The following is a 72089-nucleotide window of genomic DNA, read 5'->3' as shown; positions in this document are numbered from 1 at the left end:
TCTTTCATAGGGTTTTTGATTTTTTTTAGGTTTGGTTTGTTGCTAGTTCAATTCAGTGGTTTGCAGATATTTGCATTACATTGTTTGCAGGGTGATCAGCAACAACTGTCAAGCTTAGAATAAAAACACTAACCTCCAAAACCCATTTTTCATCCTGTAAATATTTGTTTGTTTCTCACATAACAGCAGTAACCATTGCTTGCAGCTACTGTTTTTGGAAGCTGTAAAAACAAAAATGCTCCCAGCCAGTGAGTGGTTACACCCTACATGATAAATGAACCCAGCAACAATTCAGCTTCTTGAAGAAACTAGCCTCATGGTCAAACACACTCAAAAGCTTGCATTTGTGCTCTACCCATCTTCTCGCTCTACTTTTGAAAAATGGTAGCCACTTCCCCACTGCCCTTCCTTCCCATAATCATGCCATGAACTATTCATACACCACAGCTAATCTGTGGCCAGCTAAGACTTCATGGTTATTGTTATGATGTATACCATGGCCATCTCCAGCTCCAAAAGCACAGGTCTCTTCCTAGCTGTAGAACTTAAGGACACTCTCTGTTACCAGTATGGTGGTCAATGACACACAGCTGGACCATTCTGATTCCAACCAGCAGAGAGTGTGGGGCACTTACACATTTAGTCACTTTATTGCAATCCTCTACACACTGATTATTAATTATTATTATTATTGGTGGTGGTGGAAGAAATTGTTTTTGGGGGGTGTTATCCATTAGGTTCCAATCCAAAACTTTCCCACCTTTCCACGGACACATCTTCCCTCTTAGTTCATTTATAATGCTCCTTCAGGTAGCCAGAGGGGTTTGCCAGAGAGTGACTTAAGCTCAGTTTCCTTATGGGGGGCAGGGGAGAGGGTGTGATAATGCCAACTCCACAGCAGCTTTGTTCATTTGAGTACGTTTTATATTATGCCTTAATTAAATGCAAAAGAGTGCATGCATTAATTTGATCATATACTTTAATTAAAATGATTTAGCACGGTTACTAGGAAAAGTAAACCAAGACGTCTTGCACATGGTACTTTTAAACAGATGCTGCATGCTGCCAACTAGGGCTCTGACAGTGTTTCATACATCTGTGGCCCACAGGGGAGCTCTGTCTGAGCATGTACGCAATTGGGCTCGTTACAGGGGTAACTGGGTGAAGTTCTATACAGGGCTATACGGGAAGTCAGCCTAGATTATCATAATGGTCCATGCTGGCCACACTGCAAAGCTACCCCGAGTTACTGCATCCTCACTGGTGCAGTGCTCCCTTGTATGTGCCATAATGACTTCTTGGGGCACACCCCAGCATTTTTAGCACTGCAGCAAGCTGAACTGCTCTAAGATTCTTTCCCAATGTATTGTGGAGAAATTGTCTTTCTGCATGCCTGGGGGGAATTGTTGGAAGGCATTGGAGGACTATCAGCACATGAGTGGTTTAGCCTGCATCCTCACTGCAAAGTAGATGGGTTACCAGCCCAAGTGGAAACCCCACTTGAGTTTTAGCCTCTAGCCCCAGCAAGGCCAACTAGTCCAGATTTAAAGCACCGCCAGACTTGGATGAGAGGTTTTTGTGAGTGGACAGGAGGGGGCTAGAGGCAACACCCAAGTAAGAGCACTAGCTAACTCTGTGTGTGAAGACATATCCACATACACACTGGGATACCAAAGCATGGCTCCTCCTTCTTGAAGGTGGAAATACTGCCCTCTTAAATGAACAGAAATGAACAGAGCATGGTATTGAAATTAAAATTGTTGTTTGTGGGGAGTTATTTTCTCATGTTTCAGCAAAAATTTTGGAAAAACCCAATTTCCTAAAAAAAAAGTCAATGGAAAATTTTCAACCTGCTCTCACAAATATTGATTTCTTTGCACACATAGCTCATCCAAGTGTAGGCACCATTATGGTATCTATGAGAATGCTCATATGAGAGCAAATATTCTTCTTGGGTCAGGAAAATTGTAACAATAGGTTAATGAATATGTATAGACGGGACCAGTATATTGGTAGTGTTTTCCAGTGCCACACAAAAGACCCAGTTTGATTCCACTGCCATACAAGAGAACCCAATCTTTCACTTCCCTGGCAGTATGCCACAACACACCCAGTCTTTGGAGGAAAAGATAATACCCAACAATGGTCTTTCTGGCCCGTTAAGAAGAAGTACAACAGTGATGGGCTATGAATATGTAGCTAGTTTAGATAATATTGACTGGCTAAGTATAGAATCCTCCTCCAACTCCTCTGTTGGCCGGAAGAATGACAAGTGTCCCAAGGATGTGAAGGGAGAGTTAAAGATAGGAGCAGGGGATCATGTGGCGAGGCAATAGGGGCTCCACAAACCACATGGGAAGTGGGAGGTGTATCACATACACACACCAGACAGCAGCAGCGACATGTTGGCTAAACATTGAAAGTCAGAGAAAGAAGCACAGTCAGTCAGAGGAGATGGAAAGACATCCTTTATTTCTGAGGTGCAATAAAGGCTGCTCCCTTGCTCATCTCCTTGACTGAAACCAAGGTGCCCTCTGCTGTGTCTGCCACGTAACTGTTTTAAACAGGACCCAGCAAACGTCAATCCAATAAATCCTTTCCCCTCACAAGTTTCATTACTCTGCCTTGCACTGTATTGGCACATATACAAATGAGATGATGAAGGGACCCAAAACAGAGCCCCACTCCCATAGTGCTCTACTGTAGGGAGAAGGTGAGGTTAAAAGCCCAGAATGTGACAGCTGTAAAGCTCAGTGGAAAGCTGTGTATATGGTGTGTACATGGACACATTTAAATGCATATTAAAAATAATTAAGTCTCTCACACCACATAAGCCTGGCGGAGTCATCCTCAGTATCTGGACCAATGGACTCATTAGCAGTGTCAAAAACATTCACTTTTGGGCTAATTATAGAAGTTCCACTAGCATAGGGTGACCAGACAGCAAATGTGAAAAATTGGGTAATAGGAGCCTATATAAGAAAAAGACCTGAAAATCAGGACTGTCCCTATAAAATCGGAACATCTGGTCACCCTACGCTAGCAAGGCTGAACTTAAAGGGTCTGTCAGTATTTGAAATCTCCTTTTCAGGGCTTTTAGCTCAACTGCAAAAAATGGCCTCTGTATGGAAAGCTGGCACAAGAGGCATTCAGCCTGAAGTGGACATTGTATTTCTGACTGGCCCTGTCATTTGTACATTTTATAAAGAAATAATATTTAAGAAATATCCAGTACATTTTGTTGCAAACTCAGAGATCTTGGTTTCTATCCCCGTATGCCGTCCCTACTACCATGCCTCCTTCAGAGCCTGCCTTACAGTCCCTCATTCCCACAGTAGTCTCTCCTCCATTCATCCTCCCTCTCAGGTCTTCCCTCTCTATCCCTGCCACATTGCCCCATCCAAAGCACAGCCCTTCTTCCCACGATTACAAGTACTGTACTACTTCCTTCCAACCCCCATCAGGAGGTCTTGCCTTCCTCCTTCCCCTTGTGCAGTCTACACCTCTATCCTGGCTCTTTTATTTCCCTCATTCTCCCTTTACAAGTCCACTCTTCTTGAGTCAACACTGAATGAAATCCACCTCATAGCACAGTATTCCTCTGTCTCCCTACCACAAAGTTCTTCTCTCACTATCTCACCAGTGTATGATTCTCCATCTCTATATCACAGTCCTTTTGCACTTCAAATCCACATCACACATATCCCATCTCAGAGCATTACTCTTCTTCCCTCCTGTGGATATCCTTCTTACCTATATCTCTGGCACACAGTCTTATATTCTTCCATCCCTATCACATAATGCATTCCTTTTCCATTCCCCGCCCCCATCACATGGTTCAGAATCTTTCCAGCTCCATAGCCCAGTCCTTCCCTTCAGAAGTCCACCCTGATCATGCCCTACTCACACCACGGATTTTTCTTTATCTATTCCTGCATCAGAAGTCCTTCCTCCCTCTCTTTTCTATTACATCCTTCCATTCCTATTACACAATCCTATCTTCCTCTTACTTAGTTCATTTCCAATTCATCTTCCCCCTTTTTCTTTCATCTGACTCTCCTTCCTTTCACACAGTCCTATTTGCTTTAGCCCTTAGCATATCTGGCCTTTCCTCCTATAATATCCATTAAGAGACCAAAGAGTTAGAAATTATTCTTTCAGAGTAGCAGCCGTGTTAGTCTGTAGCCACAAAAAGAACAGGAGTACTTGTGGCACCTTAGAGACTAACAAATTTATTAGAGCATAAGCTTTCGTGGGCTACAGCCCACTTCTTTGGCTGCATATAGAATGGAACATATATTGAGGAGATATATATACACACATACAGAGAGCATGAACAGGTGGGAGTTGTCTTACCAACTCTGAGAGGCCAATTAAGTAAGAGAAAAAAAAAAACTTTTGAAGTGATCATCAAGATAGCCCAGTACAGACAGTTTGATAAGAAGTGTGAGAATACTTACAAGGGGAGATAGATTCAATGTTTGTAATGGCTCAGCCATTCCCAGTCTCTATTCAAGCCTAAATTGATTGTATCTAGTTTGCATATCAATTCCAGGTCAGCAGTCTCTCGTTGGAGTCTGGTTTTGAAGTTTTCTGTTGTAAAATAGCCACCCGCAAGTACTTTGGAGGACGGGATTAGAATTCAAAAAGGCCTTGATAAATTGAAGAATTGGTCTGAAATCAACAAGATGAAATCCAGTAGAGACAAGTGCAAAGTACTACACTTAGGAAGGAAAAATCAAATGCACACGGGGCCACCCAGAGGGGGGGCGCAAGTGGGGCAATTTGCCCCAGGCCCCAGGCCCCACAGGGGCCCCCACGAGAATATAGTATTCTATAGTATTGCAAATTTTTTTATGGAGGGGGCCCCCGAAATTGTTTTGCCCCAGGTCCCCTGAATCCTCTGCGCGGCCCTGAATGCACAACTACAAAATGGGGAATAACTAGCTAGGCAGTGTTATTGCTGAAAAGGACCTGGGGGTTATAGTAGATCATAAATTGAATATGAGTTAACAATGTGATGCAGTTGGAATAAAATCTAACTTCATACTGGGGAGTATTAACAGGAGAGTTGTATGTAAGGCATGTGAGGTGATTGTTCTGCCCTACCTGGCACAGGTGAGGCCTCAGCTGGTGTACAGTGTCCAGATCTGGCTGCCACATTTTAATAAGGGTGTGGACAAATTAGAGAGAGTCCAGAGGAGAGCAACAAAAATGATAAAAGATATAGAAAACCTGACCTTTGAGGAGAGGTTAACAAGTCCGGACATGTTTAGTCTTGAAAAAATAAGACTGAGGGGGTGGAGTGGGGGGACATGATAACAGTTTTCAAATATGTTAAGGGTGGTTACAAAGAGGATTATGATAAATTGTTCTACTTGCCCACTGAAGAGAGGACAAGAGGCAATGGGCTTAATCTGTTGCAAGAGAGATTTAGGTTAGATATTAGGAAAAACTTTTAAGTTGCAGAATAGGCTTCCAAGGGAAGTTGTGGAATCCCCATCATTGGTGGTTTTTAAGGACAGGTTAAACAACTGTCAGCGATAGCCTAGGTTTCGTGGGTCCTGCTGCCTCAGTGCAGGGGACTGGATGGTGGACCAGATGACCAGCCCTACATTTCTAGGATTCTATGTTTCATAGGCATCTAACAGCTTTCTAACAAGAGTATATTAATTCTGGACATATTTTAGCTATGCTTGTAAACTGACATACATTGCTTTTTATGATACATCACACTGCTCTGTATCTTTCTCCACCCATCCCTGCCTCTAAGTGAAAATTACATGATTCATCTGCAGTGCAATTTGGCACCAAAATGTTTTAAAGAAATAAATCAAGGTGAAAAGTGTCAGTGATTAATTTACTGACACCATAACTGTGACATATGAAAAGAGCATTAAGCAATGCACCTAAGGCTCTACTCTATTACAATAAATTAAACATAAAGAAAAAAAGAGAATGGTTTCTGGTGGGAGGAAATGTGCTCAAAATCAGACAGCAGGCCAAACTCAACTCTCAGTCATATGTGTGAAAGCCTCATTGAAATCAATGACAGCTGCAATCATACAACCAAGAGGAGATTTTGGCCCTCTGTCTCTTAACTACAGATCTAGTGTCACTGACAGCAGGATTTGGCCTTTTGCCACTAGTGTCACAGAAAGATTAAAAAAAACACTTGTTTGATCAACTTAATATGATAATACAACTTATTGATGTTTGAGCTTTTGCTGTTATTAATAAAGCAGGATTTTAATGAAAAGTACCTGGGCTACCAAGCAAGTAAAAAACTTTGCCTCTGTAAAAATGGTGTGGTGTATTTGATTTTCTTATGACCTCAGTGGGACTAATTATGTGCATAAAGTTACTCTGATGTGTGATTGTAGAGTTGAGACTTACATTGGTATGTGGTATCCTTCCTTCCTTTCCTGAGGTCAAATTGTTGGTGACTCATTTTTTTTTTTTTTTAAGTGGATCAATCACATGCCTCTCTACAGTAACACGCCAAATCACGGTAGATTGTAATAGTGTCCCTGCAATAGAATGGTGCTTCTGTAGTAGCTTGAACCATGTACACAGAATACCGTAGTATGCTTTTATTTTTTTTTTAAAGGCTGTTCGACTGGGTAAGGGTTTCCTGTTATTTTAGGAGGGCCTTCTGGGATCACCCATTTCCTGCTCCCAAGCACCTTGAAAGGCCAGTGTTGTAGTAACAGTCTCTCAGAAGGAAGCTGGATATGGTTCCCGCTGAAATCCATCAACGCTGCATTAGTCAGAAGTGTAGAAGGCAAGTGCCCTTTTTACCTTTCCCACCATCCCCGCCCCCAGCTAGGGCTGACTGAGTCCTGATCTACACTTAAAATTTAGGTCGACATAGCTATGTCACTCAGGGATGTGAAAAATCTACACCGCTGAGTGCGGTAGCTCTGCCAACCTAACCCCTGGAGTAGACACAGCTAGGTGCTTCTGTCAACCTAGCTACTGTCGTCCAAGGAGGAGGAGTTCCTACACTGACAGAAAATCCCTTTCCATCCATATAGGCTGCATCTCTGCCCTGTAGTAGACATTCAGGCTTGGCTGGAGCCCAGGCTCTTGGATCCTGCACTCCAGCCCTAACATCTACATTGCAATTTGATAGCTCTTCAGCCTAATCCCTGCAAGCCTGTGTCAGTTGACTTGGGCCAGCCACAGGTTTTTTATTGCAGTGTAGACATACCCCCAGTCTCTCTCTCTCTCTCTCTCTCTCTTCTAAATAGCAAGCATTGGAAACCTAACAATAAATAGTAATATTCTCTCTAGGTACTTATTGTGACGCTCTGTACCTTGTGGGAATACACTACACCCCCATGTTCATCTTTATAAAATGATTGTGTGGTATCCAATGCAAAGTTTGTCATGTGGGTGTCTTTGGAAGGCTCATAATGCACTGAGCACTGTTGTTATAGTGATGTTATAGTAATTGTAACAGTAAGGTTATAGTAAGGTTATAGGTTATAATTTCATGTATATAGTTATGTGGCTGAAAATGTATCCTCATGGCTTAAAGCAAGCCCAGGCAAAATCTCTCCAAGAGCAGAGAGGCAGTTCATACCTTGTCAGGGCATGGATGGGACAAACCCAGCCCAACCTCACAGGAACAATGAACACTGGCTTAGGCAGCAACAAAATAATCTGTTAGACCCTCAAAGGAGTCACCCCCTTCCTTTGGTCAGTTTGGGACTGGGATGAGGTAATGCTCACATGACTCTGAAGTGGGGGGGGGGGCAAAGCCAAGAGGAAAGAAAGGACATGATAAATGGAGAGACATTTTGCCATGCTCTCTCTCTTCCACCTACATCTACAGACATCACCACCACCAAGCGACTGAAGCTCTGATCAAAGGGGAAAGCCTGACTGAAAAGTAACCAGCCAGCCTGTGGTGAGAAACATCTAAGTTTGTAAGGACATTGAAAGTGTTAAGATCAGCTTAGAATGTGTTTTGTTTTAATTTCATTTGACCAAGTCTGACATGTTATGCTTTAACTTGTAATCACTTAAAATCTATCTTTATAGTTAATAAATCTGTTTGTTTATTCTACCTGAAGCAGAGTGTTTGGTTTGAAGTGTGTCAGAGACTCCCTTTGGGATAACAAGCCTGGTACATATCAATTTATTTGTTAAACTGACAAACTTATATAAGCTTGTAGCGTCCAGCGGGCATTACTGGACACTGCAAGATGGAGGTTCCTAGGGTTGTGTCTGGGACCGGAGATATTGGCTAGTGTTATTTGCGTGCAGTAAGTAGCTGGGAGCAGCTTACATGCCAGAGGCTGTGTGTGAACAGCCCAGGAGTGGGGGTTCTCACAGCAGAGCAGGGTAAGGCTGGCTCCCAGAGTCGAGGATTGGAGTGGCCTAGCAGATCACTGGTCCAGACAACACCAGAGGGGAATGTCACACTTATATTGCCTCTATTTGCGTAGAATCCAAATATCATTCTCAATATTTTGGTGTATTTATCCTCACAACACCTCCCTGACACAGGGATGTGCTACTATCTGCATTTTACAGATTGGGAATGGAGGCACAGTATCCCAAATCCTCAAAGCTATTTAGGCTCTTAATGTCCATTGAAATGAATGGAAGTTAGGTGCCTAAATACTTCTGAGGATCTGGGCCAGAGAAACTAAAGTGACCAAGGTCACACAGAAACTCTGTGGCGGGAACTGAACCCAGATTTTAGGACTCCCAATCTATCCTTATTCCCAATATTGTATTCATTCTGAAGCACCCCATAGGACTTCAAAAACTAGATACTGTTTTTACCAGAATCACGTTATTCAACCTGTCAAATGCAGCTGCCTCTGGGGTGGAACATAGCAGCAGCGTAAGTCAATTTAGTTACATATGCACACTCTGTAAAACATCAAACTTGGTACAATTACTTTGTCTTGATCGAAACAGGCAATCACCAGGGAAGTTACAAATGTTTCACAGCCTGTTTATAAGAAGTGTCATTGTCTCCCCAGCCATTCTTATCAGCTGTCCTCATAAGCAAGCATATTTTTCAGATAGTTATAATTTTTATGGTTCAAACAAAAGAGACTAAGAGCACAGATGCTGAACAAATGTGCCCGTGTCATACATCCCATTTCTGTTGTACTTCATTTGTTACAAGCACAGTACAAGAATGAAATAAGTAACCTACTCTACAACCATGGGAAGTGGGTGGACAAGTACTATTATCCTTATTTTACAGATGGGCAAACTGAAACAGAAATGAAGTGAGATGCCCAAGGTCACATCTCAAGGTATGGCCAGTGCTCATTCCTCCACACTACAGTGCGGACTTGTACAGTACTAGGAAAATTAGGATCCTTGCTCCAATATCATTAGAGCTCCACAAGTGGAGCCTGTAGTGTCGACAGGATTCAGGTCTTTTTTCCAGAGTGTCAGCCATCCCTCAAAGCTCAAAAAAGCTTTTCCATAGTTGATATTTAGAATGGCCAGACATAAAATTCCCTCCAGAAATTTCAGCTTTGCACAGTACACAGTCAGTGTTAAAATGGTTACTCTAACTCGCTGAGGAAAAACTCCCAAACACCACCTCTCTCTATCGCATTATAGTACTTGATCAGCATCCTCCACTATTTTGTTTGCCAGAAATTTCTTTTGGACTTCAATTGTATTGTCTCTGCTGAGAAGGACAGCTGACAGACAGGCACATATTTATGCATTTGTATTATTGGTTTGAGCACTGCTGACACCTAGTGATTAAAATGGAGACGTGCATAAGACAGCAAGGGAAGAAGGGATCAAGGGAGTGTGGGTAAGGGAAAGGAAGGGGCCAGGAAGTCTGAAGGCTCAGTGTGCAGACTCAGCACTGGGGTATGAAGGCTGGAATCAGAAGATACTGAGCCAGGTTCTGCAGAGCAAATATCAGGAGGTACCACACAGAGCAAGGTGTAGGGAAGAGGGGAGAAGGTGACTTAAAGCTCCCTTTGTGCCTCGCAGATCCTGGGCTGCTTCAGGACACGGCCTCCAGCACAATTTAGAGCAGTCTCAGGGGCTGCTCTTATTTCTAGCAGCTTCACTACAGCTGCCAACATGGGCTGCATTTCAGCCACTCTCCCTCCTGCCCCAACCAGCCTCCCAGTTGACCTTCACGCTATCCCTCTAGTGGATGGTTTCTCCAGGGACTCTTGCCTTCAGAGCAGCATGAAGGGGCCTTAACAAGGGATAGAACATGATCCACTGACCTCTGCGCCGTGAAGCATTGGAATTGGAAGACTTGGGGTTAATAGCTTACGTTCAGAACAGCTCAAGCCAGCTGCGCCAGATTGCACACATTTAGAGGCATGCTAACCGTTGAGGGTAGGATTTTCAAAAGCGCTCACTGCTCTAACTCTGCTCACAATGTCGTTACTGGTAGCACTCCCATTGACTTCACTGGCCTCACTCTGCTCCCAACACGGTGAGATTTTGAAAACCCCACTCTTCCCGAAAGCACAGAAGTTGTAAACAAGTAAACCCATTGTACCCAGATAGCTGGGTTTGCGATGATCGGGAGAGCCGCATGGTGACTTGCCTGCCTGGTGCGAAGGTTGCGGATCTCTCAAGACATCTAGATAGGCTTATGTGTAGTGCTGGGGAGGAACCGGTGGTCATGGTACATGTAGGTACCAACAACATAGGGAGGGATAAGCGAGAGGTCCTGGAGGCCAAATTTAGGCTGCTAGGTAAGAGTTTGAAGTCCAGGACCTCCATGGTAGCATTCTCTGAAATTCTCACGCAGGGCCAGTTAGACAGGCAGAACTACAGGGTCTCAATGCGTGGATGAGACGATGGTGTAGGGAGGAGGGGTTTAGATTTATTATGAACTGGGGAAGCTTTTGGGAAAGGGGGAGCCTATACAGGAAGGATGGGCTCCACCTAAACCAAAGTGGAACCAGATTGCTGGTGCTTAAAATTAAAAAGGTCATAGAACAGTTTTTAAACTAAGGGCTGGGGGAAAGCCGACAGGAGCGGAGGAGCATGAGGTTCGGACATAACTTAGGGGAGGATCTATAAATGGAGATTCCCTATATCTTAATAAGGAGGAGAGGATGGGAAATGATAAAATACAGGGAGGATATGATGAGAAACAGTCAAATGAAAAAAAGTCCCATTCAATTACGTCATGCAATTGGGGAATAGGGGACAGCCAAAAAATGACAAGTTTTTAAAATGCTTATATACCAATGCTAGAAGTCTAAATAATAAGATGGGTGAACTAGAGTGCCTAGTATTAAATGAGGATATTGATATAATAGGCATCACAGAAACCTGGTGGAATGGAGGATGATCAATGGGACACAGTGGTACAAAATATATTGGAAGGACAGAACAGGTCGTGCTGGTGGGGGAGTGGTACTATATGTGAAAGAAAGTATAGAATCAAATGAAGTAAAAATCTTAAATGAACTAAATTGTACAATAGAATCTCTATGGATAGTAATTCCATGCTTGAAAAATAAGAATATAGCAGTAGGGCTATATTACAGACCACCTGACTAGGATGGTGTCAGTGACTCTGAAATGCACAGGGAGATTACAGAGGCTATTAAAATAAAAAACTCAATAATAATAATGGAGGATTTCAACTATCCCCATATTGACTGGGTACATGTCACCTCAGCACAGGATGCTGAGATAAAGTTTCTTGACACCTTAAATGACTGCTTCTTGGAGCAGCTAGTCTGGAACCCACAAGAGGAGAGGCAATTCTTGATTTAGTCCTAAGTGGAGCACAGGATCAGGTCCAAAAGATGAATATAGCTGGACCGCTTGGTCATAGAGGCCATAATATAATTAAATTTAACATCCCTGTGGCAGGGAAAACTCCACAGTGACCCAACACTATAGCATTTAATTTCAGAAAGCAGAACTACACAAAAATGAGGAGGTTAGTTAAACAGAAATGAAAAGGTACAGTGCCAAAAGAAAAATCCCTTCAAGCTGCGAGGAAACTCTTTAAAGACACCATAATAGAGGCTCAACTTAAATGTATACCCCAATTTAAAAAACATAGTAGGAGAACCAAAAAAGAGTCACTGTGGTTAAACAACAAAGTAAAAGAAGCAGTGAGAGGCAAAAAGGCATTCTTTAAAAAGTAGAAGATAAATCCTAATGAGGAAAATAGAAAAGAGCATAAACTCTGGCAAATGAAGAGTAAAAATATAATTAGAAAGACCAAAAAAAGAATTTGAAGAACAGCTAGACAAAGACTCCAAAAGTAATAGCAAAACATTTTTTAAATACATCAGAAGCAGAAAGCCTGCTAAACAACCAGTGTGGCCACTGGACAATCAAGATGCTAAAGGAGCACTCAAAGACAATAAGGCCATTGTGGAGAAACTAAATGAATTCTTTGCATTGGTCTTCACTGTTGAGGATGTGAGGGAGATTCCCAAACCTGAGCCATTCTTTTTGGGTGACAGATCTGAGGAACTGTCCCAAATTGAGGTGTCATTAGAGGAGGTTTTGGAACAAATTGATAAACTAAACAGTAATAAGTCTCCAGGATCTGATGGTATTCATCCAAGAGTTCTGAAGGAACTCAAATGTGAAATTGCAGGACTACTAACTGTCATCTGTAACCTATCATTTAAATCAGCTTCTGTACCAAATGACTGGAGGATAGCTAATGTGATGCCAATTTTTAAAAAGGCTCCAGAGGTGACCCTGGCAACTATAGGCCATTAAGCCTCACTTCAGTACCGGGCAAATTGGTTGAAACTATCGTAAAGAACAAAATTGTCAGACACATCGATGAACATAATTTGTTGGGAAATAGTCAACATGGTTTTTGTAAAGGGAAATCATGCCTCACCAATCTACTAGAATTCTTTGGGGGGGTCAACAAGCATGCCGGCCAAGGAGATCCAGTGGATATAGTTTCAGAGTAACAGCCGTGTTAGTCTGTATCCGCAAAAAGAAGAACAGGAGTACTTGTGGCACCTTAGAGACTAACAAATTTATTAGAGCATAAGCTTTCGTGGACTACAGCCCACTTCTTCTATGCATCCGAAGAAGTGGGCTGTAGTCCACGAAAGCTTATGCTCTAATAAATTTGTTAGTCTCTAAGGTGCCACAAGTACTCCTGTTCTTCTTTTAGTGGATATAGTGTATTTAGATTTTCAGAAAGCCTTTGACAAGGTCCCTCACCAAAGGCTCTTAAGTAGGGTTACCATACGTCCGGATTTTCCCGGACATGTCCGGCTTTTGGGGGCTCAAATCCCCGTCCGGGGGGAAATCCCCAAAAGCCGGGCATGTCCGGGAAAATCGGGAGGGCTGGGTGGTGCTCGGCCGGGGCCGGCGGTGCGGGGCCGGGGGCATGGTGCCGGGCCGGGAACCAGGGGCGCAGTGCAGGGCCAGGCGCGGGGCCGGACGGGGAGCTGGGGGCGCGGTGCCGGGCCGGGGTCCGGGCTGGGAGCCGGGTCGGCCGGGCCCGCGGGGAGCCGGGTTGGCCGGGCCCGCGGGGAGCCGGGCCGGCGGGGAGCCGGGTCGGCCGGGCCCGCGGGGAGCCGGGCCCGCGGGGAGCCGGGTCGGCCGGGCCCGCGGGGAGCCGGGCCCGCGGGGAGCCGGGCCGCCGGGGAGCCGGGGAGCCGGGCCGGGGGTGTGCCGGGCCGCCGGGGGCCGGCAGTGCTGGGCGGGCCGGGGGTGGTGGGCCGGGGCCGGCACCCCAGGGCCCGAGCCGACCCAGGCTGGAGCCGCCGGGGGGGCTAGCCTGGGCTGCGCCTCCTCCCCCCCACACCCCCCTTACCTGCTTCAGGCTTCCCGCGAATCAAATGTTCGCGGGAAGCAGGGGAGGGGGCGGAGACTTTGGGGAGGGGGCGGGGTTGGGGAGGGGGTATGGGCGGGGCTGGGGGTGGGGCCGGGGGCCGTGGAGTGTCCTCCATTTGGAGGTACAGAATATGGTAACCCTACTCTTAAGCAAAATAAGCAGTCATTGGATAAGAGGGAAGGTTCTCTCATGGATTGGTAACTGGTTAAAAGATAGGAAACAAAGGGTAGGAATAAATGGTCAGTTTTCAGAATGGAGAGAGGTAAATAGTGGTGTGCCCCAGGGATCTGTACTGGGCCCAGTCCTATTCAACATATTCATAAACAATCTGGAAAAAGGGGTAAACAGTGAGGTGGCAAAAATTTGCAGATGATACAAAACTACTCAAGATAGTTAAGACCCAGGCAGACTGTGAAGAGCTACAAAAGGATCTCATAAAACTGGGTGACTGGGCAACAAAATGGCAGATGAAATTTAATGTTGATAAATGCAAAGTAATGCACATTGGAAAACATAATCCTAACTATACATATACAATGATGAGGTCTAAATTAGCTACCACCACTCAAGAAAGAGACCTTGGAGTCATTGTGGACAATTTTCTGAAGTCATCCACTCAATGTGCAGTGGCAGTTAAAAAAAAGTGAACAGAATGTTGGGAATCATCAAGAAAGGGATAGATAATAAGACAGAAAATATCATATTGCCTCTATATAAATCCATGGTTCGCCCACACCTTGAATACTGCATGCAGATGTGGTTGCCCCATCTCAAAAAAGATATATTGGAATTGGAAAAGATACAGAAAAGGGCAACAAAAATGATTAGGGGGAGCCTATACAGAGCTTCCGTATGAGTAGAGATTAATAAGACTGGGACTTTTCAGCTTGGAAAAGAGGCGACTAAGGGGGGATCTGATAGAGGGCTATAAAATCATAAGTGGTATAGAGAAAGTAAATAAGGAAGTGTTATTTACTCCTTCTCATAATACAAGAACAAGGGGCTACCAATTGACATTAATAGGTAGCAGGTTTAAAACAAATACAAGAAAGTATTTTTTTCATGCAATGCATTGTCAACCTCTGGGACTCCGTGCCGGAGGGTGTTGTGAAGGTCAATACTATAACGGGGTTCAAAAGGGAGCTAGATAGATTAATGGAAGATAGGTCCATCAATGGCTATTAGCCAGGATGGGCAGGAATGGTGTCCCTAGCCTCTGTTTGTCAGAAGCTGGGATTGGGTGACAGGGCATGGATCACTTGATGATAACCTGTTTGTTCATTCCCTTTGGGACACCTGCCATTGGTACTGTCAGAGGACAGGATACTGGGCTTGATGGACCTTTGGTCTGACCCAGTATGGCCGTACTTATGTTCTGGTGTCTCTCTATCTAAGGTACTTGTCTGGCCCCCCACACCACAATGTCTGAGTACCTCACAATCATTTACGCTCCCAACACACCTGTGAGGTAGGGACGATGTCCCATTTTACAGACAGAGAGCTGAGGCACAGAGCGACAGAGAGTACGTCCACAAAACAATAAAAAACTCACCGCTCTTAGTCGCATAGCCTGGGTCAATTGACTCAGGCTCTCAGGGCTCAGGCTGTGGGTCTACAAATTACAGTGCAGATGTTTGGTTCAGAATGGAGTCCAGACTCCGAAACCCTCCCTCCCTGCTGGGTTTCGCAGCCTGGGCTCCAATCCAAGCCCAAACATCTACACCTCCATTTTCAGCCCCGCAGCCTGAGCCCTGCAAGCCCAAATCAGCTGAGCCAGGCCATGATGCAAGTCTTTTATTGCAGCATAGACGTGCCCTTAGTGACTTTCCCAAGGTCACAGAGGACATCAGTGGTGGAGCAGGGAATTGAAGCTAGGTCTTTGAAGTCCTAGTCTAGTGTCCTAACAACTGTCACAGCTTTTCTCAAGCTAATAACATGAGAGACAAAAAAATTCTCAGTTATGTCCCCTCAAGAATATTAATACTGTGTATCCTGTCTAGAAGGCCTTATCAAGGATATCACAATAACAGATCTCTCTGAGTGCTCCTTCTCAGGTGTCAGGCCTTATGCTTTTACTTCTCCTGGGGTGGAATCATGCAATTTTCCTACTCTTAGACTGGGCCTTGGCTACAGGACACTGTATCAACCTTTCTTACCCAGCATATTCTGACTGGGTTCAGCATTAGCAGTTCTTTGCTTTGGGAGTCTGTGAATTAAGTGACCAGACAGCCTTCTTATAACCCAACAAATCCTAACAGTAGGAACAAACTATAACATAAGAAAAGGATTTTAAAACATCATGGTGTACCATCACCACCTTATGTTAGCATAGGAAGGCTTAACTTCTTCAGACATCCCCAGCAAGTGAGGTATGTGTGTGTGTGAGAACAGCTTCTCAGCAGCAACCATCTCCCCTTCCTAGAGAGAGAAAGGGACACTTTTTATCCAGTGAGAATTCCTTTGTACACTGCACTGCTCTTATGTTTGCTGAGATGTACATGACTATTGATTCACATGCAGCTCAAGTGCAATAATTCCAGATACAGTTCTTAGGATTCTCCTCTCATTTACATCAATGTAAATCAGGAGAAACTGCACTGAAGTTAGTAGTCTTACAATGGCGTAAATGAAAGGAGAATCAGAGCTTTACCCCATAACATATCATCATTAATCTATTTAAAAGCAAACACAAATCTCATAAAACATATTTAAAAAATGTTTAAAAGATACTTTTCCCCCAATGGGATTTAGGAGTCTGGCCAAAAAGGTCCCACTAGAAAAGAAGAGGAAGGTTTGGTGTTGTCCTAGTGGTACCACAGATTCCCCCATCATATTCAGTCTATACAAAGAGTGTGTGATTCATGTCACTTGGAAATGGCAGAGATGCTTAATGACTTCTTTGTTTCGGTCTTCACCGAGAAGTCTGAAGGAATGCCTAACATAGTGAATACTAATGGGAAGGGGGTAGGTTTAGCAGATAAAATAAAAAAAGAACAAGTTAAAAATCACTTAGAAAAGTTAGATGCTTGCAAGTCACCCGGGCCTGATGAAATGCATCCTAGAATACTCAAGGAGCTAATAGAGGAGGTATCTGAGCCTCTAGCCATTATCTTTGGAAAGTCATGGGAGACGGGAGAGATTCCAGAAGACTGGAAAAGGGCAAATATAGTGTCCATCTATAAAAAGGGAAATAAAAACAACCCAGGAAACTACAGACCAGTTAGTTTAACTTCTGTGCCAGGGAAGATAATGGAGCAAGTAATGAAGGAAATCATCTGCAAACACTTGGAAGGTGGTAAGGTGATAGGGAACAGCCAGCATGGATTTGTGAAGAACAAATCATGTCAAACCAATCTGATAGCTTTCTTTGATAGGATAACGAGCCTTGTGGATAAGGGTGAAGCGGTGGATGTGGTATACCTAGACTTTAGTAAGGCATTTGATACGGTCTCGCATGATATTCTTATCGATAAACTAGGCAAATACAATTTAGATGGGGCTACTATAAGGTGGGTGCATAACTGGCTGGATAACCGTACTCAGAGAGTTGTTATTAATGGTTCCCAATCCTGCTGGAAAGGCGTAACGAGTGGGGTACCGCAGGGGTCTGTTTTGGGACCGGCTCTGTTCAATATCTTCATCAACGACTTAGATATTGGCATAGAAAGTACGCTTATTAAGTTTGCGGATGATACCAAACTGGGAGGGATTGCAACTACTTTGGAGGACAGGGTCATAATTCAAAATGATCTGGACAAATTGGAGAAATGGTCTGAGTTAAACAGGATGAAGTTTAACAAAGACAAATGCAAAGTGCTCCACTTAGGAAGGAAAAATCAATTTCACACATACAGAATGGGAAAAGACTGTCTAGGAAGGAGTACGGCAGAAAGGGATCTAGGAGTTATAGTGGACCACAAGCTAAATATGAGTCGACAGTGTGATGCTGTTGCAAAAAAAGCAAACATGATTCTGGGATGTATTAACAGGTGTGTTGTGAGCAAGACACGAGAAGTCATTCTTCCGCTCTACTCTGCTCTGGTTAGGCCTCAGCTGGAGTATTGTGTCCAGTTCTGGGCGCCGCATTTTAAAAAAGATGTGGAGAAATTGGAAAGGGTCCAAAGAAGAGCAACAAGAATGATTAAAGGTCTTGAGAACATGACCTATGAAGGAAGGCTGAAAGAATTGGGTTTGTTTAGTTTGGAAAAGAGAAGACTGAGAGGGGACATGATAGCAGTTTTCAGGTATCTAAAAGGGTGTCATAAGGAGGAGGGAGAGAACTTGTTCACCTTAGCCTCTAAGGATAGAACCAGAAACAATGGGTTTAAACTGCAGCAAGGGAGGTCTAGGTTGGACATTAGGAAAAAGTTCCTAACTGTCAGGGTGGTTAAACACTGGAACAAATTGCCTAGGGAGGTTGTGGAATCTCCGTCTCTGGAGATATTTAAGAGTAGGTTAGATAAATGTCTATCAGGGATGGTCTAGACAGTATTTGGTCCTGCCATGCGGGCAAGGGACTGGACTCGATGACCTCTCGAGGTCCCTTCCAGTCCTATAATCTATGAATCTATGAATCTATGTCTAATTTGGTCAAGCTATTCCTGGTCTGCTATGTTGTGGTCGACTATATTCTTCCATTCAATCATAGGGCTAGGTTCTGCTTTCCAATACACTAGTATAAATCCCAAGTCACTCCACTGACTTCACTGGGGTTACTGCAGAGTTTCATGAATTGTTTCACTAATTATCATCCCCACAGCTTACCAGTTTTCTCCCCTGTTCATTTAAACTGCATGAAGCATCCGTTTTGCCTTGAACGTTCTTCAGTAATAGTCCTCTCTCATTTTTAAGGTTCACTTATAGCAAATAAAAACTATCAGGCATCCTTGGCTCCACGGCACAGCAGATACCTGTCATCAGATATGGCCTGGGAATTTTTAGTACAAGGAATGGCTGTTCTTGTGTGAAATGGTGTTGATAAATGAGAAGCAAGCAATGCCTCTGGAGAAGCCAGTACTGTCTACATCCTGTCATGGAAGCATCCCAAGTAAGCACTCTGGAGTACAACAGAACCTGAAATCTTTGTAGTCTGTCATGTCTATTCACAAAGGCTGTGGACATGCTATGTACAAATAATTCGCATCTCACTGTCTTATGGCCCTCCTTTCCTCCTCACACAAAAAAAGATTAGCTTAATATTTTCAAAATTTCAGTGATTATCTTGATTATTACACTAATATAACACAAGGCCACGGGGGGGCACCATTGCTTTTCTTATTGAAAGAACAGATTTTGTGCACACAAGGCAGCATTCAGCCATAATGTGCACATGCCCATGTGTGCACACGAGCATGCATGCGGAGTATACGTACATTTGAACGAAGGCACCATATGGAGGGAATAGATTTGCTGGAGGATAAACTAGATTTTTTTTCTCGAAAAGGCCACTAACCCAGCTATCCTCACACATCACTGAAACATACATGTCAATCCAGCTATTTAATGGACAAGGCTGAATATGCTTTTTAATTGCACCATCATGTTAGGTATCTTTCAGTTCATTTCCAGCCAGGTAATTTATACCAATAAAGCCTGAAATGGATTGGATCCTTAGAAATCACCTCTTTCCTCCAGGTGAGATTATGCGAGTTGAGTTCATCTGAGGTGCTCAGGTTAACATAGCTTTTGATCACAACATGGGGTGTGTGTGTGTGTGTGTGTGTGTGTGTGTGTGTGTGTGTGTGTGTGTGTGTGAAGGGAGGTTGAAGGCAGAATATTCTCAGTGAAGGGGTCTTGTTTATGGAATTTCCTTCCCACCTTACTCCATGAAAGCATGAATCCATTGACCAAGTCTCATCTGTCAGTGGCTTATTTTTCTGAGTAGGGAGGGATTGGTAGCTGTGTGGAGATGTTAGAAGAATTTGGGGGGAGGGGAGAGGATGTGGTGGGATTTAGAGAGTTTATTTTATTCTCATTTCTTTTTGGAAAACATTGGTTCATACTGCTATTGTAGCTTTTATACTACTTGTGTATGTTCCTTGAACACTGGAAGAGCATGTTTTTGAAAGGAGTACATTTGAAAAACAATCTGAGGGGATAATATCATGGATTTTCATGGATTTTTGTCTTTGTGAAAGAGTGTAAGACGTTACGGTGGAGAGTCCCTGAGAAAATCAGCACATCTCACTGTGACTGGTCTGTCATCTGGTGTATCAATGGGTCTGAGCTAAATCATTTGCCTAGTTTAGAGTCCTTGGGCCAAATTCATTCCTGGTGTAGCATTCTAAATGAAAATACTGGGGGCCGGGATCACATCTCCCTTCGAAGCGCACTGACCATGACCAATAAGTAACAATAATGCTGCTATGACCACCATGTTTTACAAAATACATTTATCTCGCACACAATTTTACTGAATACAAAGGTTCTGTCTGTGGTAGCAATGAAGGGCCTAGATGAGACTTGATTGGTTTATTCCCCTCCAGCTTACCCTCCCCCCACCACACACACACACACTGTTTAAACCCCAGACGGGAGCAGATGGGCCTAGCAAAGCTGCAAATATATCAGCCATAGGAACCACTGCAGAATAGTATCAGGTGTTCCTAGGTGCTGAACATCTGTGTCCATAGCACTTAAAGCTCCTAATGGCCTGAGGAATCCAAGTGTGGATTCCAAGAGGAACGAAACGTGACTCTTTCATGGAAACACAGAGGACCTAGCCCTGAAAATGTATTTACGTTTTATCACAAGCATCTCATAACTATATGGGTGTCATAGATTTTAAAACTAGAAGGGACCATTATGATCATCTAGTGCCACAGAGAGCAAATGATGCCACAGAGAGCAAATGATGGTTTTGAGTCACTGACCTCTAGGTTATGGGCCCAGCATGCTTCTCCTGCAACACTTCATTGTTGCTTGAGGGGAGGAGGGAGTGCGAGACACAATGGTTTAAAGTGATAGGCTGCTGAAACATACAGATTGTGGCCGTGACTGAAACCAATGTCCAGAAATTAGCTTTGTAATCCTTCAAACTAGAGCTGGGAAAATACCCAATTGTTTGGTTCAGTGGCCAGATAAAAAAAAAATGGTTTATTTTAAACAAAACTGAATATTTTCAGTTTTTCAGCAAAATGAAAAACTGAAAATATTTTGGTCGGGTGGGCGCAAAATGTTTTGAATGTCAATTTGAAATGCCAGTTTCAAAATGAAATGTCGAAACAAAATTTCGATATTTCCGAATTATCTTCCAGAAGTTTTTCTTTTTCCCCCAGCCAAAACTATTTGTCAAACCCAAAGAGAGTTCGTGAATAGTTTTGGTGCCCTGAAAAATGTATCTTTCAGCAAATTTACTATTCGCTGAAAAAATGTCAGCCAGTTCTACTTCTCAGTAAACAAGCTTAAGGATGTCATCCTATTCAACCTCAGGAGGCATCTGCATTCTCCATTAAGGGACAAGTCTTGACTGAATTCCTCACCTGAGTAGTCCAATCATGGATTACTCAAACAAGTAAAGCAAGTAGTATTCAGCAGCAATGTGCACATGATGAACATATTGCATATGCTAAGAAAGAAGAGTCTTTAGAAAGTAACTTCAACCTATGTATTGGGAAGCCACAACCATGGCTGTTGTTGATTTATAATAAAGATTCTAGAGGGCTGAGTCTTCAGCTAGTGTAAATGAACATAATTCCATTAAAGTTATAGGAGCTATACCAATTTACGTCAGGTTAGCCTCAGACCCTATAGGTCCTTTCATCCCAAAGGATCGCCAAATGCTTTACAAGCTATAAATCAGAATCACTTCCTCTATCTCTGAAATGCAGACCCCTTTATGATGGGTTAAATAGCATATAACGCCACCAACCAAGAGTTTAAGACAGAAAGTGAAGAAGACTATAGTAACTGCAGGGGAAAGTTTAGGTAAGCAAAATATGATTAGCTAAATTCCAGTTTCACTTACAGCAGTGCCATCCCAGTGACTTCAAAGGAGTTGCTCTTGCTTTACCCTGGTATGAGTGAGAGGAGCATCACACTAAAGGCTTTTCACAGTACTTCACCAATAATCTCAATTTTAATTTCCCAGTGGATAAATGGAAATTCTCCATTCTCAGACATCTTTGGCTTTCTGAGTCCCATTTCTGAGTGGAATCAGTCACAACTGATCTTAAAGATTTCACACACAGAAAAAAAACAAGTTAGAAAAAACATTTAACTAGGGCTGTCAAGTGATTAAAAAAATGAATCACAACTAATCGCACAGTTAAACGATACTAGAATACCATTTATTTAAATATTTGTGGATGTTTTCTACATTTTCAAATATATTGATTTCAATTACAAAACAGAATACAAAGTGTACAGTGCTCACTTTATATTTATTTTTATTAGAAGTATTTGCACTGTAATAAAACAAAAGAAATAGTATTTTTCAATTCACCTCATACAAGTACTATAGTGCAATCTCTTTATCATGAAAGTTGAACTTACAAATGTAGAATACCAAAAAACTGCATTCAAAAATAAAACAATGTAAAATTTTAGCACCTGCAAGTCCACTCAATCTTATTTCTTGTTCAGCCAATCGCTCAGACAAACAAGTTTGTTTACATTTGCGGGAGATAATGCTGCCTGCTTCTAGTTTACAATATCACCTGAAAGTGAAAACAGGTGTTGTCATGGCACTGTTGTAGCCGGTGTTGCAAGATATTTTCGTGCAGATGCACTAAAGATTCATATGTCCCTTCATTCTTCAATCACCATTCCAGAGGACATGCGTCCATGCTGATGATGGGTTCTGTTCGATAACAATCCAAAGCAATGCGGACTGACGCATGTTCATTTTCGTTATCTGAGTCAGATACCACTAGCAGAAAGTTAATTTTCTTTTTTTGGTGGTTCAGGTTCTGTAGTTTTCACATCAAAGTGTTGCTCTTTTTAAGACTTCTGAAAGTATGCTCCACAGCTCGTCCCTCTCAGATTTTGGAAGGCACTTCAGATTCTTAAACCTTGGGTCGAGTGCTGTAGCTATCTTTAGAAATCTCACATTGGTACCTTCTTTGTGTTTTGTGAAATCTGCAGTTGAAAGTGTTCTTAAAATTAACAACATGTGCTGAGTCATCATCCAACACTGCTATAACATAAAATATATGGCACAATGCGGGTAAAACAGAGCAGGGGACATACAATTATCCCCCAATGAGTTCTGTCACAAATTTAATTAACGCATTATTTTTTTAATGAGCATGATCAGCATGGAAGCATCTCCTCTGGAATTGTGGCCGAAGCATGAAAGGACATATGAATGTTTAGCATATCTGGCATGTAAATACCTTGGCAATGCTGGCTACGAAAGTGCCATGCAAATTCCTAGTCTCACTTTCTGGTGACAGTGTAAATAAGCAGCGGGCAGCATTATCTCCTATAAATGTAAACAAACATGTTTGTCTTAGCGATTGGCTGAACAAGAAGTAGGACTGAGTGGACTTGTAGACTCTGAAGTTTTACATTGTGTTGTTTTTGAGTGCAGTTATGTAACAAAAAAATCTACATTTGTAAGTTGCACTTTCATGACAAAGAAATTGCACTACAGTACTTGTATGAAGTGAATTGAAAAATACTATTTCTCTTTTATCATTTTTACAGTGCAAATATTTGTAATAAAAAATAATATTCACTTTGATTTCAATTACAACACAGAATGCAATATATATGAAAATGTAGAAAAACATCCAAAATATTTAATAAATTTCAATTGGTATTCTATAGTTTAACAGTCTGATTAAAACCATGATTAATCGCAATTAATTTTTTGTGTTAACTGCATGGGTTAACTGCAATTAATCGACAGCCCTACATTTAACCTTTAAAAAGTGTGCTACATACTAATCATAAAATCTCTTATCTATCTCATTGCTCATTCTAAATATTTTTTGCTAACCACTGAAGAGGATATGCCATCCATCAATTGAAAGATCATGCTTGAAAGAGGTCAACGTGTCTTGGGTTTTCAAATTGGCCATGCAGATTTCTCACTAGGAAGCTGTACTACTCTATTGAGATTGCCTTTGTTTTACAAGTTAGGAAGGCCTCCTGGATTCAGTCGCCTGTATCTCTCTGGGGTGCAGGAGCCTTGTTAATTCTCTGTCTCTCGAGTTCAGGAACAGGATAACCCCCGTCAGTTTAGCTTAATGACTTTGTTTACTGTTCATATGTAAACTGAGGTCAACCCACATTCCTTCCTATTTATTACCTCCGCTAGGCTAGGCTATCCGGTCTTAAACAAGTTCTAGAAAAAGAGGGAATTAATAACTTCAGATATTAGATTAATATATGTATTTTACAATGATATTAATAACCAGCATGTTATTAGCTTTCATATGGTACTTCCCAAGGCATATTTTGTACAAATATAATTGCAATAGAGCAGGGGTTCTCAAACTGGGGATCATGACCCCTCAGAGGGTCGTGAGGTTATTATGTGGGAGGTCGCGAGCTGTCAGCCTCCACCCCCAAACCCCGCTTTGCCTCCAGCATTTATAATAGTGTTAAATATAAAAAAAATCTGTTCTTACTTTATAAGGGGGGATCGCACTCAGAGTCTTGCTATATGAAAGGGGTCACCAGTACAAAAGTTTGAGAACCACTGCAGTAGAGTATAGGGTAAGAATACCAGGGCGCCTAGGGTCTCAAAAGCTACTTGGTTTCCTAGTTAAGACTTTATCTTAAGGTTACATTTATAGTTTATAAAGCGTTAATAAATTATTAATAGATATTACAGACAAGAGAAGCACGTATTATAAGCACATGAGTCAAAGGTGTCATGATAGTGGTAAGCAACCTATTGACCCTTTGGATTCTATAACAATTTATAGCAATCGGATAGCCATTTAGTATTCACTCTATATAAGTTATTTAATAATATAACCTTAAGATAAAGTGTGACTATGTTTCCTTTGCATAACTCACTGAAGCCAGAGATTTCTTAGCAAATTATTAAGGGCTTGATCCTGTCGCATCAGTGGGAGCTTTGCCATTGACTTTAATGGGATCAGGTTCCAAGAAAGCATGTAAATAACATGTATCAGGTGCATTTTCCCCTGCTTACATTATTCGATTGCTTTTTTTGAAGGAAACAGATGGAATCTGATTTTCAGGCAATTACTATCAGCCAAGAAGAACAACGTTTGGATAGATACCAAGGAGGTATAAAGGCACAAAAACAGGCACACGAACTCCATGACTATTTGAATTTGCAGGATGTCTAAAACTGGCACAGGATTTATTGAACAAACGCCATCATATGACAGTCACGTTAATATATCTTCCAAAATGGAAGCATTAAAAATGAAATTCTCTGGCCTGTATTATGTTAATGCAAGACAAAAGTCCCATCTATACTTAAAGTCTACAGGTGAAATCCAGGTCCCATTGAAGTCAAATTTGCCATTGACTTCAAGGAGGCCTAGATTTCACCCTATGAATCTCTGAAAAGGGTTGGATCTTTAAATGGTTACATTTAAACAATCTACGAGTAGGGATAAATTGATTGCTTCATCCCGATTCAGATGTCCTTTCAATGGATTTATGAACCTGTAGGGAGAGCTAAGTTAGCTCTAACCTAAGATTATAAAATAAGTATAATGGCCTATTTATCTGTCTCATTTGCATAGGCCAATTGATAAGGCACTGGACCAGGAGTCTGGAGATTTAGGTTCTATTCCTAACTCTGTCACTGATCTGCATATGACCTGGGGCAAATAATTTCATTTCTTTGCACCTCAGTTTCCCCAACTGTAAAATGGGAGTAATAATACTACTTCTCCTTAGTAAAATGCTTACTGAGCTATGGATGAAAGGTGTTGTAATAGGGTATACTGGTCCTTTAAGAGCATAAGGGGACAGAAGACCCCCTCCTAGAGAGTTGGAATCAACAAAGGCCCATAAAATGGCCTGGTAGCAAAAGAGAAAGCTGTCTAGGGCATTAGGAATTGGATGTGGATAAAACCCCAGGAAACTATTCCTTTAAATGCCAGAGATCAGGAGCCCTGTAGCGTTGGATGGGGTGGGGCTCCCCTCTCTTCCAGCCAATCAGGAGGAGCTCTCTGGCCGATGACAATATATAGACTTCCTTCTCCTGCAGAATGGAGGAGTCACTGGCAAGAGAAAGAAGCTAGAACCAGAAGGCTAAACCCCAGGGAGAGACAGATATGAGAAGCAATCCTATGAAGAGCAGGCTATAGCAGAGGAAGAGCTGTGTGTGGATGACAGAAGAGCCAGAGATAAGTATGAACCTTTGGATTGCAGTGATGGACTTTATTGGTGGGACTTTTTGGAACTGCTTGCAGACAGGGCTGGATTTAGGGGCAGGCGACTGCCTGGGTGCCAGGCTTGGGGAGTACTGGGTTCAGGGTACTGTTTTTGGTGTTAGCAACAAAAGGGAACGTAGAATGTTTGAAATAAAACGTTTCAGGTATTCCATATGTGGATTCATTTTCACTAGCCTCCGAGAATGTTCTGGACCTTTGGATCTCTCTGGGACTTCTCTTCAGTTCGAGAGGGCAAAGGCGAGAAAAGTGACCTTTTGAACTAAAGGATGAAGGTTAACACTCTAAGGCTGTCACCCACTGTAACACTGTTTAATACTGGTCCACCCAATGTTGGTGCACAGTTCAGTTTCTTGATGTTAGCACATTTCAGTTATTCTTAAAATTAAAAAGTTTTTATAAGCTTAGAAGAAACTATTTTTTATTTGCTTATATACGGCTTGAATAAATACAGATTTACAAACCCTAGCATGCAAATTTATCATCTTGTATGACAGGGATAAAGCATGCATGCAAATCATGCATCAAAGTCATGAAATGGGCTACAAATGCAATAAAAAATAAGGTATTCAAAAGTTTAACAAATGGAGGGGGGTGCCAAAGATGCTCTTCTCCTGGGATACCATATGGTCTAGGGCCAGCCCTGCTTGCAGGAATTAAAGCACCCCCAAGTGGAGGGTGGTTGGACTGATAAAAAAGGCTGTGGGGAGTCTATAAAGAGCCCTGAAAAAGAAAACCAGAGAGAGGCTGCTGAAAAGGGAACTCTGGCCATGAGGGACTGCTCAGGAAGTGGCAATGCTATGTAAAATCTAAGTATTATTGTTCGTTAGGACACAGCTAGAGCACTCTGCTTTTGTGGTTGATACGGGACTAAGTGTGAGATGGCTAAAATGTTATTTTTCTAATTGTGCTTCTTTTACATGAGAAAGTATTTGAGATCACAGATTACTTTATTGCTATAGAAATAATTGTACAGATGTGGGGGGAGGAGATTAAACAAACTTGTAATGAAAGTATAACCTTGACAGGATGAACCAAGCCTTGCCATTCTATCCAGTCAAATGCCTTGTCAGTATTCAAAGAACCAATTAAATAATGCTGGGCCTCTGACTAGAGTCCAAGAGGTGGACTACTCTCCTTACAGTATCTGTCTATGCTGTGCAAAGATGACCTCCAGTTGGTCCAGGTACATTGATTTGTTCGTTACAATGACAAGTTGCAATTATTGGTATATCAACACTGACAAGAGAAATTTGTCTGTAATAAGGTCATTTGTCTAAAGACGTTGAAAGTATTGTTGTGTTAGCCTCATGCTAACTCAGCTAATGTATTGATTTCTGTGGAGCAATGCCAATTTATGCTAGCTGAGGATCTGACTCATTCTCTTTGGGAGAGAATTAAGCTTCATGGGGTGGATTTACGACTATGTTATTCTGGTTCTATGACAGTGCAACCCAATGGAGTTACACGTGCATAAAACATGATTAATACTATGGAGAACCAGTCCCCAAGAATATAGATACATTTTTTAGTTTATGCTGGGGATATATCTCCCAAAGAAACATTATAAAATCCCAATGGTAAACCCAGCACCTTCCCTCAAAGTTGGGCTTCAATTCATGCAACAACTTCTAAGGTTACATTATATTCTAGGAGGGTAGCATCATCAGAAATTCCTCAACCTTTTACTTTGTCCTGGATTATTATCATAACTCTGAGGGAAGCCAACAGAAGGCATGCCTTACTAAGGACTACAGTACTGGGCCCTGTGTTATCAGAGAAATCTGTTTTTCTATAAAGCTGATATTGGACTGACACTTCATTCTGTATTAACCTTTATTGTCAATTTTCCCTCCCTTTGAAATTCATTCTTTATCCTTTTAAAAAATAAGGCAAAGATGATTTGCCACAAACACAGCGGTTCAGCTTGTCCCAAATGCACTATCTCCAAAGGCTCGAGTCCCTTGTCCAGGTTCCATGCATTAAAATGAATAAGAATAGAGTCCATTGGCCCTGAGGCCTGGTGACTTTGTGTTACAGTGAGTGCCATGGCTGGGGTATGAGCAGGTGGAAAGAGGGTCCGCAGAGTCCAGGTTAAGCAAACCAAGGACCTTCTCTGAGGTTTCTGATTTACAGGGTTTTTGTTCAACCAAAAGAATGCAAAATAATAAAAGTCTTCTTGGGTCATCTTCCCTTCATGATGACTAACAACCATTTTATCAGTGTTGTTGGATTTGGAGGCTCTGTCTCCAGAGCTCATTATCCTGGCTTCTCTCTCCCTTATTAGAGTAGGCCGGCCCCTGTCCAGTATAGCTGTAAGGAGTTTGTGTGCTGCCATAGTAACACAACCTCCCTGAACAACACTAGCTATGTTAGCATTGTTCTGTTGACAGAGCTGTGGCTTCACTGGGGGTTTTGCGGCATAGCTATGTTGCTCAGGGGAGGAGGGGGTCTTCACATCCCTGACTGACATAGCTACACCTGCAAAACAGGTCTATAGTGTAGACAAGGCCTAAGGGTCTGAACCCAACTAGGCTCAGCAGTACCTGCTTGGCTCGATTCACAGGGCACTCCCAGTTGGGACTATGAAACTCCAGCTGGGTATTTCACCAAAAACAAATGAAACTTTAGTGTGGTTTCTTCCCAAGGGACTACTTGAGTGGGATCTGATAGGCCTGTGGGACCCTCTCCCAGGTGTGTCAAATGACCTGTCCACCCCATCATATGTAGGCAGAGTGAAATTCAGTGCTGATGTAGAGTAGGGAGTAATTTACATGTTGGACCTATTTTTGAAGCACGTTGGCCAAATTCATCTGTTGTGTAGCTTACAACCTTGTGGAGTTAAACTAGTGATGGATTTGGCTGATGCCAGTGAAGTTAGTCTGGATTTACACTGGTGTAACAGATCTGAATTTGGCCCACAAAGGCTAAATGGCTTCTCCAAAGTTACACGTCAAGTCAGTGGCAGAGCTAGGAAGAGACTCAGGACTGCGCATTCTCAGTCCCGTGCTCTAACCCCTAAACCATGATATCACATGTGCAGTAAGGGCCAAATCCTGGTCCCACCGTATGGCCTTACGGATGCACACAGTGCATACTGAGTGACAAGCCAGTTAGAGATCATTAAAAGTACCTTTATCATAATGGTCCCCCGACTTAGGAGGCATTATGTGCCATGTGAGCTGCTAACTGCCAAACAACATATAATATTTAATCATGTGATTTATTTCCTCACCTCACCCTAGCTAAAATAAACCCACTAGTATTTTGGCACATTAAAAAAAAAAAAATTCTCTACAGTCAGTGCCATTTGGGATACCTGATGTCTGTCTGGTTTTGTCACTGAACTCATTGGCAGGGTGAAGGATTTTATAATCCTGAGATTGTGACAGCTGCCAAAAAATGAACATGAAGTTGACGTCAAGCCCTAGTCAGACAAATGCACAAATCAAAACAGATCCAGTCTAAGCAAGAATTTCTTTCCCCTGCAGAGAGAGTTACAAAATACTAAACAGCAGACATAGCTCCAGGAACAAACTGTGCAACTTCTGAAATGGAATAGCCAAAGTCATTTGGGACAAACTGGTTCGAGGATATGCGAATGTCTTGTTTGAGGGTGGATGGTTTCAGAATAATAAAAACATTTACATTTTCAGGCTCATTGGAAATATCAATGAGGCTTTTGACCTCAGCCAGCTTCCACTATTAACAGAGTTAAAATAGTGTAGCTGGATTTTATAAAGGGCTGAAGAATTTTATGACCAGTGATAACATTTGTAACTATGCAAGCTAAGCTCATGAGAAGAGCAAACAAACCTATAAATACAGGGGGTCAGGAGGGGAATCTCCACCTCTAAAGTATACAGTTCTGTAGGTGTATTATGAAAGGGTAGGGATGTTGCCTTCTTCTAAAGCATTAGCCATTGCCAGAGGCTGGATTCCTGAGCTGATGAACCAGTGGGGTGATCCATTATGGCAGTTGCCATGCTCTGATACAATAGTCCACCAAAATGAGTGTCCAATGACAATACTTCTGCTACCTTTTCCCCTACTTTCCACTACGGAAAACAAGCTTGACAAGAAAGGTGCAGAAAACGACGATCTTTAGATCATTCTCATTCTCTGACAATCACCAGAAAATAATGGAATAAAACTGAAGAGGAAAAACAGCAGTAAAATAGGTCCCCAAATTACGTAAAGAAAAATATTCTAGAATGAAGCTGGCACATGGTCAAGCTGCCATCAACATTCCTGTTCTATAAACTGTGCAAGGATACATTGAGGCTGTTTTTGAAAAGTGTCCTTCCATTTTGTGCCTGTGATTTTGAAAGAGCATATACATACAGGCATATTTTTGCAGGCACAAATAATTGCAGGTGTCACTGATGTCACATACATCTAACTACCAGAACACACTCACAACTGCAAAATTACACCTACCTCTATTTGAACCCACAAATTGGCAGTGTGAATAGAGGTCTCTTTCAATATCAGGCCCTGATGTCCTCCACAAACATATTCCCCAGTAGCCAGACCAAAAGACCCTTTCATTCACACACAACTTATACTGGTTCTGGCTGATTGCAAGAGAATAATTTGCAGCAAAGTCTGACATGGCTTGAGCTAGTTGCTATTCATTGCACGCAGGGCAGGAGGCTGTAGTGTTCATGCCTGAGTGTTCATTAGCCATTGTCAAACCTATTTGTGTTCGTCCGACTGGAATCATTGGACCACAACCAAATTTAAATGCTGACTTAAACTCACAGGTTAAATTCTTTTCATTATGTCCACTTTTCACAGGGCAGCAGCTGTGCAGTGACTGGCTTTGAGAGTCTAGACACTTAATGGAGACAGATGTGAGCGTGACCAAGTAAGCAAGTGGTTGACTCTGCCTTTGTATCTTATCCATGATTGGTCAGCTGCATTGCTATTGATGTGATACTCCAGATTTACAGCATGTATCTCCACTGAAGTCACTGCCCACTTTGGCAGCTGATCTTGCACCTTTGAAGTCAATGGAAGTTTTGCCACTGACTTCAATTGGAGCAGAATTGGATCCCTTCATCTCTTTGTCTCATCTGAGTAAATAATATGGATATTAACTGTACTGTGTAGGAATAGAATAGTACCCATTTCAATATTTGTTAACCCTCTAGGATTCTCACTGCGTTCTGAGTAATAGAAGATGCCGGAAAGCAGTCTGAGCAGCAGTCTGTATGCAGTTTGGCCTAGCATGCTTGTGTGTATTTAGTAAATAGTTATTTACTAGTTAGCTAGTGATAAGTGACAAAATGAGGTTATGGGGGGTCTAATGCAGGTCACCCCAATTGAAGACAAGTTGGGGGAGGCTAGGCCGTGTTGGTATGGACATCTCCAGCAGAGACCCAAGAGTTATATTGGTAAGAAGGCTCTTGCAACAATTGTGGATGGAAGATGACCAAGGGGGAGGCCAAAGATTTGGCACATAAACTTGATACCAGCAGACTGTAGAGAGACCAATTTGCATGACAACCAGTCATACAATCATGAGTTTTGGAAGAAGACTGTGACAGCCGCTGACCCTGAATAGGGAAATGGTAAAGAAGATGTTAGTTATTTGGGATGCTACCATTCCTGTGTGGTTTCTACATATTATTATTATTATGTAAAGAGGAAAAGACACACCAATAACACAAACACCTTGGCAGGGTACCATGAGAATTACTGGCTGTAAAGTGCTTTGCAATCATCACACAAAAAGTGCAAAGGATATCATTAGGAATGTGTAGTGACCAACAGAAGAACTAGCAGTACTTGGTAAAGCCATGTATAGTGTGTACTAGCTTGCATGCACAGACAAGCTAATGAGAAGTGCTCTCAGCTTGCAAGGAGTTCTAGCTGTGGAATTCTCTTGGGGAAAAAACTAATTGCAACAAACTGAGTTACGCTGTGTGGGAATTTTGTGTTGTGGACATACCCCAGGGATGTCATTACATTTAATGATTATATTTCTGTTCAACTTAAAAAACAATTACAAGTCACATGTAGATAATTAAACAATAGACAATGCAGCAGTTTGGGGGCTTTTTAATTTAAAAATGTCAACAATTAAAATTATTTTATATTGAAGTCCCACTTATTTAGTAAAACCAAAAGAAAACACTTCTCAATTGATTCTCCAAGCTACTACATTACATTCAGAAGCCATATTCCATGTAGAGTAACAGAAGAGAGAAAATGATTTATAGTAATAAAAAAGGCTTTCATTCTATTAGTGACAAAAAGCAAATGCACTTTTTCCAAAATATGTCATTTAAATAATTAAGTTATATCTGGGTTGCTTCACAAAAAAAATAGGGAGAATGAAAATATTCAGGGCTTGATTTACCCTTGCCCTATCCCAGTTTGAAACTGCTCCAACGCCATTGAAATCAATGAAGCTAGACAGGACTACAACTGGATGAACTGATCCTTAAGTGATTAGTTAAAGTATAAGATAAGGTATCAGAAATGAGGGCAGTATAAGAAAATTACTATGTATGTATGTATGTACGTATGTATTTATTTATTTTTTATTTATTGTGGTAGTGCTTGGAGCTACACATCACACACATATAATGTTAAGAGCTGCCCCAAAGAGTTTACAATCTAATGTTGGGGAACAATTGATTATTAAGGCCCTGAAATAGCCACCCCTCAAAATGCAACACTGGGAAAGTTAGTAATGAAGATTTTTTTTTGTAATGATTCACAAACATAAGGGTACACTTTGAGTGAAAAAGTCACTGAAAAGCTATGTTTAAAGGAGATAAAGAAAGTATTGACGTTTTGAGGCTGTGACACTTCCTAGCCCTCCAAGTAGATTAAGGGGAAGGATGATATACATATACTGACCTATATTATTGAAATATACAAATGCAGAATTGCTAAATGGGCTTTGTTAGTTACGTTTTAATAATTTATAATTATGGCTAGCAAATGAGGTTAGATGAGGTAATACTGAGACCAGGGCCTTGCTGACCTAAGTGTGGTTTTGTCAATTCTCTTATGTAGACTTGCTGATAGGCTTAAAAATGATGTCATTGATGAGAGGACAAACTAACATGTTATGCTGGAAGATTTTAGGTAAAAGGTATACAATCTTGTAACGACAAAAAAAATGTCGCCTTTTTACTGGGAAAACCCAGGAGCAGGTTCTATGACATGGAACAGAATGGCATAGAAAGTGTCTAAACAGCAAAAAACATGGAAGCTTCCGTATGTGTGGTGTATGGTTTACACGAGAAAATACTTAATGTGTTTAAAGCTGATTGGAGAAAGGTTAAGAAATGTGTACAGAGGAAATGTATAAAAAGACTCAAGTGAACAAGGCTCAATCAGAAAAACATTGGACAAGAAACTGAAGGAGTGGGATTGAAGGACCAGACCAGAGGTGGCAATGACCATCATGAAGTACAGGAGAACTTCCTGGTTCCCCAGTATGCAGTAATTTGGGACCCCTAACTATTCAGTCTTATCTGTTTATTGTCTGACATAAATGGGTTTTTGGACACCATAGGTGACAATAATTCTGTCTGAAATGTTAATAAAGGCAAAAATTGGTTAAGCCTAAATTAGATGGACTTGTGACTCAGTTCCCCACCTTACAGTCCCAACACTAAATAGAAAATACGCCAAAATGAAATCAAGTAACAAGTCAAAGGAATAAGGAAAATATGAAGGTTTTTGTGTCTTTTTCTTTATATTTACCATGGTAGTCTGCTTAAAGTAGAGAGTGAAAAGGGCATAACTTGTAGAACCATCAACAAGGCATATTGGGCGGCATGCACACCCCTGCTCTATTTGCCTGTAGACATTACAAAATTTCAAACATGTACACTAATCCATTGTTTTGTGGCTGCTCTACCCACATTGGTTATAAGGCATTTATTCTTGAAAATATTCCATTAGCCAATTATCTAAAGAGGATGGTGGAAAAAAGGAAATAGCCACAGACTCCAACAAATTATATTATTTCTACAAATCACTCACAATTTAAATCACAAACAATTGTGTTCATTAATACAGGCAATTTGAAGATGCAGGCTAGATGGATTGGTCAGGTCCAAGGACTGGAGATGATGACTAATCAAAACAATTAGTCTATTGGGAGTGAGAAATAGCCCCGAGAGACTGAATCCTGGGACCCTAACTGATGCTGTTAGTCTTTATTCAAAAGAAGTAATTGGGATTATTCATGAGTGAAATTCAGCATTGGGCCAACACACCACTTAAATCCTATTTTTGATATCTTAAGTGGGACTAAAGTCGTACATGTGCCCTTCTGCTGGGACTACAGGAATGACACCACATGAGGAGAGGCTGTAGGAACCTCTAACTTGGATGAAGGAAACTTCCAAACAGAATTTACAGCTATGTGGTATTAGCAGAGCGATGGGAAATGACAGCTGAACCAATTGATGATTATTTAGTGCTGAGGCGCTCCAGTCAGGGACCAGGATCCCAATGTGCTAGGCTCTGTACAAACACCAAGTAAAAAGACGGATGAGTAATAATAAATGAAGGAGTGAGGCTGAATGGGCAGAGCCAGTCACTGACTTGTAGCTATTTAAAGGTATTTTAGCATAATTGGTCATAGGGTTGTCCCAGTGCACTAGTACAATCAGACCATTAGCCAACGCTAAAAGTAACAAAGATCCCCACCCTGCACTTTCCTCTAGGGAGGACAAGTTCCAAGCCGGTCCAAAACTATGTTTTCATGCCTTGAAGTTACAGGTAGCACACTTAACACAGCCAGCACAACTGCTCATGGCAACTCTTTGTGGCCATCTCCACGCGGGGACTTAGGATGGGGGGCACCATTCCTTTGTCTTTCGAGGGAGTGCATAGAAGGCAAAGGGGTCGGTGCAGTTACCCCTACGGAAGGAAAGGTGTCATACAGTGGGGGGACCAGGCTGTGGGCTGCATCATGATTTCTCCCATCTTTTACTGGGGCTGTAAGTAGCAATAGGGCAATAAAAGGATCAGTTGGGGAAACTGTGCTCGGAGGAACCCAATTGAACATCGCCCCCCCTTCCCCTCACTCATTCAGCCTCTGTGTCTTTCCCCTTTCCATTGCCAGGATCCCATGGTGACCATCACTGAAGAAAACCATCCTCTTCCACAATCCCACAAGTACCATAGCAACCGGCACGTCAGCGCTGCTAGTGAGCCCCAGCAGGAACAAGGGCAGGTTTCCGTCCTGCGCTGCCCTCGGAGTGGCGGTGCTGGGGGCGGGCAGGGCAAGCGTCTTGCACAAGGAAAATCCGGGAGCACAAACTAGGGGGCGGGGGCTGGATTCCTCAATCCCGGGGGAGCCGGGTTTGTTAGCGGCTTCTGCAGAGAAGCACCCCCAGGCAACAGCGTTGCATATGCACCTAGAGGCCCCTTTGCCGGAGGCCAGAGAGATACGGAGGCTGAGGACAAGCTAGAATCACCCGCCTGACAGTTGAATAGAGGCAGGCAAACAGTCCAGTCACCAACGCTGAGCCGGGCGCGGCGCTGCTGTCCAAGGTACTGACAGAGCCCGGTGCCTGGGGTTGGGGCTAGTTTTTTCCTCCCCGGAGCTAAGGGCAGGGTCTGTGGCTGCAGGGCTGGGGGGAGAGCCGGTTACTGATTTCTCGGACTCGAGCTCCTGGTGATCTTGGAAAGCAGAGGTGGGGAGTAAAAACCTTTGCCGGGGCAGGGGCATTCCCACTGCTTTGCAGAGCGGGGGCTCAGACAAAAGCAGCATCTGTTCTGCTACTGCTGCCTGTTAGCTTAAGGGGAGGGAAGGGAGGGAGGGGAATCGAGGTTGTTTGATCCTGGAGGGAGAAAAAACCTCACATGATCCATTTCCCACGTGACGTATTCCGGGGCTTGGAGAGAAGTGGGTGCCAGCAGCCAGCCCTGCAAACGTCATCCCTTTCTCCATCAAAGGAAAAGAGGCACACACAAATATCGTCCTCTCACCCAGATACATTTATACGTCCAGACAACAGAGCAGCTAGCAACATGCAGTATGGCTTCCACTATGACTGGTGCCTTCCCAGAGGTGCTTTCCAGTGGGATTACTAAGAGAAAAGGGAACAGACGCTTGCCTCTGGGATTGTGACTGGGAACAGGTATGTGCATTGGTGGGTAGTGGGTGCTGAACGATGTCATGATTCAAGGAGGGTAGTTCCCTTCCTTCGGGATAGAAATGAGGTTATTCTTTCCCATTGCTTTGTGCCTGAGAGTTTTGCCAGCCCTTCTTTCAAACCTCCCGTAGTGTTAAGAAGAGGGTTAATTCCCCGGGGCAGGAGCTAAATCGATTCTCCTGAAAGCAATGTACAGTTCCGTAGAATAAAGAAGAGGTTTTAAAAAAAAAATCACGAGAAGCTACGAGGGGCTCAGCACTTTTGAAAATCAGGCCACTTATTTGTGTGCCTAAAGATGGCAGTTCTGCCTCTGCTTAAAATTCTGGTTAACGTCCTGCCTCTGTTTAAAATTCTTCAGCTCAACAGCTGCTTTCCTTCTTTTGTTCCCGTTTTAAAACGTGCTTTTGTATTTCCGTGTTACTGTTCCGGTAGTCTCCTCTGCCTGAAAGGCACACATCGTTAGCTCTTTGCCTCCTGTGATGGGACACTGGAGCTACTTGGGAACGCCTTGCAGAGCACGGAACCACCTTTCCATATCTGCAGTAGAGTCAGCAAGTTTTGTTGCCTGCAATTCAATAAATCAGAAACATGTTCCCTAAAAAGTAAGGGCAGTATTTGGAATTCACCCCGCTGGCTTTCAGCACTGTGAAAAGGAGTGAGGGTTCCACAGTGCTGTGAAAGGGGGAAATTGGCTGTGCTGGTGTGTGAGGCGAGGTTGGAACAGTACTACTTCTTTCTGGCCAAGATTTTTTTTAAAATGAGTGCCCAAATTCATGCTCTTAAGGTCTAAATAAGTGTCCTGATTTCCAAAAGAGCTGAGCACCACGCAGCTCCTACTGAGATGAATGAGACCTGCTGAGTGCATAACATTAAAAAAAGCAATTATTTAGGTGCCTAAATAGGGATTTAAGAGCCCAGCTGTTGGCCCCCATTTTAAACATCTTGGCTTTTAAGACCTTGAGCAAGATTTATGTGCCTCAGTTTCTCCACTTGAAAACGAGCACCCTACAGCTCCCATTCACCATCGTAAAGTAGGAATAGCTATTCCACAGAGGTGTGGAAGGGATGTAATAATTATTTGTAAAGCATTTTTAAGTTCTCTGATGCAAGGCCCCATAGAACTGCAAAAACTATTTTAATTTCTTAACTGTTAGAAGTTAAGAATTCTAGTAAGAATTGATCAATCATTCCTAAAGTACCTATAAGTTTGTAATTTTAAAAAAGCCATGGACTAACAATAGGACAATCACCAGTCAACATTTTGGTAACAAGGATGCAAAAATGTATGTTAAAGTTAAAGGGCCAAATTTGCTGCCAGTGTAAATGGTCAGAGCTCCATTGACCTCAATGGAATTTCATCCATTCACATCCTATAAGAAAATGTCAGTATTTCACTCTTTCCAAGGGTACAGAATTAAATCATACAGGATACATTTTAGAATGTGTTAATATTTGACATAGCAGTTGCCACACGGCATCAGTTCAGTGGGCTATCCAGTTCAGTTTCATGTCTCTAACCAGGAACAGTACCAGATGCTTCAGAGGAAGATGCAAGAAAACAGCTACTGAACATTTTCAGGAAAGTTTTCTTTGAATCCCCAAAGAGAGTTGGGCTTCAAACCCTCCTCTAGACAAAGTCTTCCTCTTTTTCACTAACTAATGCTCTCTTGAAAACAACAGGCCCGATTACAATCTCACTTATACCAATATAACACCATTGACTTTAGTGGGTTTACTCCTGATTTACACCTGTGTGTATGAGATCAGCATTACGTCCAATGTATTGAATAAGTTAGACTTGTGCAGTTTTAGATCCAAAGACTGATGGTTCTGCTTGGTAGTTTTAGGACTGCTTCCTTGCACTGTATTATTGTTATTAGCCCTATGAGCCAGAAAAATGAAAGCAGTTCCTCAAAATTAACTTTAAAAATGCAAATGCAATTCAGGAACCAGTGAAGGGACCAGATGAATAATTGCTTGGCATATTGTTCTTCATACAAGTATAACACAAACACTTGACAGAATTAATAATATAGAGCCCTGACTCTGCTCCATTGCACAGCACAGAGGGGAGTCAAAAGCAGGGCTTGGAAATAGCCAGTTAATTCCCTAACGCCATACCACCACTTCTCTGAAACTACTTATTCTCCAGAATCTCAGCTTTTATTTTAAACATAAATAAGTCCTTAAGTGTTATCGTTGCAAAGAAAACTCCAAAAATGTGACCCCTGTGTCACTAATGCATAGATGAGTCTATACAGAGCATGGAATAATAGCCGCGAGGGGTGTGAACTGTCCTGTTCATCTCAGAGAGGGGTTAATTCAGAGTTACAGTGATGATTATTTAAGTGTCAACATGGTTAACCATTTCATTCTTCCTGTGAGAAAGGGGAATCACAGGTCTGCACAATTTACTGGACTGACATCTCACTTGGGTGCCATAAATGGATGGTGTCTGAGAGATAGCACCTCTTATTCCCTCCTCCTCCCCCAATCAAGAAGGGGTCCTGCCCAAAGAGCCTAACTGAACCAATGGACAAGCTGAAGCCCCCACCAAGGGGGAACCAAGTGGTATGCCAAATTCTATGTTAAACTAGAGCAGATCAATAGTCAAAAATGTCAGAAAAACCTGTTTCAATTAATTATTTTTTTGTAAAATTATAATAACTTCAGTGAAAATTCCTGCAGAGAAAAAAATTCAAAACAAAATAACTTCATTTTGGAAAGTTAGTGTTGAGAAAAACTTCACAATTTCATTTTGGGTATTATATAGGGGGTTTTCCATTTTTATTATTTGTACATTACTTCATGACATATCAGTAGGCATATTATACAGTACCAATCTTATAATATGACATAATAATTAGTTAAATATTCTGTTTTTATTTTTAAGTCATTAAGGGCAGCTGCTACTTAATACTGAGTGAAACATCTTATCTTTTTCCTGGATCAAAGTGTCTCCTGTTTGTTTTGTAATGAAAGAGTCTGACACTTTAACATATTATGCACTACTAATGTTACCGATATGTCATGAAATAATAATAATAATAAGATAAAAAATGAAATGAAGTAAAACTAAAATAAAGTTCTAAATGAAATACTGAAAATTCAAAATTTTCTAAACAAATTTTTTCAAAGCTGAATTTTTTTGTAAATTCCATATTGCAGAAAACTTTAAAAGATATTTCTTTTCATTCCATTCTGGAACAAAGACAACTTTTGTTGACATTTCCCATGAAGCACAAATTCCAAGTTCCTACCAGCTCTATTTTGAACATTTGCATAGTCAACTCTGAGTGGCAGCCTATTTTGGCAACTCCTATTGGTAAAATTTATTTTGTGGGGCCCTGATCAAAGTGCTTGCTTCTGTTCTGATTTATATCACATAAATCTGGAGTAACTCCATTGAAGTCAATGAGTTACACTGATGTGAGATTAGAAATGGCCTAGTGAGTTTTAGAAGCAATTTCCCCCTTTCATTTATTTTCCCCTCAGGAGCGGAGAATAGAATCCATAGTTTAACATATATTAATTTATAATAAATGTATATATGTTAATGTGTCAAAATTTTCACCCGTTAATATTTTCTTGGGCAAAAATCCAGCACTCCGCAATCTGCGTAGCTTCATCGGGGCTGGGCTGATGCACAAGATGCAGGGCAGAGAAACTGTCTGTCTCCAGCAGGGCAGCCGCTCCACATAACCTCCTCCTACACAGTGACTGCACTGGGCTCCATAGGAGCTTATGTAGCTCCCCACCCCATGGCGGCTGGAGAATGAAGATCCTTACAGTACCAGTTCCTGCCCATGCCACAAAAAGGAGACCCCCTCCTCCAAAGAGCTGAGCCCTGTGCTGAGGGTGTGCAATCACACACAGCCCACCAATATCCACCCCCACCCTTGTTGGAGAGAACTGCACCTGTTCCACTGCATTTTGTACTCTGAGGTGTGTGTATATGGGGGGGCGGGGCGTAATTTGGTGCTGGGAGGTGTCACTGCTTCTTGGTGTGGTCTTTCTAGGGATCTCAGTTTCTCCTAACTGACCCTCCTTAGTTTGTTCTCACTCAGATCAGTTACTGGATCCTCACCTCCAACTGAGTCTATCAGCCCTTCAATTTTAGGGCTTGCAGTCTCTGGCTATTTTTCTCAGCAGCAGCTTGAAGCAGAGCTATTACCCCTATACTATCTTAGACCTTTCTACTTCTCCTTTCCTTCCCTGTGCTCTCCCCTTTATAGCAGGTCTTGTTTTCGCTATTGGTTGCAGCTGTGGGTGCCTGCCTCCATGCTTGGCAGCTCTGGCAGCTGCATGGGGGTGTGATCAAGCTGCTTGCTCGTAAACAGGAAAGACTCTCTTCCCCCATCTCTCTGTGTTCAGGATGGGGTTTGTAAACCCCATTGCAGAGGCCTCATTCTTCTTTCTACTGAAGCCACTTTATAGCCATCTGGCAGTGGAAGGGAGTCTGAAAGTGCATGTAAATATGAATTACAGACACTACAAGGCTCCTTTTCACTGCCAGGACAATAAGGCAGCCCCAATGTAAATCAGAATCAGGCTCCATTCATGCATCTACAGCATGAAACAACAAAAACTGTCAGCCCACAGCAGGATCTCTAACCACCCCCTACTCTCTTGTATATCATTCAGTTAACACAGGAAGTCCCTTCAGATGAGAGCTGGATGAATCATGGATTTTTTGGATTGAGGGCCAAGCTGAAAAATCTGGGGGGAAAAATATGGTTCAATTCAAACCAATTTAAAAAAAATTGTCAAATCAAAAAACTAAAAAAAAAAATCCTTTTGAATCAACTGAAACAATTTTGGGGGACTCAAAACTTTGTTTTTCATTTCATTTCAACTGTTTTAAGGCAGGGGTCAGCAACCTATGGCACACGTCCCAAAGGCGGCACTGGAGCTGATTTTCAGTGGCACTCTGCTGCCGGCGAGGGGTTCCATTGGCCGACCCCCTGCCAGTCGGGGTCCTGGCCACCGGCCCCCTGCCAGACGGCCCCCTGCTAGCCAGGGTCCCGGCCACCAGCCCCAGGGGGTTCACTGCCGGCCTGGGGTCCCAGCCGCTGGCCCCACTCAGCTTGCTGCTGGTCTGGGGTTCTGCTGCCAGCTCCTTGCCAGCCAGGGTCCTGGCCGCTGGCCCTGCTCAGCCCGCTGCCAGCCTGGGGTACCAGCTACCAGCCCCCTGCCAGTCTGGGTCCCGTCCAGCCGCCCCCTCAGCCTGCTGCTGGCCTGGGGTCTTGGCCGCCGGCCCAGAGCTCTGCTCCTGGCCTCAGCTTGGCGCTTTGCAGCCGCCCCCAGCTGTGGCCCACTGGACACAGCCTGGGGCAGTGAGGGGTGCCGATGGGGCAAGAGGAGGCGCAGCTCAGCACCCCCCACCTTAAAAATTGTTCCAGCGCAACTGGGATATTTCTAAGTCCTGATTTGCTGCTTATACCACGCCATGTGGGACAGCGCACTGGGTTTGACATTGTGCATGCCATCTGTCGCAATTTTTTCCCCCGCTGTGAGTTGAGGGGTACTTTTGACAAAATGTCAGCTCCTAAGAAAGCAAAGTTAGATGCCCGTTCATTTCAGCCTTCTTGGATGACACATTTGGATTTATTCAAAAGAAGGACGGTGCTGTTTGTGCTTTCTGTTGTGAAACTGTTGTTTTTCTCACATCGAGTGTTTGACGACATTTTGAAATGAAGCACAAGAAAACCTTTCTTGATGAAGCAGACAAGATTGAATCGATCAAAAAGGCAGTAGCAGGATATGAGAAGCAAAGCAGTGCTTTTAAATGTTTAAGTGTAAGTAAAAATCAAGCTACAGAAGGAAGTTATAAGATTGCACAGTGCACTGCCAAAAATGGAAAGCCGTTTACAGATGGGGAATATATAAAAGAAGTTTTTCTCAGCAGATTTTGTTCAAAACTTGCCAAATAAAGATACAATCGTATCTAGAATAAAGAAATGCCCGTCTCTGCCAGAACAGTTGAGAGACACATGAGAAAAATGGCAGAAAACATTAACAAAAAGCAGACGACTGCATTAAAAGACATAGCGGTGTTTAGTGTTGCAATTGATGAGAACCTGGATATAAACGACATTCCTCGTTTGGCAGCTGTTGCAAGATATTGTGCTTCCGATGAAATCCAAGAGGAACTTTGTTGCCTAAAACCCCTGCATGGCACAATAAAGGGGGAAGATATAGTGGTAAGTTTTGAAGAACGAGGAGTTGACATCAGAAAAATATTTTCTGTGACAACAGATGGTGCTCCTGCCATGGTCGGAAAACAGAAGGAATTTGTACAGTTACTTGAAGATCAAATTGGCAGCCCGACAGTCAAATTTCACTGTATCATCCATCAAGAAAATCTGTGTGCTAAAATTTCTAATTCAGAGCTTAATAATGTGATGAATATGGTGGTGTGAATTGTGAATTTCCTTGTTGCTCGATCTGCTTTGACTCACAGACAGTTTCAAGCACTGCTGGAAGAGATGGACAGTGCTTATAATGACATTCCACTTCACAGCAACATTCGGCAGCTAAGTCTTGGCAAGGTTTTGGTGCACTTTTTAAACTGTTTTGATGCAATCAAGGCCTTTTTGTCGGAAAAAGCACAAAACTACCCCGAACTGGATGATGACAAATGGCTGTATAAGCTCATGTTTCTAACTGACAGCACCACTCACCTAAACAAACTCAACCTCCATCTCCAGGGTGCAGGGCAAATGGTTCTGTATCTTTATGAAGCCTGGAAGGCATTTGTTGTAAAACTAGCAGTTTTTTCTCGGGATATTCAAACTTCGACTTTCTGCTACTTCCAACACATGAAAGAGCTATCGACACGTTGCACTGTCAGTGTTGATGAGATTGGAATGTACATGCAAGAACTGGAATCAGAATTTTCTGACAGATTTCAAGATTTCCAGTGATTTGGCCCACTGCTTTCTTTTCTAATTAAACCTGAAAAGTTCAACGAAAGCAACTTGGATTTGTCTATATTTCAGTGGATGGGTGTTGAAGATTTCGAAATGCAGCTCATTCAGTTAAAAAGCTCGGAATTGTGGGCATCAAAGTTTGGAGATCTGCAGAGTGCAATTGAAGCTACCGAGAGAGATTATGGGGCCTCTGTTCTGACCTGCTGGACGTCCCTGCCAGTGAAATTTAACTGTTTGAAGAAAATTGCATTTGCAATGCTTTCAGCATTTGGATCCACATACCTTTGTGAACAGGTATTTTCACACATGGAATCTGTCCTCTGTCCCTCTCGGAGCCGGTTAACAACTGATCACTCAGAAGCCTGTGTGCAGCTTAAAGTATCCAAACACGTGCCAGACATTGGAAAACTCAGCAAGGAAAAGCAAGGGCAAGGCAAGGATCACACTAAACTGATAAGATCTGCATTTTAATTTAATTTTAAATGAAGTGTCTTAAACATTTTAAAAACCTTATTTACTTTATATACAACAATAGTTTAGTTATGTATTATAGACTTATAGAGAGAGACCTTCTAAAAACGTTAAAATGTATTACTGGCACATGAAACCTTAAATGACAGTGAATAAATGAAGACTTGGCACACCACTTCTGAAAGGTTGCCAACCCTTGTTTTAAGGTGTTTTCCACCCTCTTTTGTGTGCATTTTTTTTTAAAAGGCCAAATTTGAAAACAAATGTCATTTTGAAATAAAAAGCCAAAAGAAAACATTTCAAATTGTTTTTCAAAACAATTTTTTTGGGTTTTTTTTTTCTTGGCCAAAAGTATTCATTGAATTTGACTCCAATTTGCAAATAGTTTTGAAGCCCTGAAAAAAATGTATTTTTCAGCAAAATTTCTATTTGCCAAAAAAATCCCCCAACTCCACTTCTAATGTCAATCTCTGATTCTGTTAAAGAAAATGTTCGATAAATGTACTGAGATTGGCCACATTAAAAAAAAAGCTATAAGCTTTTTTCACAATTTGTAAATATGGGCAACAAAAATCCAGGTACTCAGCACATTTGATTAGTTTGAACTTAATTTTGTAAAGCTTTTGTAAAGTAAAGCTTCTTTTGAAAGAAATAAGTCATGTGGAGGTCTCATAAAGCCTGAAAATCATCTTATCAGCTTAGGGTTTTTTTTAACTATGTTAATAAGTACATATAAGGATGCATTACAGATGCTTTCTTAGGTGCAATGTAGCTACTCAAGATTTAGAGCCATAGAGTTTAAGGCCAGAAAGGATCATCTAGTCTGACCTCCTGTATGTCACAGGCACCCAGCACCTACCCACCAACTAAAACCAGACCAAAGCACCGCAGCCCACAGGAGACGAGACTATAATGTACCACAGTCAGAGCATAGAAGGAACCAAGCTGCACCAGTGCCTGAGGCCCAAGCAAAAGCAGGGAAATGATTAAGTGAGATATACCCAGATAATCCTGGCAAGTGACCCTTTCACTCACGTGCTGCTGAGGAAAGTGAAACCCCCCGCAAGGTTGCTGCCAATCTGACCTGGGGGGAAATTCCTTCCCAACCACATGTATGGCGATCAGTTAAACCCTGAGCATATCAGCAAGAACCCGCCAGCCAAGCTCCTCAGAGGGAAAGGCTTAGAGAGAGCCTATGGCCATGGAGCCTGGCTGAGATGCCAGACTTTGTGCTATGGATGTTCCAGGGCCAGGATTTAGATCCAATGCAGAAAACAGAATGCTGCAGTCCTTAGGAAGTCAAGGGTATTACTCCAGACATGTTAAAGTGTAACTGAGAGGAAAATTCAGCCCCTAGTGTCTTTCATTAACTCATTTGGGAGCATTACATGCAGTTGCATGTCTTTTTATATGGAGATATACCTATCTCATAGAACTGGAAGGGACCTTGAAAGGTCATTGAGTCTAGTCCCCTGCCTTCACAGCAGGACCAAGTACTATCCCTGACAGATTCCCTCTACCCCCAAATGGCCCCCTCAGAAATTGAACTCATAACCCTGGGGTTAGCAGGCTAATGCTCAAACCACTGAGCTAGCCCACCCCCCTAACCACTTACAGATATGAAATTAAATTGAGGGAGTGGGAATAGTTAGGGTTCGACTGGCTGGGAACAGACCACAACATAATTGCTAGCTCCACCCCCTGGTGTGACCATTACTGTCTCCTACTGTGCATGTAAAAAATCTATCCGAGACCTTCTGTGCACTAGATACTCCTTCCCATTAATCAAACAACAGAAAAAATTGTTCCCACCAATGCCAAGAAGTCTGGAACAATTTGGCTGCGTTGTTTATTTTAGGAGAAAATGCAATTTCTAGTAGCTGACAGAAAGGATGTTACCATTTCTGGTGTTTGAAAAGCCAATATTTCGAAATCATCCACTTTGGATATTTGAATATCATAGCACAGCCAGGCAAATACTCTTCACATTTTCAAATGCCAAGGTATGAAGGGGGAAAAGGAAAAAAAGCCAACTATTCCACTCTCAAAAGATAGAACGCTTGGTGAAACAGGTCTTTAAATAGTACCACTAATGGACTGAAGGAGGAATCTTCATCAACGACCAATCACAATAAGTAAATAAAATAAATGGGCTGTAGACACTACCAAATTCTTGCAATAAGTATAATAATTATTATCACTTATGTAGTGCTGTCACATCCAATCACTTTATGGCCAAGATTTTTAAAAGTGACAAGTGATTTTGCCCACTGACCTTCTTTGTAAAGTTATCTATCTAGGAGGTAGGTAGCTTGTCTCCTGAATACCTATGCGAGGAAGATATTGTTATGGGAACAGAGATAGAAAGATCCAAACCCACAGAGTAGTTAGTCACAAAACTGGGGTTAGAACACAGGAGTATGTGGCTTTGAGTCCTCTGCTTGTACTACTTTGTCCTAGGGTGTAGATGGCCCAAGGGACTCAAGTGTAAACATACATATAGTGGGAGTGGGATCCTCCTTTCAAATCCCAGAATAAACAGAAGCAAAAAATAAGGAAGGATAGTTGTAACAAGCAAATGTTTGTGTGTGTTGGCAGAGGGCCTGCTACATTTGAATATGCTGGAGGAATTGTCAGCTTTAAATAAAGCATACCCCACTTGGGCCAGAATCTGCTCTCTGCTGCTCTAGATTTACAACACTGTAATTCCAGTGATTTCAGTGGGGCTGCTGGACTGTGGATTAACCCTTATGTAAATCAGAGCAGAATCTGGCCCTGTTATTCTATCTGCCTCATAAAGCCTCAGTTTTGTAAGTTAAAATTACTGTGCCTCAAATTCCCCGATAATGCTTGATATTTTCTAATGCAGGTGGGGCCCAATTCTCATTTACGTTACAGCCCCTTTGCACTGCTCTGTCTCTCTCTAAGGGCTTTAAAGTGAGTGTACATGTCGCTTACAGTTTAAGGCCCTTGTATCCTGCCAAAGCAGACACTCGGAGTTTTGCCCATTGATATGCTGGCATTATTTGCTCATTTGTGTTGGTTCACCCTCTTTTATTTTTACAATCAGGTCTTTTAACGGGCATCACATGACCTGCTCCACTGCCCAGCCCCACGAAAACACACACATTCACAGAAGGGGCATGTTCTTCTCTGCTGGCAATTGCCTGTACTGAAGAATTCTATCACCTGGCTAAGACATTGCTCCTAGTGGCAAGATATGGCAGGAAGCAGTGCACCTCTTTGCAATGTGATTGGTTGTTCTCGGCATTTATATCCCATGGTAATTGGGGTTAAAGAGATAAGACAAGATTAATGATGGAGAGAATCTTTAGCTCACCTTGGCTATCCCAACTGCTCAGCAGAAAAATCCTGTTTCGGTTTATGCTACAACTATAGCCCTGTGCAGCAAATATGCATAACAATATTACACTAGTCTACAATTTTTGAGAAGTCGTCTGCTTCAGAGATAAAATGTGCTATTTATTTTGTATTTTGATGTGCTGAATTCAAATATGACAATTAAAACAACTGATTGGCTACTGTTTCTAAGATATTTAAGTTTTTACATGTTATGTCTATGTATATTGTGTAGATAGTAGAGTTTTAATCATAAATTGTAAACCTATGTCTTTTCGTGTGTTTATGGTTGCTTTACATGATAATATTTCACCTGTCCTGTTTATGTAACACTTTCAAAATCAGCAAAAGGATTATATAAATAAAATTTATTATGAAACAAAAGGCAAAAAACTATTATGTACATGGTTTAGTCCTAGTCAGTGTCTACTTGGTGTTTCTTGGCTTGTCTCTTGTATTCATTAAATGGAGCATCTCTTGTCACTGTCCAGCAATAGTCTGCAAGCATTGATGGGCTCCATTTGCCCTGATAGCGTTTCTCCATTGTTGCAATGTCCTGGTGAAATCGCTCGCCGTGCTCGTCGCTCACTGCTCTGCAGTTCGGTGGAAAAAAATCTAGATGAGAGTGCAAAAAATGTATCTTTAGTGACATGTCGCAACCAAGGCTTTTGTATGCCTTGAGGAGGTTTTCCACCAACAACCTGTAGTTGTCTTCCTTGTTGTTTCAGAAAAAATGTATTGCCACTAACTGGAAGGCTTTCCATGCCGTCTTTTCCTTGCCACGCAGTGCATGGTCAAATGCATCATCTCGAAGAAGTTCACGAATCTGAGGACCAACAAAGACACCTTCCTTTATCTTAGCTTCACTTAACCTTGGAAATTTTCCATGGAGGTACTTGAAAGCTGCTTGTGTTTTGTCAATGGCCTTGACAAAGTTCTTCATCAGACCCAGCTTGATGTGTAAGGGTGGTAACCAAATCTTCCTTGATTCAACAAGTGGTGGATGCTGAACACTTTTCCTCCCAGGCTCCAATGACTGTCGGAGTGGCCAGTCTTTCTTGATGTAGTGGGAATGTCTTGCACGACTATCCCATTCGCAGAGAAAACAGCAGTACTTTGTGTATCCAGTCTGCAGACCAAGCAAGAGAGAAACAACCTTCAAATCACCACAAAGCTGCCACTGATGTTGGTCATAGTTTATGCACCTCAAAAGTTGTTTCATGTTGTCATAGGTTTCCTTCCTATGGACTGCATGACCAACTGGAATTGATGGCAAAACGCTGCCATCATGCAGTAAAACAGCTTTAAGACTCATCTTCAATGAATCAATGAACAGTCTCCACTCATCTGGATCGTGAACGATGTTGAGGGCTGCCATCACACCATCAATGTTGTTGCAGGCTACAAGATCACCTTCCATGAAGAAGAATGGGACAAGATCCTTTTGACGGTCACGGAACATGGAAACCCTAACGTCACCTGCCAGGAGATTCCACTGCTGTAGTCTGGAGCCCAACAGCTCTGCCTTACTCTTGGGTAGTTCCAAATCCTGACAAGGTCATTCAGTTCACCTTGTGTTATGAGGTGTGGTTCAGAGGAGGAGGATGGGAGAAAATGTGGGTCCTGTGACATTGATGGTTCAGGACCAGAAGTTTCATCCTCTTCCTCTTCCTCGTCTGACTCAAGTGAGAATGATTCTGGTGCATCAGGAACCGGCAGTCCTTCTCCGTGGGGTACTGGGCATATAGCTGATGGAATGTTTGGATAATGCACAGTCCACTTTTTCTTCTTTGACACACCTTTCCCAACTGGAGGCACCATGCAGAAGTAACAATTGCTGGTATGATCTGTTGGCTCTCTCCAAATCATCGGCACTGCAAAAGGCATAGATTTCCTTTTCCTGTTCAATCACTGGCGAAGATTTGTTGCACAAGTGTTGCAGCATATGTGTGGGGCCCACCTCTTGTCCTGATCTCCAATTTTGCAGCCAAAATAAAGGTGATAGGCTTTCTTAGCCATAGTGGTTATACTGCGCTTTTGTGGTGCAAAAGTCACTTCACCACAAACATAGCAGAAGTAATCTGCACTGTTCACACAAGTATGAGGCATCTCTGCTCACTTTGGCTAAACAGAAATGTGTCCCTTTGCAAAATCAAACACTGACAAATAAGAGAGCACGACACTGTATGATTTCTAGAGCTGATATAGGGCAATTTGTTCAGCAGAGTGATGTAAGCTTCGTTATGATTGCATCATCCATAACTTCTGGGAATAACATGATGCAATGCATGTATGACGCAATACCAGCTTCAGATTGCATCAGTCATTGTTTTGCCTAAAAAGCAAGTACTGTCCAAACCCAGTCATAGATTTATTCATAGATCCAGTCAAAGATGTATTTTAGTCATTTCTGGTTTAAATTGAGATCCCTTCCCTTTATAACTTGCTTATCCTCCGCCATTCCCAAGTCAAGGGTCGTATATACTGACCCAATAGCATATCTTGAAAACTAGAGCCAATCAACAATTTTAAGCATCGTTTTTGTTCTCAGTGACCCAGAATTAGTAACGTTTGACTACATTTATTTCAGAAGCATTTTGGCTGTAGAGCAGTGTTATTGGACACAAGGTACATGTCCTTCTTTTATTAGACTTAGCCCATATCTCCCGCTCAAATTGTGATGGGACATTTAAGCTGTATTATAACGCTTAGCCACTAGGTGGCATTGTGTGACGAATGCTGCCACGCATCTTCTTGAGCAACAGAGGCAGCCTGCATCTTTTTCCACAATAAAATTGTTATTGCTTGTGTCCATTTTGCCCTTGTCTCTGCGTGACTAACCTGACGTGGTGTCAGAAGAAAAACAATAGAAATGGCAGTATTTCATCAAAATGTTAATGTCAAAACTTCTGCTTTGACAGACCATCAGACTGGCCTGATTGGACATTGATTTGCATGTTTTAGCATCGCAACTAAGCTCCATGAGGGGATGTGGGAGGTGCAGGTTAATTCTCTCTGTCACGGTCAGGGAAGCTGAATAGATCTTTAAATCCTTTGCCTTTGGAGAAGGAGCCCCAGGAACAATTACGCTGTGGTGCTGGCTAAGTTTGCGGAGCATTCTATACCACAGCATAATGTGATTTACGTGTGAGCATGTTTCTGCCAGTCTGTCCAACAGCCAAGGGAATCTGTTGAATCTTTTATAAGAGGCTTGTATGACATGGCAGAAAAATTATTTTAAAGACAAAAAGGAAGAGCCCATTAGAGACAGAGAAGTGACTGGCATTTTTAGACAAAGGGCTGTCAGAGAAACTGCAAATGAAAAGAGATTTAATCGTAGGTACTGACTCCATGGGTGCTCCACGGCTCAAGCCCCTGTGCAGATCAGCTGTTTTGCCGCTGTGGGAGGTGCTTAGGGGAGGGCAGAGAGCAGCGAGTGACAGGCAGGCGGGAGTCTCGGGGGAGGGGGTGGAGCAGGGGCAGGAAGAGGCGGAGTGAGGGTGGCCACCAGAAAGAAACCTAGCGGAAGTGACTTAGAAAAAGAGTCACATTAGCAAGAAGCAACTCTAATAAATCTTCAAGGCATTGTGAAGTTAGCCCTAGGCAAAATATAATAGATGCACAAGATGTGGGAAAGATCACAGTCCAAAAGGTGATTGCCCAACTAAAGGAGCCAAATACCATAAATGCACAAAAACTGGACATTTTGCCACTGTCCGCCACACAAAGGCAATACGGAAATTGACCACTGAGCGTCAAGAGCCATTTTTCCTGGCATCAATCACGTGTAATGACACAGAGCCAGCCTGGAGGATGGAACTGAATATTTGTGGAAAGACTGTTCATCTTAAAATAGATTGGAGTACAAAAGTACATTATAACAGGATTACAGGAGTTGTAATCAACTTCAACCCCTCAGGCAGCTGAAAGTAGCAGATACTGTCCTAGATAGCCCTGGAGGTATTTTGAGCTGCATTTCCCCAGAAACAACATACAAAAGACAAAAGCTTTAATTGTAATGTGAATGTGATTAGAGGACTGGAAGCTGACAATCTCCTCAGTGGCAGTGTGGTTGCCATAATGGGTGAGAAAGGTGGAAGAAGTTGATGGAATATTTGGTGATATTGAACATTTAAAAGGAGAAATAATCTTAAGAGAAAATGCTGAACCTTATAGTGTACATGTGCCACACAGAATTCTTATCTTGTTACTTCATAAAGTAGAAACAGAGTTAAAGAGAATGGAAAAGAATGGCATAATCGAGAAAATCTCTGAGCCAACTGCATGGTGGGTACCAATGGAACCTGCAATAAAGAAAAATGGGAAAATATGAATCTGTGCAAATCTTAAAAGATTTACTGAATCAGTAGTCAGAGCAAAATATATCTTCTCAATACTAGAAGAACATCTTTTCTAAAGTGGCTGGAACTACTTTATTCTCCATGCTGGATGCCTCAGGTCGTTTCTGGCAAATTCCCTTACCCAAAGAGAGTGCTAGATTGATTACATTCATTAAACCTTTTGGGAGAATTTACTTTTAAAGATTACATTTTGGGATTACCAGTGCTCCTGAAATTTTTTCAAAGAAAGATGTCCGAGCTGCTAAAACATAAATGGGATTGTTGCTTATATGGGTGACATTTTAGTATATGGGTCATCAATGGAAGAACATGACAAACTCTCAGTGAAGTTCTGAATTTAATCAGTGAGTCTGAATTCAAGTTAAATAAAGAAAAGTGTGTTTTCCACCTACACCAAACTGAATCTTTGGGACAAATAATAAACAAGGATGGAATTAATCCTAACCCTGAGAAAGTAAAAGCAATTACGGAACTGAATGCACCAACAAATGTAGCAGAACTAAGATGCATACTGGGGATGGTAAATTATCTTCACCAATACCTTACCACTGTGACTAAACCACTGAATGAACTATTAAGGTCCAATACATCCTGGCCAGGGTGGCCAAATCAGGGGAATGCCTTCAAAAAGGTAAAAGAAATTATCTCAGCTGCTCCCGTTTTAAAATTCTGTGATGGAAACAAACTCACAATGGTCAGTGCTGAAGCCAGTAGCTATGGCCTTGGTGGTATCTTGTTGCAACTACATGGATCTGTGTGGAAATCAGTTGCTCTCTGCTCTCGTACACTTACAGAAAAAACAACCTGTGCAGAATGAAAAGGAGTGTCGGGCATGTGAGAACTTCCACAGATATCTGGGTGGGTTGGGTTCCTTTACACTGATAGCCAACCATAACCCCCTTGTAACTCTTATCAACAGAAAGATTCTGAAATGCCAATGTCTTTTGATTATGCTAATGCAATTTAACTCAGTCATTGAATATATTCCTGGTACAAATCTGGTAATAGCTGACACATTGTCACAGAGCCCAGCATCACACTCAAACGCCGATAGGCTAAAGGAAGAGGCAAAGGTTTACATTAGGGCTGTCGACTAATCTCAGTTAACTTATGCGATTAACTCAAAAAAATGAATCGTGATTTTAAAAATTAATCACGATTAAATGCAGTTTTAATCGCACTGTTAAACAATGGAATACCAATTGACATTTATTACATACTCGGATGTTTTTCTACATTTTCAAATATATTATTTTCGATTACAATACAGAATATACTTGCCTTTGAACACTCCTGATAATACTTTGAGGAAGGCAAGATAATACTTTGAATACAAACATCAGTGTATTAACGAAACCTCACTCAGATTTCATGCAACTATCATATACTGATCAGTCTCTTAATTGATTTGATTAGCATTTTAATCCTAAAAAAGAAAAAAGGAAAGAAAAATGAGTCATGCCTTTGCATGAGTCACAAAAGGACAATTTATAGCATGAATTAAAATAGGTTTCCTTATTGAATCAATACATGAAATTTTAGCTGCCTCAGACGACAACAGAACTCAGAAAACCATGTTTCTAATCATGACAGTAAATGCATAATTGCCCTGTAACCATGCTAGACATCCTGCTGGTGGAATGATAACAGATTTCTTGGTGTGTCTCAGGTAGTTACTGGATTTGTAATCACCCCAAACACACCATGAAATCTCTTATCTACAGCTAGGCACTCACAGACCACAGAATATGCTCCAAGGAGAAAGTCCAGGCTTCACACCTAAATACATTTAAAACAACTTTCACCAAACAAGGATACCATACCATGGAACAGATGGACACCACCCAAATGCCCTGAGAGAACCTACTTCAATACAGAAGAAAAAAAAAACCTCTGACCGCACATCTCTAGTTGCCACTGACCACCCCACAATGGAACCCCTATGGGGTATCAGTAAACAATTACAAGCCATACTTGATGGAGATCACATCCTGAAAGAAATCTTTCCTGAACTCCCCATTTCTGACCTTCAAACAACACCTCAACCTCTCCAAGCTCATCATCAGAAGTAAGCTCCCCACAGACCAGGACCCACCAACTCAAAGAGGCACCAGACCCTGCCAACACAACAGATGTAAACCCTACAGACGTATCTCCACTGCTACAATGATCAATACCCCACCACACACTTTTCAAGATTCATGGGTCCTACACATGCCGATCACCATGTGTGGTGTACCTCATCCAGTGCACTAAATGCCCCAATAACAATTATGTGGGTGAAACCTGATAATCACTATGCTCGCGAATGAACTCACGAAGGAAAATGATAAAACACTATATCACCTCTGGGCAAACACTTTTCATACATCACTCTATATCTGACCTCTGAAGTCCTTGTCCTCAAAGAAAACCTGCACAACACTTTCAATAGACAAGCCTGGAGTCTTCAATTCATAATTCTGCTAAACACCAAAAATCATGGACTTAATAAAGACACTGGGTTTATGGCAGAGACGGGCATTTCTTTTTCTAGATACGATTGTATCTTTATTTGGCAAGTTTTGAACAAAACCTCTGAACTGCTGAGAAAAACTTCTTTTATATATTCCCCATCTGTAAACGGCTTTCCATTTTTGGCAGTGCACTGTGCAATCTTGTAACTTCCTTTTGTAGCTTGATTTTTACTTACGCTTAAGCATTTAAAAGCACTGCTTTGCTTCTCATATCCTGCTACTGCCTTTTTGATCGATTCAGTCTTGTCTGCTTCATCAAGAAAGGTTTTCTCATGCTTCATTTCAAAATGTCGTCAAACACTCGATGTGCAAAAAACAACACTTTCACAACAGAAAGCACAAACAGCACCGTCCTTCTTTTGAATAAATCCAAATGTGTCTGTCCAAGAAGGCTGAAATGAACGGGCATCTAGCTTTGCTTTCTTAGGAGCTGACATTTTGTCAAATGTATCCCTCAACTCACAGCAGGGGAAAAAATTGCAACAGATGGCATGCACAATATCAAACTCAGTGCGCTGTCCCACATGGCATAGTATAAGCAGCAAATCAGGACTTAAAAATATCCCAGTTGCGCTGGAACAATTTTTAAGGTGGGGGTGTTGACCTGTGCCCCCTCTTGCCCCTGTCTGCACCCCTCACTGCCCCAGACTGGGGCCAGTGAGCCTCAGCTGGGGGCGGCTGCAGAGCTTCAGGCTGAGGCCAAGAGCAGAGCCCTGGGCTGGCGGCCAGGACCCCAGGCCAGCAGCGGGCTGAGTGGGGCCTCTGGAGGGACCCCAGCTGGCAGGGGGCCCGCGGCCGGTACCCCAGGTTTGGCAGCGGGCTGAGCGGGGCTGGCAGCCGGAATTCTGGCTGGCAGGGGGCTGGTGGCCAGTATCCCAGGCCAGCAGTGGGCTGAGCAGGGCCGGTGGCCAGGATTCTGGCTGGCAAGGGGCCAGCAGCCGGAACCCCAGACTGGCAGTGAGCTGAGCGGGGCCAGCATCCAAGACCCCAGGCTGGCAGCGGAGCCTGCGGGGATGGCGGCTGGGATCCCGGCTGGCAGGGGGCTGGCGGACAGAACCCCAAGCCGGCAGCAGAGTGCCACTGAAAATCAACTCGCATGATGCCTTTGGCACACGTGCCATAGGTTGCTGACCCCTCTTCTAGCCTATCTAACATGGAATGGCCCTAATTACCATTCACATACTTTTCTAACATGTCTCTAAAGGTTGACTCTGGGTCATTTAGCCTGCAAGCCGCTTAACCCTTTCTATTGACACCTTCTTGGCACACTTTGTGTAAGATTCGTTGCTAGTGTATAACGGTGGTAGCAACAATGATTTGCATGGTCATATTTTAATCAGATAATGTCACAGGCTTATTACAACAATCTGTAATCTGCTAACCCCCTTTTTGTCCTATGTCTGCAAAGGTGTTAACCGGCCACTTCACCCTGAATGGTCTCTTACAATATGTGTTAACTACTTATGCTAAACAATCTGTTCCATCTTGTATTTAGCTGTGACACTCGGAGTACCTTTCCCAGACCTGAAAACGAGCTCTGTGTAGCTCAAAAACTTGTCTTTTCACTAACAGATGTCGGTCCAATAAAAGATATTAACTCACCCACCTTGTCTCTTTCATAGATTCATAGGTTGATCTATTCCAAGACCAAAAGGGACCATTGTGATCATCTTGCTGACCTCCTGTATAACACAAGCCATAGAACTTCCCCAAAATAATTCCTAGAGCATATTTTTTAAGAAAAACATCCAATCTTGATTTTAAAATTGCAAGTGATGGAGAATCCACCAAGACACTTGATAAATTGTTCTAATAGTTAATTACTTTCACTATTAAAAATTTACACCTTATTTCCAATCTCAGTTTGTCTAGCTTCAACTTCCAGCCATCAGATCTTTGATAGATTGAAGAGCCCATTATTAAGTATTTATTCCCAATGTAGATACATAGAGATTGCAATCAAGTCTCCCCTTAACCTTCTCTTTGTTAAGCAAAATAGATTGAGCTCCTTGAGTCTATCATTAGAATACATGTTTTCTAATCCTTTAATCATTCTCATGGCTTTTCTCTGAATCTTCTTCAATTTATCAACATCCTCCTTGAATTGCGGGCACCAGAACTGGACTGATTATTCCAGCAGTGATCATACCGGTGCCAAATACAGAGATAAATAATCTCTCTACTTCTACTCAAGATTCCCCTGCTTATACATCCAGAGATTGTATTAACTCTTTTGACCACAATGTTGCACTGGGAGCTCATACTCAGCTGATTATCCACTATGACATCCAAATCTTTTCAGAGTCATAGATTACAGGATAGAGTCCACTGTCATGGAAGTATGGCCTATATTTTTTGTTCCTACACATATACGTTTACATTTAGCCATATATAAAATGCATATTGTTTGATTGCGCCCAGTTTGCCAAGCAACCCAGACCCCACTATATCAGTGACTTCTCTTCTTCATTATTTGCCACTCCCCCATTTTTTATATCATCTGCAAACTTTATCAGTGATAATTTTATGTTTTCTTCTACGTCATTAATAAAAATATTAAATAGCATAGAGCCAAGAATCAATACCTGTGGGACCCCACTAGAAACACCAGTTCAGTGATGATTCCCCATTCACAATTACATTGAGACCTATCTGTTAGCCAGCTTTAATCCATTTAATGAATGCCAGCTTCTAGAACTGTAAGCTGCCATTCTGCAGAGATGCTACTTCCTGGGGTGCGTGAGTGGGTGTGTCTTTGATTCAGAGAGATGATAATAATAGAGAGTTCTGAGATAATAGCTAGAGCGGATGACTCAGTAGTTGACGCATCAATTTTGGAATATCTAGACTCCCTTGAAGGTCAGGTTTACACTCTGACAAGATCAATTATGTTTCTATCTTAGGGTTGTTTTTTTTAAGGTTCCCATCACCTTAATGCCTAAGCACCATACAAGATTTAAATAGAACATTGAATTAGCCCGTCATCCTGGTGATAAAATTGGGTACCACATTATTTACTACATAAGGGACTTTCAGATAAGATCTTGGCCTCTAGTTTCAAGATCTTCACAAACGGATTGCTAGAGTCAGGATACTAAACCATATTTAGGTACCAAGATAAGTGACATGAATTTCAAAAGAGCTGAGCACGCAGCAGCTCCCATTGGCCACAGGTCTTATCTGTCCTCCATGAATTTGAGAGATCCTATTGGACTATTCAGAAGAGTACAGGCTTGCCTGGATGTTCAACATTTCCCCCTCTCGCTATTAGTGTGTGCTTTATACCAGCTGCTTGCCATCCATCCCAGAAGTGGCTGCCTTTCACTGGTGATGGCTATAGATAGCTATTTACACGATTTGGGATCCTTCACTGTTAGATAAATATAAAATATTATTATCATTTCCATTAGAGCCACTTTTGTTTTTCCAATACTAAAGCAACAGTCACAAAGGCATGGCCAGAAAACAGAGCTGTAAACAGGGGAGTTTGAGTAGGAGTTCTCTTGGAGGGGAATGGAGGAGGATAGCCCCTGCTCCTTTGGGGGTAGAGTATGAGTTTGTGTGGCTGTTGTGTGTTTTTCTGGGAGGTTTGGGGGGGGGGGGTATTTTTGTTTGTTTGTTTTTCCTGTTCAATTTGTAGAGATTGGTAGGGGACAGTGTGTTGCTAGAGAGGCAGAACTCTGATTAGGGGATGGGGCATCCCTGATTAGGGAGCAGGGCTTCCCTGATTAGGGATCCTATAAAGGCATCCAAACAGTTAGCCAGCAGCACAAGAGCCAGTAAACAGCTGTAAACCAGGGGAGTTTGGAAGAGGGCGGGGGGGGGAGGGGAGCTTGACAGGAATTTAGGCGGAAAGATTATGACGGACACAGAGGCACCAGTGGTAGTGACCCAAGCAATGGAAGACACAATGAAGATGACTGGATATGGAAGCTGTGTGATGTAAATTATCCTGGAGCGTATACCTGAAAAAAGCTTTGATGGTATGAAGTGCCACCTGATGGAACTGATGTAAGAGAAGATCTGAGGTTTGGAGATGCAGGTGGAAACTATGGTTGAGTTTCGATGGAGGGAAGGCAAGAGGAGGCTGAAGGGAAAAGAGTTGAGACTCGCAGATGCAAGCTGGACTGAAGAACTCGGAGGGGAGACTGCTGGGTGAGGAACATGGCCACCAGAAGCATGTGAACACAAGAACCAGGCAGAGGAAAAGACCGGCTAGTGAAGGAGAAATAGAGTTCAGGAACAGGTTTGCTGATTTGGAGAAAGAAGAAGGGGCATAGCAGGCAGTAACTGAAGGTGGGAGGGTAAGGAAGAAGAGAAGAGTGGCCAGTCCTATAAGAAGAGGGGAAGAGCCAATGGAGATACCCAGAGTTCAGAACCCAAGGAGGATACAGAATGACTCGCAGAAGATTTCAAGGAAGTATAAAAGACAAGAGGACTTGCAGCCAGAAAGAACAGGAGGAAGTCCAGAGAATCACAGCAACACCAGGAAAAGGCCAGTCTACATGACTGGGGACTCCCTATTAAGAACAGACAGGTCTGTCACCAGAGCTGTTCCGGAGAACAGAAGGGTGTGCTGTCTGGCGAGAACTAAGATATGGGATGTGGTCCTGAGGCTGTAGAAGAACCTAACAGAAGCAGGAAAGACTCCACTGATTCCCCCTCACATGGGAACAAATGACACAGCTAGATTCTCACTGGAATGTATCAAGGGAGACTATGCCAGGGTGAGGAAGACGCTTAAAAAAATGGATGCTCACGTGATCTTTAGTGGGATTCTACCTGTCCCTAGAGGAGGAGGGCAAAGGCAAGATAATATTATGATGATCAACAGATGGCTCAGGTAATGGTGCTATAAGGAGGGCTTTGGGATGTTTGACCACTGGGAGGTATTCATGGACAGAGAACTGTTCTCATGGGATGGACTCACCTGAGTAGGGAGGGAAATAGACTTCTAGGATGGAGGTTGGGACAGCTGATTAAAAGAGCTTTAAACTAGGAACCTGGGGGAGATGGTTGAGAATGCTCATGTAATCGCCACACCTGATTTTAACATTGAGAGAGAGGAAAATCAAGTAAGAAAGGATACAGCAATGGAGAAAGGAACAGCAGTGGGTAGGAGAATGGCCATTAAGAAGAAAGATAGTGCCGATACCAATGAAGCTAATGGTCAGGTAGGTGATACCAGCAGTAGAATGACTGTATCTAATCGGGCAAGGAATTTGGGTGAAGCCAAGCAACAACAATTAAGATGTTTGTACACCTTGCAAGGCGCCTGAGAAACAAAATGGAGGAACTAGAACTACTGGTGCACGAACTGAAACCAGATATTATAGGATAACGTAAACATGGTGGAATAGTAGTCATGACTGGAGTACAGGATTTGAAGGGTATATGCAGTTCAGGTAAGACAGAAATAAAGGGAAAGGTAGTGGAGTAGTATTGTATATTGATGAGGTAGACTGTAATGAAATTAGAAGTGATGGAATGGATAATGGAGTCTGTTTAGGCCAAAATCACTTTGGGGAAGAAAGCTACACCCTTGGGCTAGTGCTTGGGGTATGCTACAGACCCCCAGGGTCTGATTTGGATAGGCATAGAGACCTCTTTAGTATTTTTAATTAAATAAATATTACTGGAAATTGTGTGATTGAGGGAGACTTTAACTTCCCAGATATAGATTGGAGGACAAACGCTACCTATAATAGTAGGGCCCAGATTTTCCTGGATGTGATAGCTGACAGATTTCTTAACCAAATAGTCACTGAAGCAACAAGAGGTGAGGCCATTTTAGATTTGGTATTGGTGAGTAGTGAGGACCTCAAAGAAAAACTGGTTGTAGGGGACAACCTAGATTCGAGTGATCATGAACTCATTCAGTTTAAACTAAATGGAAGGATAAACAAAAATAGATCTGCAACTAGGGTCCTTGATTTCAAAAGGACAAACTTTTGATGTGAAACTCAGGCCTAGTCATGAAAGATTTCACAGCACATTTTTCTAAGATAAGGTGGGTTGGCACCAGTTTCCTGTCCAAATCTCAAATTGGGCGACTACATTCTGTCTAGCTAAATTTCCTCTGTAGTTTCAATTGGAGAAGTCATGCTTTATTCCCTTCCTAAAAACTGTACTGTAGCTGGGAAAGAATAACTGCATCGTTTGACCCAGAGATGGCTGCATTTCCGTGGCATGAAATGACATAGTGAGAGTGTTCTGCATTGCTCGGTAGAAGACCTAGAGTCCCATTTTGCAAGATGCCGAGAGGTCACAAATTCTACTGAAGTCAATGCAATTCTAGGGTACTCAACCCCTCACATGATCACTACTCTATGCACTTCCCAATCTTACACTTTCTTTTTTGCCTGATGGCTTTGCTAGGGAATTCCATCCAGCCTTCATCGAGACATGAAGGCTATGACACAGCTGCATGGGGAGGATTGCTATGAAGTTAGAGAAAATGAGGGTCTCTGCAGAGCTCCAGTAGGGAAACAGATGGAGCCATGTGAGCATAGAAAAAGATAATAAGCCTTTGACATTGCTAAACTGAGCCATGCATCTGTACTCATATTGCAGATTGTTCCAAAACAATCAATACTGACCATTGGAAACCAGTGTGTCAATTTATAGTGTGGCGTCCAAAACACACAGAAAATAATTTCACACATCTCAAAGCCAGCCAAAACATTTCCACTTATTCCCACAGCCAGACAAGAGCTTCTCTATGAAATAGCTGTGGGCTGCCCAAGAAGTCTCAGCTTTTAAGTGGTGAATTGATCGCTACATTCAACAGCTCACTGCAGCAGTTTATAATCCGGTCATGAACCTACAGGATTTATTTTTACAGTGCATCTAAAGTAGACACAAGTATATTCTCGCACTCATTCTCTCTTAGGCAGAGTCACACAACTGAGCATAAGTTGCTGGGATGGATGGTGCTGCAGGACTGTCAGGTGCTTGTTTTAATATTCAGAATTCGTATTCCAAGAATGTCAGTGCACATCTTCAGAATTTCACTCTACATCCATGTGCCACTGCACATGTATCCTCCTGTTACCGCCCCCAGCTTGAGAGTCTGACTCCTATAAAGACTCATGCTTTCAACTCAGCAGATCTATAGTCCTGGCCAAGATGTCAGCCCTTGCACAAAGACAAGGGTCGGCAACGTGTCCATACACAGACACAAGTTTCCGTTGTAAAAATTTTGAGATCCATGGGGACACTTACCTCAGGCGACTCCCTGCAAGTGGCTCCCTGTCCCTGCTGTTGCTGGCAGAGGCACCGCCAGGTGGCGCTGCATGTTGCCTCCATCCCCCTTCCCTGAGCGCTGACTCTGCGGCTCCCAGTCCATTGGCTGGTAACCGTGGCCAATGGGAGCTGTAGGGGCAGCACCTGTGGATGTGGCAGAGTGCAGAGCCACCTGGCTGTGCCTCTGTGTAGGCGCCGGAAAGCGGGCATGCTGCTGCCTCTGGGAACTGCTTGAGGTAAGTGCTGCCCAGAGCGTGCACCCCTGACTCCCTCCTGGGCCCCAACCCCCTGCCCCAGTCCCAGCCTCAATCCCCCTCCCACCCTCCAAACCCCTTGATCCCAGCCTGGAGCACCCTCCTACACCCGAAACCCCTCATCCCCAGCTCCACCCCATAGCCTGCACCCCCAGCTGGAACCTTCACCCACCCCCAACCCCAACCCCAACCCCCTCCTCCATCCCGGGTCCCCCTCTCTCACCCTGAACCCCTCATTTCTGGCCCCACCCCAGAATCCACACCCCCAGCCCAGAGCCCATACCCCCTCCCACACCCCAACCCCCTGCCTCTGCCCAGAGCCCCCTCCCACCCCCCACCAATGTCTATCACTAAGTCTGGTAATTTTGTCAAGTGTCCGTTGTGCAACATGGTGGTGCTGACCCCTGCACAAAGATCCCTCCAGAACACACAATCCTCAGAAGTTGACTATATTTCCTGTCTAATAAAAAAGCAATAGGCAGAGACAAAGTCAGGATAATCAGAGCATGACACTAATCCTAGCAGCTGGGTCCCCCTCACCTCCCAGCTTTTCACCAACTCTCTATCTTTCATGAACAGACTTTCTTCTACCGTATTCTTCCCCATCCCTATTTATAAAGTTATGTAGCTGGTACAAATATTTTTAATTCACATTTATCTTAGCGGTTAATCCTCAGATGAGGTGACTGGGGAAGGAGAAGCAGATAGTGAGGCTGGCAGCATTCTCCAGGGTGGTTTATTCCAGGGTATGGTTCTCCAGTTGCTGAAGGAAATGGTGCACAGTGGCACTAAATCCCACTCTGTCTCTCAGTCACCCCACCATTCAATAACCCCACTGATACGCTCAGTAACCTTCCACACAACCATTTACTCACCCCGCTAATCCATCACACACCACCACAACTCACTCACCCAGTTACCACTACAAACAGTCACCCACCACACACACAACCGTACTTCCACCACTCGCTCCTCTCAGTCACCCACGCCCAGCTCCACAAAGGGACATAGGCATTGCGATGCTCAGCATCACAAGGCCTAACTTTTAGGAGCCAAGACAGCTACAGGATCAACACTGTGATCAACAAAGCCTGAGATAGGCACCTAGGCTCCCCTACACAATGACTAGGGGAGAGACAGGCACCTCCGAATGAGATCCACAAAAGCCAACATGCTAGGAGCTGCCTAAGCCAGCTAACAGGAGATACTGATGAGAGGGCGCTGTCCTCAGCCCCACCTCTCTCACAATGTTGGGCACATAACTTCAGGACCTTATCTCTGCTAAAACAACAAGGAGTCTGGTGGCACCTTAAAGACTAACAGAGTTATTTGGGCATGCATCCGAAGAAGTGAGGTTTTTGTCCACGAAAGCTTATGCCCAAATAAATCTGTTAGTCTTTAAGGTGCCACCAGACTCCTTGTTGTTTTTGTAGATACAGACTAACACAGCTACCCCCTGATACTTATCTCTGCCAGCGATCCATAGCCAGGAACATCTCTCTTGGAGTCAAGCACAGCGGCGGCTCCAGGCACCAGCGCTCCAAGCGCATGCCTGGGGCGGCAAGCCATGGGGGGCGGCCTGCCGGTCCCTGCGAGGGTGGCAATCAGGCAGCCTTCGGCGGCTTGCCTGCAGGAGGTCCGCCGGTCCCACGGATTCGGCGGCAATTCAGCGGCAGGTACACCGAAGCCACGGGACTGGCAGACCTCCCGCAGGCATGCTGCCAAATCCACGATACCGGGGACCTCCCTCAGGCATGCCGCCGAAGGCAGCCTGCCTACCATGCTTGGGGCGGCAAAAAAGCTAGAGCCACCCCTGGTCAGGCAGCTGAGGCACCTAAGTCCATTTTTGTGAGAATTAGTCAGGCACCTGCCTCACTCTACACAAAACAACCAGAAGAGGAAGTGCAGGTGCCAACCTTATAAGATTTAGTCTAGTGATCAGAACACTTCCCTGGCAGACCCCGGTTCAATACCTCCCTCTACCAGAGTGGGAGAAAAGAACCTGCTACCTCTCAAGCGAGTGCAACCATTGAGCAACGAGACAGTCTGATGTGGGGCTTCCTCAGTCTTTCCGGCCGAAGCTGTTCCACTGTTGATAAATTATCAAAGAATGATTAGGCCAGAGAGAGAGAGCAATAGGACAACATTGACTCTGTAGCCTGATGCTTAAGGAACCCACAGGGGAGGTGGGAGACCCAGGGTCCAGGCACCCTGCTCCAATGACTTTTTAGGGATTTATACACACTGGAACAGCATCAACAGGAGAGACTGACGGAGCCCCACACCAGACTGTCTCATAATTCAGTGGTTAGCACACACCCCTGAGAGGTGGGAGACCCCTGTTCAAATTCTTTCTCCCCCTCAGGTAGAGAGGGGAATTGAACCTGGGTCACCCACAGCCCAGATGAGGGCTGTAACCACTGGGTTACAAGGTGGGTGGCAGCAGCACCTTCTCCTCTGGTGCCCAGATTTTTGAATGGAACCAGATCTGGTAGGCAGCCTCTGAGTATGAGAAAGGCAGGTGAACACTGATCTTCCTCTGTTTTGTGGCTCACTCTGGGGCTTAGATGGGAGAGAGGCATGCGGACACCTAGGGTGTGCCCGGAAGTAGAAACTTAGGCACTTCTGGAGCTTTTCCCTTAAAAACTTAGGTGCTGAGTGAGTTTAAGGTTACATGGGAATTTTGTGGATAGCAGTAGAGCCAACCCTGGGATTTAGGGATCTAATCCCCAATATGCACCACATCACAACACACATATCTAACTCTCTCACTCACTCCTGTCAATCACCCAGCTACACACCCCACCACACACACCCTTTCTCCACCACTCCCTCCTCTCAGTCACCCACCACCACTCTTCACTCACATTACTTTGCTGATTGCTCTCCCTGATAGTGGGGAAAGGATCGTCTCTTCTTCTCCCACAGGTGGAAGGGGAGCAGGAGCTGTGGGAATCGTCTCCCTTGATCCCTTCCAGGATGCAAGAGCTTCTTCTCCTCATCCTGGAAGAGTGCAAGGAGGCTTGTTCAGCCCCATCTTCCTTCCCTGCCCATCACAAAGGGCCTGGATATTCAATTTCACATCTAGCTGTATGCCTCTGTTCCCCAGAGCCTGCAAGTCCTTGACTGCCTGAAACATGCCAGGGGAGAGAAAGGATTCAGCCATCTCTTACTGCTACTGATTTTAAAAAAACTTGTTCAGATTAAGTGGGCTGGGCAGCAAACAGACTAGTGAAATAACACAAAGTGAGTCCATGGGCAGCTTCTGAGCAGGTAACTAATTTAGAAGTAGTTAGCATTTTGTGCTTACCAATCGTGGTCTCGTCTGTGTTATCTCATCTCTGCAGCTTTCTGTGCACTTACGTCCAAATGTCAGTCCTGATGACGTTAACAGCAAAGCTCCGACTGACTTTGATGGGAGCAGCATTTGGCCTTTGATCCATGAAAATTTGGGATATTGACATGAAAAATAAACAGATCTCCTCCCCACATTTGAATATAAAAATCAGCTCCTGTTTATAATCTATTCCACAGATCCCTGATGACCTGGATAGATAGATATAGATATAGACACAAGCATTTCAGCATACCTCTGTGTGTATACACACACAATATATACATACCAACACACACACACACACACACACACACACATATATATATATATATATATATATCCAGGTTGTCAGGGAACTGTGGACTAGATTATAAACAGGTGTTTCTTATATTCAAACATGGGTTGGCTATTTGTTTACTTTTCATAATAATATCCCAAAGCAAAATTTATTATTTGTTAATCATATATTTCTCTCCCCCTTTTAACAATAATGTTCCTGCTTCTGTCTCCATTCAGAGCTCAAGAGGAAAACGTGACTATGATGTTTGCCTATGGTATGGATATTAGCAAAGGTTCTTTTGTTATCCCAACAGTACTGCTACCACTCCAGAACGACAGCCTCTCTGAAACCTCTATGTCTCTGGCAAGCCATGAGATGACAGATTTATCCAAGGAACACAGAGCAGAGAGGAACAGTACTGTCTTGCAGTATGAACTGAGACCAGGGGAAATAGTAGTAGCCAGCATGGTTTTTGGAGCATTATGGCTGTTCTCTGTCTTTGGAAATTCCCTCGTTTGCTTAGTGATCCACCGGAGTAGGAGGACTCAGTCTACCACCAACTACTTTGTGGTCTCCATGGCTTGTGCCGATCTCCTCATTAGCCTGACGAGTGCTCCGTTTGTGCTGCTCCAGTTTACGTCTGGCAGGTGGACACTGGGAAGCGTTATGTGCAAGCTAGTGAGATATTTTCAGTATCTCACCCCTGGTGTCCAGATCTATGTGCTGCTGTCTATCTGCGTAGATAGGTTCTACACAATTGTCTACCCTTTGAGTTTCAAAGTGTCCAGAGAAAAAGCCAAGAAAATGATTGCAGCATCTTGGATCTTTGATGCTGCTTTTGTGTCCCCAGCTTTCTTTTTCTATGGCTCCAGTTGGGACAACCATTGCAACTTTTTTCTCCCCTATTCTTGGGATGGAGCTGTCTACAGCATCATCCATCTTTTGGTGAGTTTTTTGATTCCATCCATTTTCATCATCCTATTTTACCAAAAGGTCATCAAGTACATTTGGAGGATAGGAACCGATGGCAGAACAGTCAGGCGGACCATGAATATAGTCCCAAGGACAAAAGTGAAAACCATCAAGATGTTCCTGATGTTAAATTTAGTATTTCTGCTATCATGGCTCCCTTTTTACGTGGTGCAGCTGTGGCACCCACAGGAGACAGACTACAGAAAGAGTTCTTTGGTTTTCATGGCCATCACTTGGATATCCTTTAGTTCGTCAGCTTCTAAGCCCACCCTGTACTCAGTGTATAATGCAAACTTCAGGAAAGGGATGAAAGAAACATTTTGCATGTCCTCCATGAAATGTTACCGAAGCAATGCATACACCATCACCACCAGTTCAAGGATAGCCAAAAAAAATTATGTTGGAATCTCAGAAATCCCCGCACCAACCAAACCTGTAACCAAAGACTCAATCTATGATTCATTTGACAGAGAAGCAAAGGAAAAAAAGCTTGCTTGGCCTATTAATTCAAACCCACCAAATACATTTGTCTAATTGAGTTGAATAATTATTTTGCACCACTAGATCAAAGAGCTTGATCTCTTTTTTGAACAGACATATATTTAAATATTTTTGCATACAATTTAAAGGGAGACAAAATATGCTTTATTTTATTAAATGCATTGATTTTCTTGTATACGGTATTTTTTTTAATTTTAGTTACATTCTGCTTTTTGGAACAATTATCCTACAACCATGAACAGTCTTTTCAAAAATCTCATACTATCTACATGTAAATAAAATAAAAACTGCTTTTTACTACTGCATGTTGACCACTCTGTATAAACGTGTAAAGCCACTCAAGTCCATATAGACTATTTTTTGGTTACTATTCTAATGAGATGTTGTTGGAGTGTGTTTTTTCTCTTTGTGAAAACCTTGTGGGTGAGATCTTCCGAAGTGTTCAGCTTAGCTTAACTTTGCTCCCATGGAAGTTAATGATACAACTCACACTGACTTCAAGAGTAGAGTTAGCCCAGTGCTAAATGCTTTTGAATATCCTCCTGCCTGTATCTAAAAGGCTCCTGTTGCTTTTCATGCCTAAGAAAATCTCTCTATTGTCTTGGGTGCATTGGCTTCTTAATATTTCTATGAGACATTTCCCCCCATCGCACACCCACACGTTGGTCTATGAAAGAAAGGCAAACCAAGGTCTGCATCCTTCAAACACTTACACGGGTGAGTGACTTTGCACATGTGACTAGTCTCACTGAGTTCAATGGAACTGCTCACATGTGTAAAGTTACTTGTGGATCTGGGCTCAAGCACCGTGTGGCCCAGGGGAACTACCATTTGGATCAAGGTTTTGAATAAGTAAAACCAAAACTAAAATCAGAAATTCACTGCACATTAGTGCAATAAATTTGGGGGAGGGGGCGGGGCCAGAGTGTGGGTTTTTACTACATCTTTGCGCATCACCTTATACAATGGGGTTCAATCCCTAACTGGAGTATCTAGGTCCTACCGTAATACAAATTACTATTAGAGAGATTAAATTGCCAGACCCAAGCATCCCTGCTGTTCACTGGAGGTGTTTTAAAACCAAATTCCATCACTCAAATACGTTTTATAAGTGTGTGTTGTCCTAAAATTTTTGTACACATGCTGAGTGGGAAAGGAATTGTTCTGATGCCTTAGAAACCCTTTCCCTCTCTCTATCAAGTCTTGACTCCCTACTACCAAAGAAAGAGGAAGAGGGATGAATAACAGATCAGGGTCAATGACACTTCTAGGATCAGAGGATGTCACTAGAGAATGATGCAACGTACTTCTGTCCATCCTGTTACACACACATACATACACACACACATGCTTTCTGAATAGTTTTCCCAGGACCATGAAGCCCAGGACTGAACTTGACTCCCCTAACATTTTAGTGCACATTTTAAATGCATATCTATGACTCACAGTGATGAAAAACAGGCAAGCGTGGTCTGCATTCTTCATCATATATAAGTGTATCAGCTTCCATAGCCCTATTTTAATACACACATCTACAGCACCTTTCATCCAAGGATGCAAAAATGTTTTGCACAAGAGGCTTACAAATGTTATCCTCCTTTTACAAGTAGGGGAAGCTAAGGCACAGAATACATTTGAAGTTACTGACAGCGAGTAATTGGCAAAACTGGAAATAGAACCCACATTTCTTTGCTCCCCATTCCCTGCTCTAAACACTAGACTTGCTGGCTCCCTGGCAAATATGACATTGTCGAGATACTTGAGCTATATAGGTTGCATTGTCGGCCCTGTGTCCATTTCAGGAGTGTTATAATGTCTGCAAAGGCATTCAGTGTAGCTTGTAGTACCTCAGGTATAACAAACGCATTGCATTTGCATTCTGATGGACCTGGAGACTGCAGTTCTGGAAACCTTTACTCTGATGTGATTTGAAGGACGTTAACATGGACTGCTATATTTGTTATCAATCCTTACTGCACCTGCCAACGTATAACAGATTTAAACTGTATTCCCCTCCTGCTCAGGACCACAGCCACTTGCTGATGAACAGGGAGGAAGGGCCATGGCCAGGCTTCCCATCCACTTCCAAGGATATAGTGCTTCCAGCAGCATAAGCACTCCACCAACTTGCACTCAGGGAGTAATGGCTACCAAATGGTGGCTGCTTCCTGGGTGAGAGAAACGAGAAGGGACTCCCACACCCACTCCCCATGCCAGTGCACCCACACAGGGATAGACTCACTATGGAGAACGTGTAATAACATGTACCTAATAGACATCTGGGAAGAGACAAATTGGCATGTAGACTTTTTCACTGTCAATAAACATGGCTTCGGCTCATATCTCTGTACAAGCACAAAACAGAAGACTTTCAGATTTGTGTGACAGGGTGTATTAGCCCCGCACTGGTGCAGAAGGGGTAACCCTTCTTTCTTGGCTGAGGAGGCCACGCCCCCTCTGTTCTGCTGGGCATGCTCCAGCTGGAGACAGGATATAAAAGGCAGCAGAGCAGCTCAGTCTGGACTGACTGCTGGTGAGGAAGGAGGTGCGCTGCTGACTCCTTGGGGAGGAACGCTTGCACTCCAGGACGCAGAGGCCAGCCAGATAGAGATGTACCCCAACACACAGGCTCGGGACACTGCAGAGAGGGGTGAGACCGTGGCGACTTAGAGACGGACAAACTGCAGAGAATCAGGTAGGAAGTGACCCAGGGAAACTTTGTGAGGAAGCAGTTGTAGAACTGGAGACAGGCTCAGTGCATTTCAGTAGGATCCCCATCGAGCTGGTGGTGGGCAACCCCACCACCGATAGGACCCTGGGTTGGGACCCGGTGGAGAGGGCGGGTCTGGGTCCCCCTATCCTGGCCACTGCACACCCCGGGGTGGTCGCCCAGCTCACCTACACTATTGACTCTGGCCGCTGGGTCACATTGCTCTGAGAACAAAGGCCATATTGCTGACTCTGGCCACTAGGCGGTACCACCCTGATAGCAAAGGAAGGGCTACTGACTCTGGCCACTAGGCCACATTGTCCTGCACCCAATGGCCGGGCTACTGACTAAGGCCACAGGGCCCGGCAGCCCCGAGACCAGGGGAAGCCCTACAGACTAAACCACAGGGCTGTAACACACCTCTCCCCCTCCCCCAAAGGGCGACAGGGTATATCAGCTCCACAATAACAAGTGGAGAATGCAGGCAATGATTGGGGCCTGCTAAAAGTCCCAAACCAGACAGATGGAGGCCAAGAAGGTTCTGAAATGGTTACTAGAGGACCAGCATTAACAGCAGACACAGCTGCTCCAGTAGCTCATCTCCTGGCAACCGCTCCAGATGGAGCAGCAGCAGCACCAGCTCATGCGAGAGTTGGCCACCCAATCACAGGCGCAGCAGGAACGTCTAGTCCAACAGATGGCATCACTGTTGCACCCCCTTCCCACTCCGCCACCTGAATCCACCCGGCAGGAGCAGAGACAGGGGACAGTATGACAGGGATTCTGGTACACCTGACAAAGATGGGACCCAGTGACAACCCAGGGGGGTTCCTCATGAACTTCGAGCAGGTCGCCACTGCTGCCTGGTTGCCACCTGCGCCAGGGCCGGTTCCAGGGTTTTTGCCGCCCCAAGTGGCATGAAAAAAAAAAAAGCCGTGATCGCAATCGGCGGCAGCTTCACTGCGCCGCTTTCTTCTTCAGCAGCAGGTCCTTCCCTCTCAGAGGGACTGAGGGACCTGCCGCCGAATTGCCACCAAAGAGCCCGATGTGCCGCCCCTTCCCCTTGGCCGCCCCAAGCACCTGCTTGCTGGGCTGGTGCCTGGAGCCGGCCCTGACTCGAGCACTGGGCCATGCTTCTGGCCCTTTACGTAATTGCCCAGCACAGACCACATACAGGAACCTCGACTCTCAGGAGGCACTAGAATACTCTAAGGTCAAGGCAGCTATCCTGGACCAAACAGGTGTCAACCCCAAAACATACTGCCAGTGACTCCGCTGTGAACGGTATCTGCCAGAGGCCAGATCCAGCGCTGTGGCACAGCGAGTCCGGGGTTACTGTTGGCAGTGGCTTAAACCGGAACACCGGACTGGAGTCCAAGTGGCTGAAGCCGTGGCCCTGGAACAGTTCACCCAGATCCTGTCTGCTGGGGGGGAAAGAGTGGGTGCAACAGCATCGCCTGGCAACCCTCGCCGAAGTGGTCTCCTTGACAGAGGACTAGATGGCCGCTGAGGGATTGGAGTGATCCGGCCATAAACCGGGGAACCCAGGAGAGTGAGACCAACCAGCAGGCTGGGGGCCCTGCAAGACCGAAGGGGGGAGTCCCCGCCTCTTATCCAGTATGCCGGCACCCACAATGGCGCTCACTACAAGGGATCAAATAATGACCGGTGTTACGAGTGTGTACAAGAGGGGCACTTCAGGAGAGAATGACCCTACATGGACTATAACTATGGGCAGGTATGGGTGCCTGGTATACAGGTCACCATGCCCAGAAGAGGGAACTGGGTAAAATTTTGATTCCCGTTCATGTAAACAGGATATCAACAATGGCCCTAGTTCACTCAGGATATAGTCAAACACTCATCTGGGCCGGCCTAGTTAAGATCACAGGTCCGGCTGGAGCACCCATACATCTGCAGTGCATCCATGGAGACATGAGACTGTACCCAACCACCTGGGTACGACTTGAGGCTGCCCATCAGGAAGGACGATGCTTAGTTGGGATGGCCCTAAAGCTAGCCTACTTGGTGATCCTGGGGCGTGATTGGCAGGGCTTCACTGACCTCCTTCAGGAGTGGAGTGCACACTCCTCGGGAGTTAGGGGACACTCCTCACAAAGAGGGAGTTGCTAGGCCATCCAAGGCTGGATGACCCCAAAGTCGGACCCTTGGGGAACCCCGGGACACCAGAGGCAGGCCACAACCTGACTGAAGCCCTGACAAGGGAAGGGCTAGGCTGGCAGGACATTGACAGGGACTTCCTAGAAGAACAAAGGGAAGACCCAACCCTCAGCCAGGCCTGGGAACAGGCAGCGGGCCCTACCCAGAAGGAGGACCAACCTCAGCACTTTCCTCAAGGACCCTGGTTTGAGATCCACAACGATCTTCTCTAATGGCTGGTCCAGGACCCGCAGATGAAGGAAGACCTGTACCAACTGCTGGTCCCACTGCGGTTCTGGCGAAGCTTGCTCCACCTGGCCCACTCAGTATCCTGGGCCGGGCACCTGGGGAGGGATAAAATGCTGCAGAGGGTGGCCCAAAGAATTTTTTGGCCCGGTATTCACCAAGAAATGCAGGACTACTGTGCCTCTTGCCCCACATGCCAAAAAGCTAGCCAGAAGGGGGTACCGAGGGCCCCCCTTGTGCCCTTACCCCTGGGCAGGATCTTCTTCAAGCATATTGGCCTGGATCTGGTAGGCCCCCCTGGAGAAGAGCAGCATGGGCCACAGGTATATTCTCATCATAGCCGGCTACACGACAAGGTACCCTGAGGCTGTCCCTTTGCGAACCGCCACTGCCCCCGCTATCGCTAACGAACTCCTGCAGATCTTCGCCAGAGCTGGACTACCACACAAGATACTGACAGACCAGGGAACTAATGTAACAT

General features: G+C 43.5%; 1 protein-coding gene across 1 annotated transcript; it reads left to right on the top strand.

Annotated features, from left to right (window-relative positions):
* Window positions 1-36061: 36061 nt before the first annotated feature.
* On the top strand, window positions 36062-66823 carry GPR19 (G protein-coupled receptor 19). Its single transcript, XM_054038725.1, has 2 exons — window positions 36062-36248; window positions 65256-66823. The coding sequence occupies exon 2, from the start codon at window positions 65278-65280 to the stop codon at window positions 66523-66525; it is 1248 nt and encodes a 415-aa protein (XP_053894700.1). The 5' UTR covers window positions 36062-36248; window positions 65256-65277; the 3' UTR covers window positions 66526-66823.
* Window positions 66824-72089: the final 5266 nt, after the last annotated feature.

Source organism: Malaclemys terrapin, chromosome 1, assembly GCF_027887155.1.
Source record: "Malaclemys terrapin pileata isolate rMalTer1 chromosome 1, rMalTer1.hap1, whole genome shotgun sequence".
Lineage (NCBI taxonomy): Eukaryota > Metazoa > Chordata > Testudines > Emydidae > Malaclemys > Malaclemys terrapin.
The sequence above is the reverse complement of the archived record's forward strand: the minus strand, read 5'-3'. Positions and strand labels throughout refer to the sequence as shown.

Excerpts from the sequence above, each read along its gene's own strand:
- GPR19 (XM_054038725.1), top strand. The coding sequence starts at position 65,278 with ATGATGTTTGCCTATGGTATGGATATTAGCAAAGGTTCTTTTGTTATC.